Below are 72,089 nucleotides of genomic sequence, written 5' to 3'. Positions count from 1 at the left end.
GAAGGGACCAAACCCTCTTCAGAAGCCATGGGTGTCACCAAGATTCAAAATGACACAGTTAAAGCAAGGGAAGCAGAGGCCAAAGATATTTCTCCCCTTCGACCAGACAAAAAATAGGTCGCTCTTCCTTCAGCCAAAATCCGAAGCATGCGTAGGTCGCATCAGATTTTTGGTGCGACAAAATTTGGATTTCATCTGGCGCTGTGTATCACGCGTGTACGGATTTGGATTTCTCATCGCCGGTACCATCCATACTTGCTCGATTGCTGCTAGAGTAAGATTGGGGATCTGGTGTCTCTACTTCTTCTTCTCTCCCATCGTCGGTGTCGTCCATACTTGCTCAATTGCTACTAGAATAAGATTGTGGATCTGGCGTCTCTGCTTCTTCTTCTCTCCCATCGCTGGTACCGTCCATACTTGCTCGATTGTTGATAGAACAAGATTATGGATTTATTGTTCCCATGGACTTTTTTTTTTTTTTTTTTAAATTTTATATAGTTAGCTTTTGAAACAGGCTTGTCTAAGCCCTTTTATGTACACTGTACTTCTTCTTTATCTAATAAAAAGATGACTTTATTTCATTTTGCGTACCTTTCCTTTTCTGCAATAATTATTTTATGAATGGGTGTGTTGGTATCTTTTCTTTCGAATAGTACTTAGAATTGATGTTGTTGATGGTAGAGAGTTGTCACCCTAAATTTATCAAAACTGACAGGCACATTACCGTTAACCTTAAATAAGTTAACTATATAGGACTAATCAGGAAAATAACCGCGTGCTCTACATTACGAATAGTGCAACCACCAAAGGACGTGTAATTTAAAGTGAACAGTTTGAGGGGGTCACCAGGTACTAAGATTCTTTTCAACATTTATGATGATGTTTATAGCGTCAGCTTCCCTTAAGTGTCTGGTCCGAGGACCGAGGCATGATTGAATTTAGTTTAAACACTTAGAAAGTTGTCAGCGTGTGTTAGTTTCTACAAAGCAGGAGGTCCAAGGACCATACAAGACCTTAGTTCTGTCTAGTACTTAGATTCTTTTCTGAAGTAACTAGTTTCTCCATAAGTTTGAGTCCGAGGACCATACAAGATCTTAGTTCTGTCTAGTACTTAGGTTCTTCTCTGAAGTAACTAGTTTCCCCATAGGTTTGAGTCCGAGGACCATGCAAGATCTTGGTTCTGTCTAACACCTAGATTCTTCTTTGAAGTAACTAGTTTCCCCATAGGTTTGAGTCTGAGGACTATGCAAGACCTTGGTTCTGTCTAGTACTTAGGTTCTTCTTTGAAGTAACTAGTTTGCCCATAGGTTTGAGTCTGAAGACCATGCAAGACCTTAGTTCTGTCTAGTACTTAGTCATTTAGAAAGCTGTCAGTGTGCGTTAATTTCCCCAAAGCAGGAGGTCCGAGGACCCGACATAGTTAAGGTTCTGTTTAATCGCTTCAAAAGATTCTGGTGCGTGTTAATTTCCCCAGAGTAGGAGGTCCGAGGACCTGACATAGCTAAGGTTCTATTTAATCGCTTCAAAGGATTCTGGTGTGTGTTAATTTCCCTAAAACAGGAGGTCCGAGGACCCGACATAGCTAAGGTTTTGTTTAACTGCCTCAAAAGATTCTGGGGCGTATTAATTTCCCCAAAGCAGGAGGTCCGAGGACCCGACATAGCTAAGGTTCTGTTTAATCGCTTCACAAGATTCTGGTGCGTGTTAATTTCCCCAAAACAGGAGGTCCGAGGACCCAACATAGTTAAGGTTCTGTTTAACCGCTTTACAAGATTTTGGTTTGGCCTTCGGCTTCTTTCTCCGAAGGGAATTCAGCGAATCGAACCACTAGACCCTCGAGAACTAGCCCCTTGGCAAGTGCATGGGGCACATACTTGATGTTAGAAACCCCTAGATTTGCGCTCCGTTTAGCAATCCTTCCCGCGTAATCAGTACTTCGAAGTGTAGACCTAAGCGGAAGCTGAGTTATGACAACGAGGGTGTGTTCTTGGAAATAATGGGGAAGCTTTCGTGCAGCTTGCACCATCGCCAAAATGGTCTTCTCGAAGGACTCTTGCAGATAGGAGTTTGATCTCACCATGATTAACCGTTGCATTCGCTAACGCACAAGCTTTTCCCACAGACGACGCCAATTGTAGGGTCATGTTTTTTAGCCCAAGCCCAAGATGTGTGGGATCTTGGACCTGTGAGCGCTGTACAATAAATTTGTAGAGAGTGGGTAGAAGAGCTAGGCCTCAGTGCATGGATAACAGTTAATATGATGTTCATGACAGTCAAGTAAAGATGAACTGAATTTACCAAAGAAAGTTGGTCCTCGACACAATCCGAGGAGCTTTTTCTTGTGCACGGTGAGTGATAGGGGTTCCAGAGTCCTCCTATTGCCTCCCATTCCACCATATTTATATCCCCTTCCCCTCTTATAGATTTTTAGATTCATAACACTGCTACTTATCCCATCCGCCCATCTCCAAAGTTGTTGGGAGTGGTTGTAAAGGCAAAGAGGCATGGCTATGTCAGGTACGGGGCACTGAATGCAATAATGACAACTTTCCCTTATATATTTTCATTATTCCCGTTGTCCTTTTCTGTCTTAGTACTTACCCTATTCCATGGAATGACCCAGAGTGTCACTCCCAGTAGTAGGCTGCTCCATTTGTCCTCGGCTACATCCATGGTAGAGGAGGGTTCTTCCCATGGCCGAGGAGGGTTTCTTCCTTGGATTGGGCCCTTGGCCCAATGTAGATATTAACATGGGCTTCCTGGTCTTTTACCCCCCACATTTATTAACATGAAACTCAAAATTATTTTATATCTCGAAAATCATTTATGACTAAATAGTATTAAATTTTGCAACAATTTTTCTTTTTAATATACAAAGTCAAAGACCCTATTAAAATATCATCTTACATTTTGTTGTAAAACAACGATATTCATACTTGCATTAGTCATTGGCACAATTCATAAATATTTGACAATTTTTTGAACTCTTTTACTACATTATGCTCATAACGTTGAATTTTTATTTTCAAACTGTGAATTCCTAATGATAAAATTTGTTTACCAATAAGCAAATATTATCAATTTTAATAAGATGCACGTGCCACTTAAGGAAGAACTGGCCTAAGAATAAGAAATTCCACTACATGCTCACTAAAAATCAATTTATTGATAAGCAATTCCATTACTAACAAACAGATATAATCAATTTGTGTTGATAAGGGATTTGTCTTTGATTTTTTTTTTTGTGTGTGTGTGTGTGTAATAGATATAGGCTAGGTGGCTAATTTAATTTTTGGGTTTTTTTTAGGCCAACTTTCAATCTTGGGAGTTAGTTTTCAATTTTAGGGGGCCTTTAGAACAACAATTTTGAAAGTTTATCTAATATTGATATACACAATTAAAAAAGTTTGAAAGTTCCAGGGGCCATGGCCTCCCTTTGGTCTTTTCGTAACTTAACACCACTCTTCTAGATTGAAATTCAAAATTTTCTAAGGCAACCATAAAATTCTTAATCATTCTTGGTTATGAATAGTTCTAAATTTACTACGTCATCACTATCTTAAATAAATATTAAAATAATAATAGTTAATTAATTAGTTGCATTTGAAAACATGAAACCTCCAACACAGGAATTTTTTTTTTTTTTGAACAAATATTTTCCGCTTAGCATTATCATTGGTTGCATTTGGAAACATCAAGTTTTAAGCTCAATATAATAGATGATAAACTGTGTGCGTGTTTTTTTTTGTTTTGGGGGGGGGGGGGGGGGGTTGGATCTGAACAACGTATAAAGCTATTAGAATGTGCCAATACCAACTTAATATTGGCAATGTTGTTAATTATATCCGTCCACTGATCTCACTACATGCTGGATGGCCGATTTGAAAATTATCTCTTAAAAGGTAGACTGGAAGGTTTTAGCAGTCACAATTGCATTTATTACGCTCACAAGTCACAACTACTCACTCAACATTTAATGTGATATGGCTTGTCTTGATTGCCATTTGAAAGTGAGCATCAGTTCGGCAAAATGAATAGAATCATGTCACGGCCACTGAAAGCATTTGAACGCTCATTGTCACCTCGCAGGAATTGCTATGTTCTTTTTATTTGGATGTATGGTAAAATAGTCTGTTTCAGTGAGAACTTCTATCAAATACCCTTCATATTTCTCTACCACCTACAAATTTGTACTAAGAAGAGAAGGAACCTGGTAGCCATTGATCACACTTCAAGTGGGTAGGTACGAATTGACTCAAGAATAAAATAATTAATGCAAAAGTTAATAAGTACTGTGCGGTGCTTGTTAAGGTTACAATAATGTGAGTCTCACTTAATAAAAAAATTAGATAAGTGAGAAAAATTGTATAAAGCTGACTCTAAAGCTTATAGAATTGACAAAATACTGACATAAAACTGGATGGTTGTCAAAAATTCTAACATAAAGTTGGGTGTTAACGGGCATTGTAAGGTACCCATTAACACAACCCAGTAGTTAACTGGAAGAAAAAGTTAGGACCACAAAATTTTTCACAACTTTTTGTTATAACTATAACATGGTAGGGTGTGATTGGTGAAGAAAAAATAATGGTTGTGGCAAAAAAGTTGTGGAATAATTTCTATAGAGATTTAATCTATAGCATCCGCTTCTGTTGACTACGTTCTTTATTATCAGACCAAAACACTAATCAATTTTTAATAAAGTCATGTAAGAGACTCTAATTTTATTAAACAGTGAGATGAAGTAAGGTAAGATTTTAAATAATAATAATAATAATAATAATTGTAGGGGCTTGGGACCGGGTGACTAGAACGGGGAGCAATGCCGAGAGGGTGTTTGAGAAGCTCAAGGTTTTCAAGGTGCTTCCCATTTCCGACTTGAAGGAGGCGCAATTTGTCCTATACCTTTGGACTGAGTTGGCTTTCGCGGGAAAAGGAAAGATCAGCTCCAACTTGTCAGCTAAGACAAGAGGTGAACTAGTTCAGTTTGCCACACTCCACCAGCTCCTTTTGGTTATAGTTTAATCGGGATTGGTAAGGGAGTAGCGATAAGAGAGTAGGTAGGGGGATTTAGACAGGCTTGGGTTTAGTATGGGTTTAAGAAGGGTTTAGTGGTTTGAGATTGTAAAAAGTTTGAGTTGGCACTACACTAAAAAAGTCTACTACATCAAGTGTTAATATAACAAAATATGTATAATAGTATTAGACAAAATATCACATCTACAAGTTAAAATTGTTGCAATAGTAACTTAAAAGTGTTAAATTATTGCATCAACATTAAGAAGTTTCAATAATTTATAATTTTCGGATGCAATAGAAACTTTAATGTATTAGGAAAAATTATTGCAATAACTTAAAATGACGATATCATTGCAATAAATTGATACCAATTATTTTTGCAATCTATTGCAACAAAAATTTTGAACTAATAGCTTATTGGAACAATGATATCATTGAAATAATTTGATATTAATTATTTTACAATTTATTGCAATGACAAATATGAAACTGTAATGAATATATCATTACAATAACCTAGTATCAATTATTTCATAATCTATCACCATGATAAAATGAAGTAATTATCTATTACAATGAATATATCATTGTAATAATTTAATCTGACTTATTTTGGTCAATTATTTGCAATCTATTATAATAAGATTCATAAAATAATAGCCTATACTTACAAGATAGTTGAAATAGTAAATTATTTATTGCAACAATATATATATCATTGCATTAAAGTTTTTATTAAAATATTTAGAGTTTATTGCAACAAAATTTTTTGTTGCACAAATTTATTGCCTCAAATTTTATTGCAACACCATATATCAACTATTGCAATGACTATAATATTATTGCAACGATTTTTTTCGTTGCAGTAAACATTTTTTCTTGTAGTGATTATATATATTAATTATACTCACAGAGTTTAAATATAATTTTATAAGGGTATTTTAATAATTTTTGTTGATATGTGGTTCCATTTCTTTATCTTATCATGTTGTTCCAAATTTTGAAACATACAGATTCATGGTTCTATTTTGGTAGTATCACTGAATAGATGAATAAAAATAGCTATTCATGAATAATTATGGATACCAAGCATCTTAATTGATCACAAATGGTATTATGTTTTCGCTGCTTAGAGCATCCACATCAGTGGATGCAAAAATTTTGTATATTTACACATCTAAAACCTACTTTTTCTATTTTGCACTCCCATTTTTACAAAACACTCATATCAGTTTGTCTATTATACACATTTATTCAAATAAAGTATTGTAAGACTTTTGTAAGCTGGGTTTCCTATGCAGAGTCGATCAATGCCTCTGATCAATCCACCCATCAAAATCCCAGCCACCATCAACCTGATCAATACCCACGGATCAGTACCCATCAAAACCCACCATCAACCCAATCAATACCCTCGATCAATACCCAATTACCGTTGCTTCCACCAAACCCACACATCATGTCCCTGAGAGCTTTGTCACGGTGTCGTTTCTTGGTCTAGTGCATCGTGGTTTGTCTGTTGGGATCGTATCGACGATGAGTGAGATTGGTGAGATCGATGGCTTGAGGTGAGATCGGTGGACTGATGGAGAGATGAAACGAGAGAGAGGTGAGAGTGAGAATTTTTTGTTTGAGAGAGAGGCAAGGTGAGAGGAGAGAGAAACAAATACTAAAATAATAGATACACAAGCTACAGTAACCGTGTAAATATATATGGTTACTGTAGCTAATGTGTATATCTACACATTTTTACATCCACTGATGTGGGTGTTTTTTTTCTCGAAATATGTAAAATTGGTACATTTTTCTATTTTAGAAGACTATATAAGGGCTGATGTGGTTGTTCTAAACCAACACAACAAATTAATAGGGATCCAGTATTCCAATTATATGGGATATTACGTGGCTTAAAAAGGTGACGTTCATGTTGATTTGAAGAGAGTAATATCATAGTTGGATCACATTGTGTCATAAAAAGACGCATGGGTCTGTGCTTGAAATTTCTTTTGACTTTTAAGCAAAATCATGAGTAATTTTGCAATCAAACATGGTGCACGTGTCCATAATCCTTATTGAAGAAAAATTCGGGTGGTAATTATCTAGCTTTTTTCCTTTTGGTGAGAAAAAGAAGGGTCCCCTGACTTTTTGACCTTCTATTCGATTTCAACAATTAGAATATTTATCCCATTGTAATTGAATATGACAACTATTTGGAAACAATAAGATCTGTTCAAGAGGTGGACGAAAAATCTGAGAAATTATGTAATAAGAGAAAAGTGAAATGCTCAATAAACAGAGCTGAACAACAAATTCACTATTCTCAGTTTTTTTTTTTTTTTTTTTTTTTTTTAGAAAGTTTCAATTTATGACGTTCACTCTTGATGAAAGTTATTTATCATCAAATCAAAATATCAATTGGTTTTTGGTGTAAGCAGGAGATTAAACTCTAAATCTCTTATTTAACTATCAGAGATTTTTACCAATTGAGTTAACTGGAACCCACTATTTTTCACGTGTTATTGGAAATTAAAGCATATGCCAAATGCGAGTGTTGTCAAAATATCATAAAGGAATGGAATGGAAAAGAATAATTATAAAGAAATGGAAATGAATGAGTGTTTCTTTCTACCCATTCTATTCTCTCTTACTTAAACTTCAAAACAAGAGATCGAACTTTCCATTCCCTCCATTAAAACTTCCAAATAAGGGAAATGAAGAATATTCTAAAATCATTCTTTTCATTTATTTCCATTCCATTTCATTCACTCTTCCCAAATGAGAGCTAAATTCATCCACACAATTTAAGTGAATACTCCTAGATAATTTTCCTAAGAAACATGTAATGACTCTAGTAATTGAATATATGGTACAAGAAAAGCAAAAGCTCAAGGTTATGTCAAAAATCAAAATGGAAGCATTTTGAATCATTACGGCAATTGGAAGACAGAAAGAACTTGAAGACAAAAAACAAAAACAAAGAAAGTGAAACGGTGAGGGAATCAAAGAGGAAAGAAGTCAAAGAACTCAAAGACATCCAACAAATCGAGTATTGTTTTTTTGGTACACCATTTTTATTTTGACTGATGTTATGAAATTGAGGGGTTCATGGCACCTTGTCACATTATCCAGCCCATAATGTTCAACTTCACTTTGAAACCGATGTTACAACCAATATGGATTAATTATGACTAATTAATCAAATGCCAATGCTAATCCACCTAATTTGAGTGTTAACTAGGTCACAGCCATATGCTTAAAAAAAAAAAAAAAAAAGAAGATTTTTAGTTTATTTGTTTATGTACAACTTTTTTAATATCTAATTTTTTTAAAGTATAATTATACATAATTACTTTTCAGCAAAAAGTTACATCCAATTGCACTCTAGATTCTCAGTGTTATTGTATTGACCAGCAAAGAAATGATAAGTATTAAGCAACATTAGTCATTTTGTCTTTTATATCATGTTCTTCACTTTTTTATAGGTAATACTTACATAGTCCCAGAGTAGTGCTCCGGACTCTCACATAGAAGGTGAGCCCATAAGGGACCTACATGTGAATAGGTACTAAAATGGTAATAGTTCATGCAAGTTTAAATATTGATGACGTAGTAAAATCCAAACCATATGTTTCAAAATAGTTGGGAGAATTTTATAAACCACACGGTAGAGTTATCCTAATAACTCTCAAAGCCCTAGCTTCTATTGTCCAATAGGTGGTAGAATTTCTTCTCCAAGTTATATTAGTTGTAACTTGGTCTAACCTTTATAATTGTACAACTCTTACCTTCCTTCATTCCTTTCATCATTGTAAATTCATTTCATGGAAACAAATTATTATTATTATTATTATTTGATAATTATAATTAAAAGAAAAAGAGATTTAAACTTTAAATGTCTTTATCGAAAATATTAGAAATGTCAATTAAGATACAAGATTCAAAACAAATATTATTTTTATATTGGATAAGTCTTAATTCCATTGCTTTAGAGCTAACACGATGCAGACATGTGATAAAAATTAGAAAAGTGTCCTGTGTTCATATTATTTTGCCGACTAAGCCGTGGCCTTTTTATGTCACACGTGAAATTGATGTACCCAAAAGGGAGTGCGTAAATTTTAAATGACTAATAATGTCATGGGAATTTTTACATCAAAGCAACTTTTTTTTTTTTTTTTCTTTTCATAAAGAACCATAAATAATGCGACATGTGGTGCCGATATAACAACCATATTATTCCGTGTTTCCCATGTTTTGTTTCTGTGTTTGTTTTTAGTTACTTCTCTTCTCTTTGTGGTTGCAGAGGAGGCGCTTGGTCATATGGTAAAAGAGCTCGATGTTACATCTTTGAGATGAAGGATACATACGGAATATTGAAGAAAGGAGTTGGGAATTACAGAAATTGGAAAATAAATAAATACTAGTAGTTATTGATAAGACCGGTAGTGTTACTGTTTACTGGGGAGTGGGTTTGGCCGCAGGTGGGCTAGTGATGTGGACGGTTAGATCCACGTAGGACGGTGGTGGCGGTCGGCCGTGGTCTCCAATCATGCGGCGGACCGCATCATTGAACTAATTACACCATTTGTGGTCCCCACCAAAAACGCCCCACCCCTAGGCCCCACACCCCTCCCAGCCTTTCTCTAAAAGCTGTGGCGGTGATAGCGAAACAACAAATACAATTCCTCTTTTATTTTTTTTATTTACTTTCTTTTTGTACTTGACCAAATGATACCACGTGTCCAATAAATACAAGTGCATTAACAAAGGAATTGAACCCCAGTTTTGTTTTTGTTTTAAATACAATTTTTCTGAGCGAAGAAACGGTAGTTTTAAAAACGATTAACACTCTTACGGTTTGAGTTAATTATATTAGCCAAGTTTATGATTTTTAAAACTAACCAACTTAAACCCTAATCATCGTGAGAAAAAGAAGAAAAATAAATAACGATTTAAGAACCAAATTGGTCAGTTTTAAAAAGTCTTGAACCTAATGTTAACCTAAACTTCAAGAGTGTTAATTGTATTTATTTTAAGGTGTCTTGAAACACTTCATTTTAATTTTTGTAATGATAGGGATAGTTTTTTATTTTATTTTTTTGAAAAGTAATACTACGCTCATATCATATAATTATATATGTTGACACTATTTAATTTTGAATCCTTAGACTTATTAATATTTTTATCATCTATAATTTCTTAGGTATTGTGCCTTAAATTCCAAAATTGAATTTAATCATCCTATTGACCAGTGCACTAAAATAAGGGGTTATTGCTTTTAAGGATAGTTAAACTCAACCATATAATCTAAGGAATTTTACCTTTTTAATTTTATTTTTAGAAACATGCACACATACATGAGAATGAAATTTTAATACAAAAACACATCATAAACTTTACTCAAAAGTTATAATAACTTACACAATACACTTTCTTATGAAACAGTTTTAAAAAATTCTCTTAGAAACAAATACACGCACAAACAAGAGACACGCAAAGGAGAGGGAAATTAAAGAACTTCACCTAAGTTTTACCCCCTCAAAAAGAAGGGGGCTCCTTTGCACAAAATATGATAGCAAAACAAGAAACTCTCTTGCTTTTAGAGTAAAGTTAGACACTATATAAACAAGTTGTAGATAAATTAATCTCCCTTGTTAGAGAAAGGAGAAGAAGCTTCTCCTGTGTACAATATTTATATACTTGATATAATAAGATGAAAAGTGTGAAGATGAAGTTAACGTAACCGGCAAAAGGAGATCCTAGCGGGGTCCTATTAGGATCTTAGTCCTTATGACATCGACCTCCCTCCAAACACTCTCTCATATTGTCCATGTCTCTCTCTTAATCTAAAAATAACACCTTACCCTTTAGAAACTTATTGTTAGTTAATGAATTTTAATTTATGGTTGACGGTGGTTGGTAAAGAGAAATCACTATGAATTTGTTGAATCATATAGTTTTTTTTTTTTTTTTTAAAGTACAGTTAACGGGTACTTTTAAGACATTTGTTTTTTTTAGAATGTTTAAGATATTTGTTAATTGACTACTTTAGAAAAGTTTTAACTTTTAATACTACTTTCACGTGAAATATAAAAAAATGTCAAAAAATTAGTTGCCTTTTATTTTTCTTAAAAAAATTTATAAATATATTTCCTAAACTAATACCCTTATTAACTTTTTATTTTTATTTTTATTTTTTAATGGAACTCTTCAACCTCACTCTCTCTATTCAAAGGTGTGAAACACAAGCTTCTTTCAATGGGGAATGAACTATCATTGTGCCCCCTTGTAGGTACTAATTCTAACATTTCATTTAAATGAAATAAAATAATTACTTTCTAGAATCTAGACCCCTAACATTTCACTCAAGCGTCTATGATTATAAGAAAATATTTTCTAGCCCCATTTGCTGGAAATTGTTTGAACCTTTTCGACATTTGTGGGGGAGAAAATGTTAATTTACTGCTGATTTCTCATTCTATAAGGTGATGATTGTCCATCATGTGAATTAGAGTGGACGTTCCTGTGGCTAATTTATATATGATCGGAATTGAAAAGCTTGGGACCGATTGAAAACTGTAACCAATTTCTCAGATGGTTGCATATTTATAGTAGTAATGGAGCTTTTCATATCATAATCATTATAAGAGAAAGATATAGGACAAGAAGAGTATTGGAGGTTGAACTTTAGTAGTCATTATCCATGTCAGACCAATAAAACAATGGTAGAGAATTGAAAGAAATAAGAACAAAATATTAAATATAAAACAACGAATGTATAGATGTTTTATATTGTTGATTGGATCAAATTCTATACATTAATTCCACCAGTAAAAGTTGGGAAAGAAAAAAAAAACGGAAAGGTAAAAAAACACATCTTCATCAACAAATTTGATTGATTGATACAATTTGATTTTCAATTACGATAAATTGAGGAAACAGTTAGCCTGGTCCAATAGCTATTTCAGCCGCTACAATAGGTACCATAACAAAAAGTTAATTATTTTCTACGATATCTATTGCTTGATCACAAGTTGAAGAGCCCTTATTTGTCTTGAACTTATACTGAATGCAATTAAATAGGCAATTACAATAAGTACACTTTCGAACATCATTAACCAACTCTTTATCAATTATTTTCAAGATGGAAAAAAAAAAAAGTTATGACTTATATTGACTAGAATATAAAAAGTACGAAACAAAGGAACAAAGGAATATATTGATATTAATAATAGATTGAATAAAATATTTTATATTATAAGTGAAAAGAAAATGATGTGATAATTCCAGTAACATCACACCAACGAGTAGGCACAAGTTTTTGTGTGTGATATTTTAATTGGTTTGAGGTCTAGAAGCTTTAGGAGAAATACTGGAAAATATGCATGTGTGACATTGATGGATGAGTGTTTTCAGTTGAACAGTAAGTCTCTAGGCATAAAATGTGGGGAAGATGGGTATTGATTGAGAAAGAAATGTGGGATTGATGCCATGATGGTCACAGGCGAGCTGAGGGGTCCTGTAACATGTATGGTGAATGGGTTGGTTCAGACTCTGCCTCGTGTTGATTAGATTTTTCAAGATTCAGTGGCGGGTCCAGTTTGAATAAATGACAAACGCGTTGGAATTGACTTGCTAAATATCTGTGTTGCTTGTCTTGCAAAGACATGCCTAATTTCTAGCTACAGATTTTGCATTCATAAGAAACGTTGTTTGTGCTGGTTTGTCAAAAAGTATGGTACGTTCTTACTGTCTAATCTTTTCTTTTTCCTTTATGGATGTTTCTAGTCAATGGATCGACTTTCATGTACAATCAAAGGTTATAAGGCAGACTAGCTATTTGTGCCTATACTTGAGATTGTGAAAAGAAATTTTTTTTCATGATATTGGCAAGTGCACGAAGCAAATGTTCAGTGCGGATAGTGCTGGCCACCACATGAAAATGCTTGTTCATATCATCAGCCGTTTGCCTGGTTCTGTCTATGGCAATTTGACCAAGCTAGGCAGAGCTGGTATGGGTGATGTTCAGAATTTTAGATAGGTTAAGGCCTCTAGTAATCCCTACGGAAAAGAAAAAGGAAAAGAAAAAAAAGTAAACCATCAATGAAATTGACCACTTTTACCACATAAGCATTTGAAAGCACAAATCCATTCTTCAAAAGAATTATTCGTAAACAATATCATGGCCTTGTGGCAAAAAATTTGAGTCATTAAACTGATAATAGCAAAAGTGCAAGTCTTCATGAAATCTTAAAATGATCCACAACCTTTACGTTTAATAGACTATTTCAAGTACCGTAGAAAATGGACTCATAAAAAAAGGTAATGGAAAAGCATCACGTAACTATTTCACTTCCATGAGAATATCCACATGCTCCTTATAATAATTTCTAACTGATGCTTTTCATGGACTTCCTTCACATATGTCGATCTCTGGTCCCATACTATATCTGAAATGTACGTGTGGCCAATACCTATGCTTTGTAGGTTCAGTGCAATATCTATATGTTTAACTCTATGAATGTGATGTAAGATAATCATCTTGAATTCATTATAACAATCCGCAACAAGCATAATCAATGAGAAAAATGTTAAAGTAAACTTTTAGGCGATTGGAACGATCTCATCTGTGCACTACAAGTTTCAAAAAATAGAATGATGCAAACAAGATTATCATGGGAACGTCTTTATATCGAAAGCTAAATCACAATGTATTAAATGTTAAGCATTCGCACGTTCACCTAGTCCATCAAATCAGTCATAATTAGTGTCCATTATCTAGGGCTTTTGTACTCTTGAAGTAGATGACACTGAAGATGCAAGAAGATGAAAAAGCTATTATATTGGTACTTAATTATGTGCATCATGGTGAAAGTTCAATCAATCTTAAACCACCACACTTACTTTTCTAAACCAAGTCAAAAATGTTGAAGAGAAAGTAAGAATCGCTTAATTGCGAATTTGTTACGAAACACATGCATTTCCCTTATGATGCAAAAGGGGTTAAAAATGAGCGGCAAGAATAAGTACCCTGACTTTCGGAGGAGAAGAATGAAGAAAGTGCACAACCATACTCCATAAAAAGTCTTCTTTTCATGATAATGGGATTTTATAAATCCGATAGCGGGGCCATTTTGCTGCATAATATTCACAAGTTATGTAAAGCAGGAAATGGGACAAAATTAACATTCTTTTGAATTGATTTGGCAATGAGAAATATTCTGTAAAATGGATACACCAGAGGTAATACCGAGTGATTTTATTTCTGCTTGAAGATTTCATGATAGCTTGAAGTTGATCAGAAAGATAGTGATCTATATGGGTGTCATTTTTTATATGCAATGGAATGCTTTGCTGGTGCCAGAGACTCTAAACTAGTCTAAAGTACGTAGTGGGTCTATCTATCTATTTATCTGTGTGTGAATATATTGATGAAGTAGAACCCCCAATGTACCCCACCTTTGATGGAACTGGAATATATATATAGATAACTGCCAATGACTCTAAAAGCCTATAACAGTATGGATCCTTATCTTTTGCAAACACCGTAGAACAAAAGGGTAAAATGGCTGTTTTTTTTTTTGTAAGAATTGAGATGTAGAATTCTTGCTCTGGTGCATTTGCTTATATCAGTACAACATAGGAACCTCCTTGAGGGACCCATTGAAACTTTGCTTTGAAGGGACTACTCTCTATTTGGGATGGTTTAGGAACTAAAGTTTTAACTTTTAACTGAAAAATTGTCAATGTTTGGCAAACTACAGTTATAAAGTTACACTTATTTGCTAACCAAACTAATAAAAAGCTTTTAAACGTGAGAAAAAACGAAGAGGATATTATTGATATATTAGTTTATAAATACATGTCTTAGTTTTTGACTAGACTATTTCATTTCTTACCCATTAAATACTTTAAAAACTAAAAACCTTATGGACTAATAGTATAATGGATTGAACTTGAGATCTTTGAGTTTATGATACATCTCAAACCAATGAGCCCACCACTAGAATATGCCGGGTATACTTTATTTTTATACTTGAATCCAAATAATTCAAGAAAGGTTACTTAGTAATACCCCACTAAAACCTACTATAAATTGATTTCATGCATTGATTGAGGTAAGAAAATGTTCAAGTTTTCTTTCCTCTGAGTGTTTAGTAAAAAGAATGGAAAAGCGAAATAATATAAAATGTGATTAATTTGAATAAATTAATTGTTATTATATAAGGGTTAAAGAGAAGTTTAAAAAAGATTGGGCTAAATAGTAAATCCTCAGTAAAAGACATTCTCTCCCAGATGGGCAGGTCCGAAATTCCGAAAGAAGGTCTCATCTTCGTCCTTTTCCACCAAACCAAACAGACCTTAATTAAATTTTGTTATGGGAGTATATGAGGCCTTCTCCATTAAAGTAGGCTTGTCAATTCCTATGGGCCATGGCTTGTCAAAGCTCGACCCAGATTCATAATTTTACAGCGTCATGTCATCAGTCTAAATTTAGACTCTCAAGCCCTGTTTGTTTCATCGATTTAAATTTTGGGCTGAAATTTTCAGCACAGCCACCAGTTGTTGATAAAACTGTTAAAACTGTACAGCCCATAATAAGGAAAGCCACACCGAAGCTTCCTTTCCTTCCACCCAATTCTAGTTCGACAACCAAAAACAAGAACAAAACAAAACACACCATTTCCCAAACTCTCTCTCTTTCTAAAAGCGAACAATTTCCGATCAATTTCCCAAACTTTCCCAAATCAAAAACAAATCCTAGAATTCAGAAAAAAAAAAAAAAAATGTCTTCTTCTTCAGTATTCAGCGGCGATGAAACCGCTCCGTTCTTCGGCTTCCTCGGAGCTGCGGCTGCCCTAGTTTTCTCATGTAAAAGCACACTTTATTATCCTTAATCTTCATTTTTTAACTAGTAGTGTTTTTAATGATACGATTTTTTTGGTTTGGTTAAGGTATGGGAGCTGCTTATGGGACAGCTAAGAGTGGAGTTGGGGTGGCATCGATGGGTGTGATGCGACCAGAACTGGTCATGAAATCGATCGTGCCGGTTGTTATGGCTGGAGTCTTAGGTATTTACGGTTTGATCATTGCGGTTATTATTAGTACCGGGATTAACCCTAAAGCCAAATCGTATTACCTTTTTGACGGTTATGCCCATCTCTCCTCGGGTCTATCTTGTGGTCTCGCTGGCCTCTCCGCTGGTATGGCTATCGGTATCGTTGGCGATGCCGGTGTTAGGTACTCTCTCTCTCTCTATCTCCCTTTATTCATCGTTCTTGGTATATATCATATATCAGTTAATAGTTTGTTTTTGTGGGAAATGAGTATTAAGAAAGAAACGTGTATGTAATTGCAATAGGATGAGGTCACGTATGAGTGTGATTTTTGTGAATCTTGTACTTGTACAATTAGCTTATGTGTGAAGAAATTGTGTTTCTAGAATGGGTTCATTGTAGTTGATTGGAACTGTTTGTTGTGGTTTCCATTTTATGGATTTAAGAGGATGGTAAGTTGATTCAAGTTGGGGGAATGAAAATTTGTAGAGGGAGACAAAAAAAATGATGTTAGGAGAAGTAGTGAAAAAGGACATGTCAATAATGGAAGTAGCACGAAGTCTGACTTCAAATAGAATAGAATGGTGGAAAAGAAGACGTGTGGCCGACTCTGATTAATATCTATTGAGAATCCATAGCTGACCCCCAACAATTTAGGACTAAGGCTTTGTTATTGTTGTTGTATAAGATTCCTTGTCTTTTAGATTTTATTTTTTATTTTTTAGATAAGTAACAAAACTTCATTGAAAGTAAGGGAAACCAATACAAGGAACCAAAGCACACAGGCAGTGTCCTCTGGAACCAGTATATGTGAAAACTATTGTGCATTGATTGAAATTCTCTCTTTAGTGCTTACAGGCCATGGATTTTTTGATCTCCAACTATCCTTGATCCAGTTACCCCTGAACACATTCTTAAAGTATATGCATAGTATTGGAACAAAAGGGGTGGGATGTTGTATTTCTCATGTATTATGCATTGTCATGTTATTATAAGTTTTAGCCTTACAGTTGGTACTCTCCCCCTTTATTCATCTCTCTCTCTCTCTCTCTCTATATATATATATATATATATATAAATAATATTACCCAGATTTGGAATACTTTTAGAACAATTTGAAATGGTGAACAAATTAAAGAGAACATATAACTGGAAATAACTTTGAAACTTCAAAATTTAAGCATTTTGTAGGTTTAATTGCCCGCAAGCAATTAATGTACAAGTGAGAAAGAGTGAGTTGATTTAAGCTGAGAGAATGAAAAAGGGTAGAGGAAGACCAAAAGTAGTATTAGTAGAAGTAGTAAAAAATGGATATGTTAATTGAGGAAGTACAAAGAGTATGGCTTTGGATATAATAGAATGGCTGGTGGAAAAAAGACATGTGACCGGCCTTGGCTAATTGTTGAGGATTCATGGCTGACTCCAAAAATTTGGGACTAAGGCTTGTTGGTTGTTGTTGTACATGGCTTTTAAATGTTTGTTTGTATCTTGTTTTGATCTTGAATCATTCCTGATCCAATTAGCAAGTCAAGCTTTTGTGAAACCCCTAAACACATCCTTAAAATTTATGCATGGTATTGAAAGTTGAAACAAAAAGGATAGATTGTTTGTTTTTAATGTGTTATGCATTGTGTATGTCGTGTTATTATAAGTCTTAATCTTACAGATGGTTCTTTTCTTCTGCCCTTGGAGAATACAAGAGTGCATTCTATGTTTTCTTGTTAGACTGTGTTGGTAGTTGATGTATGTTATGCTTAGAGTTGTTTAGTGGTCTTGCTCATATCCCCAAGTTCTATTTTCATAAGGAACAATGACAAATTCTTGAATCTGACATTGTAAAAACTCATTGGTAGCATGAATTAAGAGGCCTTCTTCCTTTTGAATTTGTCAAACATTTGACTTTGGGACACCAATAATGATTTTTGTTGTGAATTTTGGTTCCTTCATGCAATCAAATTCTGTTGCAATCAATTTGAATGTAAGGGCTTAAGGAAGGTTTTTGTTAATCTCTGCAATCATTTTCCTTAATGACAATATTGCGTAAAATACATTGTAGTGCTTAAGGAGAGACAGAATGTTTAGCAAACACTGGTTGGAGATGCATATTTTTTTGTTCTGTGCAATAGATGCAAGTATATGGTTGGTTGGCAACTTGCAATCTTTTGTAGACGAGAGGATGCTACTACAAAGCTGCCTGAATGAATGCTCTTTTTTTAAGCCTAGGATACAAGTGAACTGCTTTTTGACATTGACCATTCATTCAAATGACACTACTAGGTTTACTTACCTTTTTTTCTTTCTTTTTTTGGTGATTACACCTGCACTCGGTGGGTTTTGAGCCCATGAGCTCAGCCTTCATCTTGTTCTTACAAGGGGATGGGCCACCATTTGATCTAGAGCACATTGGTTATGTTTGGCAGGAACGTAACAATAGTATCTTTGAAGATAATGAGAGATCCTTAGAATTTTTAAAACATCTTTTTTGTACTTTATTTCAGTAGGCTCATATTTGGGGTTTTAAACGATGTATTTCAATTTCTGCTTTCCTACAATCTGTTAGCTTAAGCTCTTGAGCTTTTTGTATTTTTTCATGTCCAGAGTGTTCATCATCATGAACACGATGTTCATTTTATTCAATAAAAGTTTTATTACCTATCAAAAAAAAAAGTGTGGGCCTTGCTGAAATTTGATTGTTTATCTGCAGAGCTAATGCTCAACAGCCAAAGCTTTTTGTCGGAATGATTCTTATTCTCATCTTTGCTGAGGCCTTGGCCTTGTATGGTCTCATTGTTGGTATCATCCTTTCTTCTCGAGCTGGCCAATCCAGAGCAGATTAGAGAAAGGTTTTCTGCAAGCTGCTGATGTTGGTGTTGTAGGTGTTGCTCAAGATTTGTGATGCATACTAAGTGGGCAATCTTGTGTCGAGTTATTCATTCTGTATGTGGTCTTTCCATTACATTTTATAGAGGTTCTCTGCTAATTTGGAGGTGAGTTTCAAAATAAAGCTTGCTGGGCCGTTGCTTTACCTGTTGCTGTATTGTAGATGTTAGCTTAAACTAGTCTAGAAACTGTCTTTGAGGCAGATCCCTGTCAAACATTCACTTTACATTTCTGATCGTCATTATTGTACTTAAAGTTGTGTTTCTAGACTTTCTGTATGTCTGTGTGTGTGTACTTGAAGAAATGTTTCTAGTATGGTCTATTCTTTAACTCTGTGAGAGAGAGATTAAGATTCCTGTACTGTAGCCATTTGTTGCTTGTTGGGGTGTACTTGATGGAGCCTGAATTCTAGCTTTGGACTGGTAACAAAAAATATGAGAGTATATGTTGTGTCTCCGTAAGTTTGAAGATTATGATTTAGTTTCTTTATTTATCATTTGGTCATTTGGAGTATCCTGCATTTGGGCCCTTTTTCATCAGGTAATTTTAGAAGACCTTTGTCATGGTTGCATTGATTTATCAGGTAAAACTTATATGTTGTTCAGTGTTCACTCAGATTGCTGCATATATTATGTTTATTTTTTGCTCCATTCGGAATCTAGGCTGAGTTTGACATTGCTAGATGCAAAAGTTTATGATTAGGTTACATGGTGCTAGAAATTGGGAGCCAGGTCCCTTCAGATTAAAATAGTGATACATGTAATATTTTGGTATTTGATAAGATGTGATGTTTTTCATCCTGGCAGAATAGGCTGTTTGTGGGCTGAGTTTCAAAGAATTCAATTATAAAATATCATAGCCTAGATCAAATTAGCAGGGCTCTTTTTTTTTTTTTTTTTCAAGTATAATTCAATAGTTACAAACTTACAATAATGGAAGAGAATATTTTAACCTGAGGTATCCTAATAAAGAAAGGCAGAGATTGCCCTTGGCAGCAGGGGTCTAAGTTGGGATACCTGTATACGCCCAGATTTGCTCAATCCCTGTAATATGAGAGCTCCTTGACGACATTGGTTGGATTATTGAAATATGGGAGGGTTTAAGCTTTGTGCGGCAAAACTGGCTGATATTGAGCAGTTTGGAAAGGGTTTTGAATCAAAGAGTTTTTTAACCGTAAATCATTATGGAACAATGGGCTGTTCTAACTTTTAATCGGTATCATAGAATGAGAAGGGGGAGTTCTTGACTGTGCCATCCCAAATGTTGTTAGAGCTGAATCCGTCGAGACTAGGCTGTCAATGGAGATAAAGTGTTTGGGCTTGAGCTGGGCTTAAAATAATGAAAGATTTCGTGGATGAGCGAGTAGACGAAGTTGAATTTGCGCAACTGACTATGATAGGCAAGGTGTTTCGCTTGGAAATTGAACTTATGCAGCTGGAGGGCCACTCTTTTTTCTTTGGACAAATGAGGCCCACTCTTATTGGGGGAGCCGGTTCTTGCACAGTACGGTCTGGCCACTAGGGAGTTGATTCATTGAATCGATCTATCTTTCTTTTTTTTTTTCTTTTTTTTTCCTTTTTTCCTTTTTTTTTTTTCTATATATTATAGACGATCTACTATATTTTCATAATAGTTTAGTTTTCATAATTATTGGAAAAAAGGGTATACATTAATTCTATTGATCGCATCACAATAATAAAAAATTATGTTTTCTTTTTTCTCTAAAATAGATCAATCAATAATGAGCAATTTTTTGTCTATATGATAAAGTGGAAGCTCATTAAATTTGTTAAATTAGATTTTAGTTGCCCTTTTAATATTTTGGCAAGCGTGTTCTAATTAGATTTAACATGCCAATTTAACATACCCTAATTTTTTTTAGCAAATATCATTGTAATTAGATTTCACATTCTCTAATATCAGCCAATGTCCCTTCCCTTCAACTTAAAACCACTTATAGCACACATTTTAAATTTCTATTAAAATTAACTTTAAGACATTCTAATCCATTTTAAACTAATTAAAATTTCTTATCGAAAGTTATTTATTAATTCAAGTATAATTCTTTTTTTAAAAGTTCTTAAAAATTGGTGATTTGTTTTGTATATCTCAATTTTCAAAATTCATTTGAAAAATTAGTTATGAAATAATAAACTATCTTCTTTTTTCCTCCCTAAAATTAAGCAGTAAAAAAAATGAACAATTTGCTTATTCTAGCAATTAATATTACATCGGTAATAGTCAACTAGCATTTTTTTCTTTCTTTCTTTCTTTCTTTTTGTCTTATATAAGGTAGTCAAGTACGAACAAATTTCTTGTATAATATATTAAAGTGAAAGCTTAATAAAGAATTCAAATTTAGTTCTAATTATACTGTAATTTTGTGCCAATTGCCCCTTTAATCTAAAAGCACTTCAACCCCATTCAAAACTACTTTTAAAAAAATAAAAATTATGAGGGTGCCCTAACTTGTATCTCATGACCTTATTAAGGGTTATTGAACTCACATTAAAAAAATGACATGTAATATTTTGTATTTGATAAGAGGTGATGTTTTTATTGGTAAGATTGATTGTATCTATGTATATTTTAATAATTTTTTTTTTATATAAGATAGAAATTCTACTCTAACATAAGCTAAGGGTATATGTGTGTGAAGTTCTCTCTTGGAGACTTGAAATTCAGCTTTTGCCTCACACACCCCACAAGCAATTATACTTATGAAGTGACAACTACACCAAAGGTGCGTGAGACATTTTGATAATTGATTGTATCAATGTACATGAAATATTTTTTATTTTTTATTTTGGTCAAACGGTAGAAAATTTTGTTGATATTTCTTCTAAAGTTTAGATACAACTCCTCTCTCTTAGATCGATTGATTGCAACATGCCCAAATATGGCATTGAATTAGAGATGTTGTCATTCTATTGTTAATTGTGCAACCCCTAATTAGGTAAAATGTTGAACCTCCTTTCATTCAAAACTAACTTAAAAACTCAAGTCAAATAGGGTTTGAGATTTTGAAAAAGAATAGCATGTGGTAACATGGTAGAGACTAAAACATGGTTTTTAAACTCGAACTGGACTGGCCGGCATGACTACGCTAATAAGCTTCGAACCTGTGACTTCTCCCCTAATAAGCACCAAGACTGAAGCCATAATCAACGGACCAGGTAAGCTTCATGTAAGCTAATATGCAATATTATTAAATTTATATTAGATTTACATGATTTATAGTTTCTAAACTTCTATGTCACCTTTCTTAACGTATTAAATATCACCAAATTTGTTTTCATTGCTAAATTAACTTGTTATTTAAGCATAATACCATTGCATAGGAATTTACTATTTATGAATTTATTTTAAAAGTGGTTTTTAGTTAATTGAAATGATTTCTACTTGAAGGATTATTATAAAATTTATTTTTATGCTTATTTATGTTGTACTATTTTTTATTAAACTTATAATGTACTATTTTATGTTGACTTTATAATATCATGAAAATTTAATTGAAAGTCTGTTTCAATTTTTAAGATATTTTAAGTTAATTTTGATAATATTTACAAAATTAAATACCTTTATTTTATTTTAATTAATTACTAAATTAACTATGACATTATCATGGTTTAACTTTGGTTGAACCTCGATCCAACCTTAAAAATCTTCAATCCCCCCCCCCCCTGGCCGGTGGCTCCTAAAAAAATGACTTTTAAATGAACAACAACTTTAACTCTTCTAAGGTCTTGCCCCTCCTGACATGAGAAAAGAGAAAACAAAGAAGCATTCCCACAATAACCCATCTGTACCATTGGCATAAGAAAGAAGTCAAAAACCTATATTACTTAATCAATAAGCCTAGCACCTAAGAAAAAGACACTAGTTCTCACTTCTTGAAAGCCACTATCACACATGATTTCACCACACCACACCATTCCCACTACTCTTTTATATTCTCCCCAATTCTTTTTTTTTTTTTTTTTTCTCCTTTCAAACTAACCACAACAACTCAATCAATGGACCCCATATTAATATTATCACAATATAATATAATAATAATAAGAAATGTTAGGGACACAACAAAATATTATAACAATTATAGTTGTTTACAATTGATTGTTTATTTATTATTAATATTGATTGATTTTCTTTAGGCTTTTTTTATTTTATTTTTATATTGACTTTTAATTTTGCCCCTCCTAAATTGAGATTCTGGCTCCGTCACTGTCTCCATTTACCATTCTTTGAACGGTTTGGATTTCAAAACCATGGACTAAAATGGATTGCTGAACAAAGTAGGTTAGACTAACGTGTGTTTGTGAGATTTCAACCTTTCATCCTGGCATAATAGGCTATTTGTGAATTAAGTCTCGAAGAATTCAATTATAAAATAGCATTGCCTAGATCAAATTAGCAGGGGTCTCTTAAGTCTTAATAAAGGAATACATATGCCATTTTATTAGAATAATGGGAGAGAGGAGATATGAATCCTAGTTCTCTTGATAAAGGAAAGCAAACTATGTCATTATATTATAAGACTCTTGGCAACAGAGATTGAGTTGAGATACCAGTTTCACAAAAGTATAGGCCTAAATTTGCTCGAGTCCTGTAGGAGGGCTCCTTGACGACATTGATTGGATTATTGAAATATAGGAGGGGTTTAAGCTTGCCTAGCAAAATTGGCTGAATATGAGCAGACTTGGAAAGGGTTTTGAATCAAAGAGTTTTAAGAGTAAAGCATTATGGAACAATTCTCTCTTTTCATTAGTATCATAGAATGGGAAAGGGGAGTTCTTGGCAAATGTTGCTAAGGCCGAATCCTTTGAGGCTTGGCTATCAATGGAGGTATAGTATTTGGGCTTAGATCTGGGCTTAAAATAATGAGTGATTTTGTGGATGAGCGAGTAGCCGAAGTTGCATCTGATTATGACGGGCAAGCTGTTTCGCTTGGAAATTGAACTTATTCTGCTCGAGGCCCACTCTTTTTTCTTTTTCTTTTGGACAAACGAGGCCCACTCTTATCTTGGGGATGGTTCCTTACGGTCTGGCCAATAGGGAATTGATTAATTGAATAGATCTATCTATATCTATACAACCGATCCAATAAATTTCTCTTTCTCAAAAAAAAAAAAAAAAAATCAATAAATTTCTATGTTATGTTTACTCATAATTTATGTCTATGTCTAAGTGTCATTTTAATTATATTTTAGATAATTAAAATTTATGCCAAGTGTGCCAATCAATTTGGAACTGGTCCAAATTTTCTATCAAAATTTATAAAAAAACTCAAAAATAAATTTCAATGAAATATTTTACTATGTTCTAAAAAATTAGTTGTTCACTTTAAATATATTTTCATAATTGTTTAGTTTTCATAATTATTTGAAAAAAAAAAAAAGGAAAAAAGAGTCATTCTAATTAGATTTCATATACTCTAATTTTATGTTAAATTAGCATGTAACCCATGCAAATGTATTGATACATTTAAAATTAAACACAATTTTTATTATAAAAATATAAATAATTAGTCAAATTATTAAAAAAAATTGCATGTAACACATGCATACATATAGATACATTTAAAATTAAACACAATTTTTATCATAAAAATATAAATAATTAGTCAAATTATTTTTTTTAAAGTAAACATAATTAGTCACATATTAAAATTCTTACTTAAATTTAATACTACTTATGATCATTTTTTCCCCTAATTTTTAATAAGAGCGTGTGGTGATTTTTATTGAGTATATGTGATCAGTTTTTTATTTTTAGTTCATTAATATTAGAGAAGAAAAAAAATCAGAGAAAAGACAAAAGTAGCAAGGTAGGTAAGTAAGGCATGGTCTGGGTTTTGCCCTTCTGCATTCCAGCCATGTAAGGGAGCAAGACCCACGACCGATGAGGTGTAAAGGGTGTGGTTTGGTGGAGGGGGGAAATGACCTAGATTTGGTATCCCGTCAAGACCAATTTTGGAAATATGCTATACTAGGAAATCATCATTACCAAAAATAGGAAAGCATCTTTACCAAAAATGGGAAGAAGGTAGGTGGGAACCATTTGGTGCATGTTAGATAGTGGTAGCAAAATTGGACACGACCTGCGAACACGACACGACATGACATGAAATTAGTAGGTTATGGGTTGAAACTTAATGAGTTAGTGTCATATTCGGGTTGACATGACCGACTTATTTAATAAGCAGGTTGGATTAGGGTCAAATCCGTGGAACCCGTTTAACCTATCTTACTCGTTTAATTAAATAACATTTTACCAATATACCCTTCAAACCCTAGGTATATAAACTTATTAGTTGTTGTGATTTATTTTCTTTGACATATTATGATTGATTATTTGTGATATTGAGATATGCTTTAATTTTGAATAATTATTTGTGATGCAGTTACTTATTAGTTCTGAATTTATATTAAAACTTTTTTTTTTTTTTTTGGTTTTTCATATTTCAATTTGGTTAATTCTATTTTTTTTTTCATTTTGATAAAATATGATAAATAGGTTGACACGATTGACCCGTTTAATAAATGGGTTGTATTAGGGTTGAGGAATCTTGACCCATTTAATAAACATGTCGAGTTAGTGTTGACCCATATAGTCGGATACTCATGAGTCGACACGACATGAACCCGATACGCGAACACGAATTGCCACTCGTAATGTTAGAGAATGAAGACAAAGGGAATTAATGAGAAAGATAAAGAGAGAGGCAAGGTTATTGTGGCCGGTTGGCCTTTACCCAAAAAGAGGAAAGAAGTTGTCACCAAGCAAGTAGTGGGACTAAATCCACTACTAGAGGCCAGAGGTTAGTGGACTTGAACCCATTTGCACACGGCCAAAAGATAGTGGCCAGTACGTTGTGGGTGTTGGTTGAATGCCTGCAGCAGACACAATGGTTGTTGAAAATAAGGGTAAAGAAGGAAAACCACCTAAGTTTGATCTTGGGTATAAAAGGAACCGTACCCATGAATATGGGAACAACTACAACAAGAACGGTAGGAAGAACAACATAGGAATCAAGGAAAAACATATGAAGGAAATCTAAATAGGGAGTTGAAAGTGAAAGAAGAGAGAGAAAAGAGAAAGAGCATGGTATTTGAGAGGAGAGAAAGTAGAAATACACGGCAGAATTAGCATGCATCACTAGGAATCCTTTCCCTCCCTCAGAAAACACCAAATCATGCTCTTTGCAATCTCCAAAGGATGACTACTCTGACTCACATTCCAAACCACTCAACTTTGTAGCCTAATTGGGTAACAAGGTTGTGTGAGTTGGAGTTGAGCTCTCTTAGTCATTATCCTGCTGAGAATACCTTTCTTTTTAATTCATTATTATGCTAGCAGAAACCTTATGTATTCTTTGCTGACACTGGTATTAGTGTGTTTATCTTTAACTAATTCTGCCATACGTGTATATATATACACACATTATAGTTCATATCTTGCAAAATATATTTTATATATTTGTATGTGAATATGTATTAGTGTGTGTGTGTAAATATTTGAGAATATGCTAACCTATGTAAACTAACATTTACTTGATGGCTTGCTTTTTCTTTTTTTTTTTTTTTTTTTTTTGGGTTTTAGAGTTTATGTGCAGAAAGTAGAGAAATAATTCTGCCAAAGAAAATGGAGAATAGTCACCCATGTTGTAGAAAAACGCAGAAAACTTTACTACATAGCAGAAAGTTAAGCAAAGTCAGTTTTGCGGTGGAAACTAGAGAAATGTTCATTCTTCAGTAGAAATAGAGAATAAGCCCTGTTTGTAGCGCTGTTCCTTGGGCTTTGGATTTAATGTTTGTGCATAAACTAACAGTGGCAGAATGGGACCTTGGAGCCCATTCCACAGGAGCGCTAGACCCAACTTTCTTCTTAAAAAATCCTAGACTAAGTATTATTTAATAACATCAAGACACGTGTCTAAGATACAAGAAGTGTAAAAAAAAACCCTCAACAGTTATTAAATAATAAACTTGCTTTTTCTTTTTCCCCTAAAATCAAGTAGTAAAAAAAAAAAAAAAAAAAACAATTTGCTTACTCTTGCAAATAATATTTTTACATATTTTTTGAAAGAGTTGACAAAAAGTTCAAAAACGAACATTGATAATATTCAACTAACATAAATTTTGTATTTCTTTCTATCTCTTTTTTTTTTTTTGGGGTCTAAAATAGGACAATCAAGAATGAACAAATTGTATGTATAATATATCAAAGTGAAAGTTTAATAAAGAATTCAAATTCGATTCTAATTATACTGTAATTTTTTGCCAACTACGGAGTACCCCTCTAATTTAAAAACACGGAACTACTCTTTTATGATTATGGGGTGCCCTGAGTTCTATCTCATGGCCTTGGTAAGAACTATTGAACTCACATTGTTTCGGTAGGTAAGAATGTGTGGTGGATGGTGAGATAGTATAGTTTTTGCTTTTTTCTATCAAAGAACACTTTCAATACATCGTTTCGTTACTCTTTTGGATGGTCAAGTCTTACCCTTCATCTACTCTTCTTCTTCTTCTTCTTCTTCTTTAATTTTTTACGGATCATTTTCTTCTTAATTAACTAGAGAAAAAGACGGTCAACTCTTACCTTTTGGAATGGAAATATTCTGATTTTGCCATTGTAGAGAGTAGTAATGAGAGCATAGCATTTTAGCTTGAACTAGAAATTAATTTTACTCGGGAGGCTCGGAGCTTCGTGCTTGAAATCATTTGGCGTACCGTATTAAATCTAGAAATCAATACGATGTATTAAACAAATCAAAGAAGGATACTTAACGGTCACTGCATCGGATTTGGACATAATTTCAATTTGTCTTGTTCTTAATGTCACTTTGAATATTTTATTTATGTGTTCCCTTTTTTCCCTCAATTCTTAATTATCAATTTGTCATTGATGCCATTGAAGGACAATTGGAGAATCTTTCGGTTATTGCTATTTGCTCCATATATTCCAATGCCGGTAAAAAGCAAAAAAAAGAAAAGAAAAAGGCGTGGAAACAGGGCTTTTTTTTATCCCCCCATGACTAGAGAAACTTAAATCGAGGGCAAAGCCAAAAAAGATAATTGGTACTTCCACTTCCAGTTCCACATGGTACAACACAACAGACTAGATTTCAAATCAGATAAAAATTTGATTCCAATAGGGTCATTCGTCATGACCCACAAAAAGTTCATTGGTGAGTGGTGACTATTTTTTGATCTTTCTCTCTCATCTTTCTGAGTCCCATTTCCTGCTTAATCCAGGGGCTAGTGGGACCTCAACTTGGGTCCTTGTGTCTTTTCCTCCACTGCCTCGTAATAAATTAAAAAAAACAGACGGCCAACAGAGTAACCCATGTGTCACCCTAATAATATAGAAAACTCGGTGAAGCTGTACTCAACCAAAGTTACCAAACTAATGCCCCAGTCCCACCCTTGGGAAAAGACAGTTCTTCGAGTTTATAAGCCAGCGCCAGAGTGTACACCTCGGACCCCACACAATTAACGGCTACATTTTTACTCGCCACAACAACCGGGATTCAGTCTTAAAGCCACGTGACCAACACAGATCAGATCAAATAATTAGTACTTTTCCTTTTGGCGGGACTGGACTTGTGGCCCCATCATTGTCCATTTTCTTTTCATCCAACCCTAACTGCGGCTTTGTTCAAAATCGTTGACTGTGATGGGTGAGATAGAGTGTGTTGAATTTTTCACCACACTCACAACCCTTGTGGACCCTACCTACTCCCTAGGCCAGCATCAAGTTAAAAATATGCAAATAATGGCAAAAGCATGAAAAACACTACTGATTAAAAAAAAGGCAAACCTTTTTTTTTTTTTTGGTTGTTGTTCCCTCAAAAACCTCTAAAAAAGTTCAGCTTAACTGTTACAATGAGAAATTAATAAAAACCAAAAAGAAAAGAAGAAACAAAATGGTTAACGTTGGTTTCGGGTTATGCCGGTGAAGGTTGAGAGGTTGGATCCGCGGAAGAAGGAATATCGGGTCCGACCCGACAGCCCTCTAGCATGAACACAATGTCTGACATGGTGGGTCGGTCAAGCGGGTCAGGTGCTGTGCATAGTAACCCAACTTTCACTCCTAGTAAAAACTCTTCCCATTCTGATGATTCAGGGTCAAGCTCAAGCAAACCAGGCTCTAATAGCTCTGTAATTTGACCTTTTTGCAATTGCTTTTTCACCCACTTCACAATGTCTTCGTCTTGTGTGAACATTACTGGTCGCTTTCCAGTTAATAGTTCGAGTAAAACTATGCCAAAGCTGTAGACATCTGATTCTTTTGTGGCTTCCCCTGTTAGAACTGCTTCTGGTGATACATAGCCTAAAGTCCCAACTGAAGTGGAAGTTGAGGCTTCAGCTGGAGTTGCAATTGTGAGGCGGTCTAGCCCGAAATCGGATAAATGGGCTTCGAAATCTGCATCAAATAGAACGTTTTGAGGCTTGACATCGCCATGTACCATTGAGGAGGTGTGTAGAAAGGCCAATCCACGGGCAATTCCTAGTGCAATGAGATGGCGCATTGGCCAATTGAGGACATGGCCATCTTGGTGAGATGCTTCCTGAAGCAAACTCGCAAGATTTCCATTTGGCATGTAGTCATACACTAGGAGCCTCAAGTCGGGTGAACCAGCATAGTATCCGCGAAGGACTGTCAAGTTTCGGTGCCTTACTTTCCCTAATGATTCAGCTTCTTTTCTGAACATGTTTTCATCTAGTGATCCATCTGGGAGTCTGCGGATTGAGAGCACCATTCCATCGCTGTAGCTGGCCTTGAAAACCAACCCATACCGTGTTCTGCTCAGCACGTTTTCTTCATCAAATTGTCTAGTTGCTTCAATTGTCTCTGCAAGTGTGATTTTGTTGTTGAACATAACAAGCTTTGGCCCTCCATTATCCGTGCTTCCACGACCTCCACTTGCTCCCGAGCTTGCCCTTCCGGGACTCCTCTTCTTTTCCCCAGATGCTTTTTCTTTGAGTTTCTTGCGCCACCTCAAGAGACTGAAAATGTAGAAGCAACAACACAACGACAGTAAGAGAGCTCCACCAGCAGCTACGACAATTAACAAAATCAGCCTCTTCTTCCTACCCCTATCCATTATAGCCACACAATTTCGATCCAATGGCTTCCCACATAAGCCTTGATTACCCGCAAATGCTGATGGATTATTGAATCGAGAACCCAGCATTAGGGGGATCTCACCTTGGAGATTATTATTCGAAACATTTAAGTTCATCAAGCCAGAAAGCATTGTAAGATTAGCTGGAATTGTTCCACTTAAGTTGTTAGAAGAAAGGTCCAGCATCGTCAAATTTGATAGCTTGGACAATGAGACGGGTATGCCACCTGAAAGATGATTGAAGTCTAGTAACAAAGCAGTTAACGAGGAGCATTCAGAAATTCCTGCTGGGATTTCACCTGTTAAATTGTTCATACCCAAATCAAGCACTCTCAAACGCGAGAGACCAGAGAGATGAGCTGGAATGTGACCCGTCAAAGAATTAGACCGGAGCTCAATAACTTCAATGTCAGAACAATTTCCCAGCTCCGGTGGAATTGAGCCCGAAACATGATTATCAGACAATGACAGAACCACCAATGACTGAAGAAAACCATAATTTGCCGGAATGTGACCAGAAAACGCATTGCTACTGAGATTCAAATATCGCAAACTCATCAAACTACTAAACCCTTCGGGAACATCCCCAGACAACAAATTTTCCTGCACAGCAATAACCTGCAGATTCGGCAAACCTGAAAGCTCAAATGGCAATTCACCAGAGAGACTCTGTTTGCTCAAATCAAGACTCCTGAGCCTGAAAAGATTGCCCAAACTCGTTGGAATCTTCCCCGAAAAACCATTACCGCTCAGATTTAGAACCATTAGCCGACTCAAAGTCCCAACACTTGTAGGAATCACACCAGAAAAATTGTTCCCACTGAGGTCCAGTGTACTCAAATTGCTCAATCTCATTAGCTCTACAGGCACAATTCCATTTAATCTGTTAGCTCTCAGATTCAAAGTCTCAAGCACCGAAAGGTTGCCAAAACTCTCCGGAACTGAACCGGTAAATGCATTTCCTCCAAGAGATAACACCTTCAAACCTCTCAATTCTCCGAAAAATTCAGGAATGTTACCTGTAAAGCGGTTTCCTTCAAAATCTAGAAACTGTAACAAGCTACATTTCTTGATTTCTATTGGAATTGCACCGCTAAACGAGTTATTCGCAATGTTGAGGCTCTCCAACTTCGTGACGTCTCCAATCTCAGCAGGAACTACACCAGTGAAGAAATTATTCGAAAGATCCACCTTTGTTAACGTGGAGATACTCGTTAACCACGAAGGAAACGCGGCGTGGATTTGATTGTGCTGAAGATCTAAAACCTGAAGAACACTGAAACACGTCACTGTCTCTGGCTTAACAATGTCCGTGAACGCATTAAACCCTAACTGAACATAACGAAGCGACGACGTATAGAGCGAGACATTGCAAAACATCGAAGCGGGAACCGAACCGGAGAGATTGTTTTGAGAGAGAGAGAGAACCTGAAGTTTCGGCAGAGCTCCGAGCGCCGCCGGAACCACTCCTCCGAGCGAATTGCCTTCGACGCTTAAGTGTACGAGCGACGAGCAATTCGCGATCGCCGAAGGAAGAGTTCCTTGTAATAGATTGTAGTCAAGCCATAGATACTGAAGCTGTTGAAGCTCTCCAAAGCTCGCCGGAATCTCACCGGAGAACTGGTTGTACGAGAGGTTGATGAGCTGAAGCTGAGTCAAGTTCGCGACACTCCTCGGAATCACGCCGGAGAAGGCGTTCGATGAAAGATCAAGGTAGCTGAGGCCGCTAGGAAGTTCGCCGGAGATGTCGCCGGAGAGATGGTTCTGCGCGAGGTTGAGGATTTTCAAACCGGTGAGGTTCCCGATCTCCGGCGGGAGAATTCCGGTGAGGGAGTTGTACTGCAAGAACACGGAGCGTAGGAGCGTGCATTTGGAGAGAGAGCGAGGAATGGTTCCGTTGAAAGCATTTGAGCGAAGACTCAGCTTCCGCAACATGGTTAGGTCAGCGAGACGGTCACTGAGTCGGCCACCGAGTTGGAGGCGAGGCAGGCGGAGCTCGGTGACTCGGTTGCTAGAGCACGCGACTCCACGCCAATCACAGGGAGCTAATGGCGTCGACGAATCCCAGCCGTTCAACGCTCCAAGTGGATCGTGGAGATTGAGTTTGAAAGATGTTAAGGCTTCAATTTCCGTTACTGTCCCGGCGCACGATAAGAAGGGTGCGCAGAGAACCACTACACAGAAAAAAAGAGCAGTAACGGCCATGGTTGGTAGTTATGGAAGAAATATCAAATATCAAATATCAAATATCAAATTAGTTAGTTTGTTTAAATGGCTAAAGAAACTAGTTGGGGGTGGAGGTTAAGGGAATGGGCACAGGGAGCGTATTTTAGCAGAGATGAATAGTATAACGATGAGGAAGAGAAGAGAGGAGGAGTGGCCATTTTGAGAGAGTTTACGTTAAGTGTTCACAGAGAGAGACCCACAGACGCTAAAAATGCTGCACAGAGAGAGATACAGATACTCTTTCTCTCTCACAAGCGCAAACCAAAATCTCCCTGTTTGGTATTGTGGTGTTCCTCTTCCCCAAGACCCTTTGAACAAATACTTATTTTTTTTATGAAATGGCATATGGTGGAGCCAACTCACTTTTTAACCTCATATGATGTGGGATGGGTTGAATCATTGAACCTTGTGTGACCTTATCTTTGCTCTATTGTTTAACTTTTTTTTTTTTTTTTTTCCCTCCCTTTTTTGGTTATTTTTGTTGTCTTTTAAAATTTTTGGTAAGTGAAATTTAAATATTGGTTGGACCAGTATTTGTAGGTCAATTTACTATTTGTACAAATTTTTAAATGAACATCATTTAAGAGGATGTCTATTAGTTAAAAATGTAAAGGTTTTTATTATTTTTCTTACCAATTTAAATTCTATCGTAAAAGGAGTACTACAAAATATTGTATTTTGAAGATCAATAATTTGAGATCGATGCAGTATTTTATTTTGTATTGTTGTTTCTATAGGCATTAGCATCTGGAATTACAAAAAATATTTTATTTTACCATCTAAAAAGCTATTTTATCTATTATACTATCTCACTTTACAATACACCTAACATCCTAGTTTTTATTTGGGATAATTATACTTTACCCACCTGTGGTTTGCCTCTAATTCTATGTGCCTACTCGTGGTTCAAATTTTGACACTTTGTCCACCTGTGATTGTCACCATTTATGTGTCGTGTACCCACCTCTCCCTCACCGTTACTCTAGAACAGAAATATGTAAAAACTCACTCCCATCCAGATCAAAACACTCTCACTCAAATTTTAAACATGAACAACATGAAGAACATACCCAAATTTTGAAACTTGAGTTGGCTCACTAAACCCAGAACATGAAGATTAACCAAAAACTAAACCCAGATTTTTCTGTTTTTCATGTTCAAACTAATTGTACCCAAACTAAACCCACAATCATGTTCTGGGTTTAGTGAGTCTGAAGAAAAGTAGAAGAACATACCCAAAAACTAAACCCAGAAATCTTGAAGATTAACCAAAAATTAAACCCAAAAATTAATATTTCTCATCCCACGAATATCTGCATATCCAATGCCCATCTCTTAAACAACATGAAAAAAAAAATCCATTCCAAAGGAAAACAAAACTTCTCTTTTTTGATAAATCAGTAAGATTTCATTAAAAAAAAAAAAAAAAAAAAAAAAAAAAAAAAAAAAAAACAGATCCGCCACAATTGAAGACAAGGCTCAATAGACAATTCCGACACAATCAACTCAACTAAAAAATATGCAAAAGAAGAAAACAATGTCCAACTCATGACTCATTTTTCTGCTCTAAGAGCTGAGACTACACTTTTTTTTTTCACAGTATCCATTAACTTCACCAACTACCATGGGGTTATAGATTGCTTTTGGATTGAAGAAGGGAGAAAGGTAATCCCCAGATGGAGCAGAGGACTCTGTTTAAGGTTGAACATTAATTTCCTCCAATATAGGAGCAACATAGTTTGCATTCCCTAATCAGAATTGTTGTACCGAGAAAATAGTCGTTGGAGACGAGAATCCAACGTGCACCGTGTCGTTGTGATCAAAGCTTCTGTGTGTTTCGTGGGTGACGATGGGTGTGGTAATACCAAAACGCACCGTTCAATCTCTTCTCAAGTAGCAATGTGTTTCTCCAACAGAATAGGGTCATGAACAGTACACGCATGGTTTGTTTTATTAATATCATATACCTTTTGGTTAATCTTCAAGATTTCTGGGTTTAGTTTTTGGGTATGTTCTTTTACTTTTCTTCAGATTCACTAAACCCATAACATGATTGTGGGTTTAGTTTGGGTACAATTAGCTTGAACATGAAAAACAGAAAAATCTGGGTTTAGTTTTTGGTTAATCTTCATGTTCTGGGTTTAGTGAGCCAACTCAAGTTTCAAAATTTGGGTATGTTCTTCATGTTGTTCATGTTTAAGATTTGAGTGAGAGTGTTTTAATCTGGATGGGAGTAAGTTTTTACATATTTCTGTGTTAGAGTAACGGTGAGAGAGAGGTGGGTACACGGCACATAAACGGTGACAATCACAGGTAAGCAAAGTGTCAAAATTTGAACCACAGGTAGGCATATGGAATTAGAGGCAAACCATAGGTGAGCAAAGTATAATTATCCTTTTTTATTTTTACATACAATATATTAAAATAATTTAATATATACAATAAAATAATATAAAACTATTTCTCTCTCTCTCTCTCTCTCTCACACACACACACACACACACATTTCTGTCACTGGCTCTCTGTGTCTCTCTCTCAACCACACCACTACTAACAATAGGAGGCACCACCACACCAAACTCATTATTTAACCACCACCAACCCAGCTAAGAACAAAGTAGCAAACCCACTATGACCAAAGAACAAAGTAGCAACCACCGTTCTTTTTTTTTTTTCTTTTATCTTAATTTTCTTTTAAAAAATAAATCATTATCATTATCATCATCATCATCCTCCTCCCTTTAAAGTTATGAAAGATAAATATTATTTGTGAAAATCTATTGAATATAAAGACCCAAAAGATTGCCCAGAAAATAAACTAGTAAACACAAACTAAAAAAATTAAGAAATTTGCCCAACCAAGAACAAATCCCAACAAACCCACCATCGTCGCAGCCATTGTGACCCAAGAACAAAACCATTGTGACCCAGCCACAACTATGACTCCATCGTGAACCACAATCTCCACACCTCCACCATAGTGTCATCTCCATGCCGATTTGAGAGAGAGGAAGGAGAGAGAGAGAGAGACCGAGACAAAGAGAGTGGGGAGAGAGAGAGAGAGAGAGAGAAAAAGAGAGAGAGAAATAAAATATAATAAAAATAATTTCACAACTTGCTATAATATCTTCTAAAAGTACCATTTTACTGTAGCAAAGTTGCAAAAAATTTTAGAAGTAGCATATGGGGTAATGCTTGTTTTTGTTAATTTGATGGTAAAAAAATAGCAACTTGGGTGTTTTATAACCCCAATGTTAATGCTCTAAGTGTAACAAGTTTTTTGTTGTTTGGTAAAGAAGGAACCTGACATAAAAGACTAAGGACTGTTAAGGGTTATTAAGTGTAACAAGCTTTTCAACATATAAACTAATTAAAACATTTGAGCGCATTTAGAAAGCTTTATTTATTACTTATTTATTAAAAATATAGGGAAAAAAATGGAGACAAGTTTTCATTTTAGTGTAAAGCCTCACAAATAAGCACAAAAATTCTAGAAGAAAATTGCAACTTTTTTGCTCTTTGCCCAACTACCCTACTGTACTAAAATGATTCTGAATATATATATATATATATATATATTTTTTTTTTTTTACTAAAAAGCTTATTTGCATATTTACTAAAAAAAATTGCTAAATTATAATTATATCTAAAAGTAAAACGGTAGATTTTAAAACATTACACATAATAATATAAAACATTACACATAATAATATAAGAGCATTCTTATCAAATGTACTAAAAATGCTAAATGCTATTTTTTAGCACCTCAAATGATAAAAACACACCTACATCAAATATGCTAAATCCTAAAAATTTTGGCATTGAGCTACAGTGAAATCTCATCTTTGACACCTACTGTAGCAAGATGCTAGAGTTTTTTAATAATTTTTTTTCTTTTTTTCTCTCTCACTCGCTCTTGTGCCGTGCCTTTCTTCTCCACTGTTTTTCTCTCTATTTCTCTTTCTCCTTCTCTATGCCTTTCTGTTTCTCTAACTCTTGATCTCCACTGACACTCTACTGTAGTAAGATGCTAGAGTTTTTTAATAATTTTTTTTCTTTTTCTCTCTCTCACTTGCTCTTGTGTTGTGCCTTTCTTCTCCACTGCTTTTCTCTCTATTTCTCTTTCTCCTTCTCTATGCCTCTCTGTTTCTCTGACTCTTGATCTCCACTTCAACAACGATGAGTGACGTGACGATGAGGATGGCACCACCGTCGTTGTTTTTTCGAGGGCTTCGTCAAAGGTGTCGTGGACGTGTTCCCTAAGTGTGGCTTCCACCGCCAGTGCCATGCTAGACATGAGATGCTCCAGGTGTGGCTAGGTTTTGCTTGGTTGATTGGGGTTTGCTCATTGCTTTTCACCGAGGGTGGGTTCTTTTGATTTTGTGATTTTGGTTGTTTTGTGGGTTTTGTGCTTTGATTTCTGTGGGTGTGATTTGATTTGGGTCTTTGTTATGATTTTGTGATTCTTTGATTTGTGATTTCGGTGGATGTGGTTCGTGATTTTGTGATTTGATTGGTGGGCTTCTGGGTCTTTGTTGTGATTTGATTTTGGCTGGATTTTGGTCGTGGTGGTGGTTGTGATTTGATTTTGGTTGGGTTTTGGCAGTGGTGTGTGGTTGGAGGTGATGAGCTTGAAGAGCTCCTACCATGGAGGTTTAGAAGGAGAGCTCAGTTTAAGAGGGAGGGCTCGAAGGGATGAGAACAGTTTTAGGTCGAGAATATGGAGAGGGTGAGACTTAGGGTCAAACCACCGTGGAGTGGTGGCATTGATGTTCAGAGACGGAGCTTGGTGGTCAGCCATGGAGCACAGGTTTGAGAGCAAAAGATCAGAGAAAGGGAGAAGGTTCTAGATATGTTGGGTTGAGAAAGAGAGAGAGAGAGAGAGGGAGAGAGATGAAGAATAAAAAATAATAAAAAAATACTCCCTCCGTCCCACTTTGTTTGTCCTCTATTCCATTTTAGGATGTCCCAAAATACTGTCATGTTTTTAAAAATAAAAGTCATTAATTTACTAATGTTCCTATTATACCCATATTTTATTAATAATTCAATTTTTTGTTAAATTTATTTAAGGGTAATTTTTTAAACTTATACATTTTTAAAAGGTAGATAAGACAATAAATGATGTTTCTTAAAAAGTTTGACTTTTCAAACAGAACAAACAAAGTGAGATGGAGAGAGTAATAAAGAAAGAATTTTTAAATGAAGTGGTAAAAAAAATAAAATTTTTGACATACGTTGTATTGTAAAGTGATAAGTTAAATGTTAGAGCATCCACAGCAGTGGAGCTAAATTTTTAGCAATTTAGCTCCACCAAAAGTTACTTTATCTATTTTACCTACACACATGCCGTAGCAGTGAATCTATTTTAGCTTTCAACACAATAAAATAATATATTCATCACAATAAAATAATATTTCTACTACAATAAAATAATAATATTTCTACTACAATAAAATAATATATCTTTTCTCAAAAAAAAAAATAATATATCACCACCACCACCACAGTACAAACATCCTCCACCACCCCCACACAACACAAACATCCTCCACCACCACCATCGGCCACCAGTCCACAGCAGGAAAGAAGAAAAAAAAAAAAAAAAAACACCAACCCAAATCGAACCCACAAATCCACAACCACCACCGGCCACTAGTCCACAGCAAGAAAGAAGGAAAAAAAAAAAAAAAAAAAACCCAAATCTCCAATCTTCTTTTTCCTTAGCCACGGCCACAACCATAGCCACCACCACCACCAACAGTCCACAGCAAAAAAAAAAAAAAAAAAAAAAAAAAACCACGACGAGCAAGCATCGATCACGTTGGCGAGCTGGGTCGGCAGAAGTGGTGGATCGACGACTTGGGCGATCGGAGTTGAGAGAGTGAGAGATCGGAGTGACAGAGCGGTGGCTTGGCTGATCGGAGTTGAGAGAGTGAGAGATCGGAGTGAGAGTGAGAGGCCGGCCGGAGTGAGGGAGTGAGAGGCCGCCCGGAGTGCGAGAGTGAGAGACCGAAGTGAGGGAGTGAGACCGGAGTAGTGAGGGAGTGAGATCGGAGAGGGACTGAGAGATCGGATTGAGGGAGAGTGATGTTCAGACTTCAGAGATGAGAGAGAGAGAGAGAGAGTAAATGTGAGAGAGAGGGAGAGGCATTATTTTAATCATCCGGATGATTAAAATAATAATATTTTTTTTTGCTCCTCATGAACAGTGCACATCTATTTTTAGATGTGCACTGTAGCAGTGGAGCTAAATTTAAAGCAGTGGAGCTAAATTTTTTAAATTTAGCTCCACTGCTGCAGCAAGGTTTTTGTGTTTGTGGAGCTAAATTTTAGCATTATAGCATTATAGTTACACTGCTGCAAATGCTCTTATAAAGTTAGCTTTTTAGATACTAAATACTAAAATTTTTACAATCTTTGATGAGAGTGCTCTAAATGGTGGACAGAATAAGTTAAAAAATTGTGTCAAAAAGACATTAGTCGGCTAGAAAATGATCACGGGCCCATTTCAGGCCGTGGATTATATCTGCCGAATGAAAATATGCCTGCTCTGACCTATCGGGGGGCTATTAATTTCAAATCTAAGCTACATTATTGATATAAAAAAGGGGCTGGGGGATGTGATTTGATGCTGGTTACTCACCAAAATCCTTATTCTTTTTCCTCTTCTTTGACAAAATTTTTGCCTACTTTTCCACCTTTATTCTTTCGTCCCATTATCCTGACTAGATGTCTCTATTGCAAATCTTTTTTTTTTTGGTGAAAGTCTCTATTGCAAATCTTGCTTCCCTTTTACTTTTCTTTTAAGTTGATTGGTCAAAAATGTCAATTGAAAAGGTGAAGAGTAAAGAGGGAAAAGACGAAAAGTTATAGTGTTATTAATAAACATTCTCTTAATCTTGATGAAATCTTTAACTTGTCAAGAAAAGGGACACGAGCTAAAATCCGGTGGAGTTAATTTGAAAAGCAACGCAGTAGGTAGAGGTTAATCGAGTTGATTGGGCCAAAAAAAAAAGCACTCAAATCATTTGAAAGATGCAAAAGATGAACCATCATTTGGGTATTTTTTGGGTAAGCATTTGGCGCTATATGTGGGGAAATTTGAACGAGTTTTCCTTTGTCAAGAGGTCTAAAAACGTCCAGATACTTTGTCATCTCAAAAAGGGTCCCTTTTGAACAAGAAAAATGATTGGTACATACGACACACATACTATTGCTATAATGACATCTGAAATTCTTTCTAATTGTTCTTATTAGCACTAGGGCTATACCAGGGACCATAAGAGGACTTGTCAATAGATTAAGCATCATCTTGTCAGTGCTTATTTATTAATAGCTACTTCTTGCTTGGTATACATAATCACCAGGAGAGCATGAGCTTGCATGCGTTACCAAATGCTGTTATAGTGTCATAAATTGTCTTAATTATTTGTTTCTTTCTCTCATAAATTATTATTGTCGAGTCACTGCCATGGAACAAGTGTAAAGAGAGACTGTTATATCTATTTATGGTGTATTTTGTTGCCGATGAATCGGACTACCATTGTTAATTGAATCATTTAAGGTTTCAAAAGCCTTTTGGTGTAAGCCACCCAACGTTATTGTTGGAACATTAATGGGGTTATGCCTGGCATAACTGTAAGTGAATCCTTTGGTGGAGGCTATTATACAGAGTCGAACGTTTTTAGTCAAGTTGTACTACAAGTTCAGTGCAGAAGTAGATTTCATTGCCAACTTCTCCCAACACATATTGTCCTAATTTTAATACCATTGCCAAGTTCTTGCTAGCTAATACAGAAGTTAAATGCAGTAAGTTTGAACAGCTTGCAAAACTTTTTCTTAATGTCCTGAAATTGCAAGCCTTTTCGGTCTTTAAAAAATTGCCAGCTAAGAAACTCATAATTTTCTAAATCTTCGAGCCCAAGTGCTGCGCAGGCAAAGCTATTACTTGGAAACTCAAAGTCAAACCAAAGTCCAACCAGCTTGAAGTATGCTGCCTAATGGCATATCTAGAATATATAATCTATCCATAATCTATATAAAATTGAAATCATTTCACTTTTTCGTTGAACTACATAAGGTTTTTATGCTTTACAATTTTATACATCATTATCATAATATATATATATAGTGTCTACTTTATGATAATTGTGCTTTATTATCAAGCAAAAACACTAATTAGATTTTGGTTATGAGTTCGAATTTTAGATCTTTTATTCAATGATAAGAAATTTTACTAGTTGAGTTAATTAGAACCCACAAATATATATTAATTGAATTTAGATACTATTTATATGCAAACTCTCCATTAGAAATCTTAGTACATCATATTTTCTTTAAATAATAAAATATATAATTCCATATACAAAAACAATCACAATCAATGTTTAATGCTAGAATTCAGGTAAATTGCCCCACCCAATAAATCATACCTTCATCACTTCAATTCCAAAAGTGAAAAATCCTGAATCGATTTTTGAATATCGCCCTAAAAGCCTATGTAACGTGTTGTATAAGATTTTTTCCAAAGTTTTAGCAAACAAATTCAAAAAATTCTTGCTAGAACTTATAACTGAGCATCAATATGATTTTGCAAAAAATAGGCTTATATCGGATAATGTTTTAGTTGCTTTTGAGACTTTGCACTATATGAAAAATCACAATTCAGGAAAAACAAGTTTTATGGTAGTAAAACTAGATATGAGCAAAGCATATAACAGGGTGGAGTGGATTTATTTACAGAATCTAATGGTGAAAATGGGTTTTTGCTCTAGGTGGATTGGGTTAATTATGGAGTGTGTACGTACTATTTTGTACTCAATTTTGGTGAACGGTGAACCGAAATGGCTAATTAATCCAACAAGAGGCATAAGGCAAGGGGACCCCCTTTCCCCCTTCCTCTTCCTTTTATGCACGGAAGGCTTACACGGCCTAATCACAAAAGCTGCAAGAGCAAAGGAAATCAACAGCTTCTCTCTTTGTAAGAGAGGCTCAAAACTAACCCATATATTTTTTGCAGATGATAGCTTACTTTTTTACAAGGCCAACCCCCAAGAATGTGGAAATGTGCTCAAAATATTATCTGATTATGAAGTTGTATCGGGCCAAAAAATCAATAGAGAAAAGACATCTCTTTTCTTTAGCAAGTCCACTAATGATGATATTAGGCAGGAGATAAAAAGAGTGTCGGGGGTACAAGAAATAAAATTTTATGAGAAGTATTTGGGGCTGCCTTCATTGGTGGGTAGGGGAAAAAAGGCAAGCTTTAGCTATATAAAGGAGAGGGTATGGAGAAAACTACAAGGGTGGGAAGGAAAACTATTGTCTCAACCAGGAAGAGAAGTTCTAATCAAAACTATTGTCCAAGCCATTTCGACATATGCCATGGGATGTTTCAAACTCCCCTGAGGTCTATGTTACGATATTGAAGCAATGATTAAAAAATTCTTTTGGGGGCAGCAGGGTGATAAAAGAAAAATACATTGGATTAAATGGTCGGAGTTGACAAAATCAAAGCTAGCTGGAGGAATGGGCTTTAAGGACCTTGCCTTGTTCAATGACTTGCTTCTTGCCAAACAAGCTTGGCGACTAATACATAACAAAGATACTCTCTTTTACAAGATATTCAAGGCAAGATTTTTCCCACAATGTTCATTCATGGAAGCAAAGGAGTCGACATCTGGGTCATATGCTTGGAAAAGCATTCTGAAAGGTAGGGAGGGAGGTCATTAAAATGGGTTCCAGTTTTCGGGTTGGCAAGGGGAAGAATATTAAAATCTGGCAACATCACTGGCTTCCCATTAAACTCCCAACCTTAGTCACTTGCCTAATCATTGAGTCCATGGAGGATGCCATGGTTGATTGTCTAATTGATGAGAATACAGGACAATGGAATGTTGCAATGTTGGATGGAATTCTTATACCTTCTGAAGCTAAACTTGCAATGAAAATTCCACTAGCCCAAAGCCAAAATGATGACTCTTTGTTTTGGCCTTTCTTAGTAAATGGGTTGTACAATTGCAAATCAGGATACAAGTTTCTAAAGGAGTTGGAGGTGGGGTCTAATGAGGATACACAACCGGATTTTGAGAAAAAATTCTGGAAAAGCATTTGGCCTTTGGAAGTTCCTAACAAATACAAAAATCTAGTGTGGCGAGCAAGTAGAAACTCCCTTCCAACAAAACTCAACCTTACTCGAAAACCTATCAGTGAGAACCCAACATATGACCGATGATCTTCAACCATTGAGGACTCGTTGCATGCTCTTTGGGGTTGGATGAGGTCTGAGATGGACATAGGTGGAGCTTTCAGTTAAGGGAGTTGTTTGTAGACTTCAAGGAATTATGCAGGTGGATAATGGAGAATGGGAAGTCATTGGAGCTATTTGTTGTCCAAGTGTGGTCTAATGGCACCAACAACATTAGACCCGATTGCAGCAGCCTTGCTGCCTCACAAAGGATCTTAAACAAGTTGCAAAGGAGTGATGGGAGGAGATCAAATTTATCAAGCCCCTACAAACTCGAGCAGACCACAGCCAAAGCCGAAATGGACAGCACCTCCACTGAATAAATACAAGATAAACTATGATGGAGCGATCTCAAGTGCAGAAAACAGACAGGGGTTGGAATGGTACTTCGTAACTGCAATGGTCAAGTAATTGCATCCTTAGTTTAGCAATTGGGGTAGGCATACCAACTTGTGGAAGTTGAAGCAATTGCAACTTGTAGGGCCGTGGAGTTAGGCAACGAGATTGGAGTTGACTATGCTATTGTGGAGGGTGATTCAAAAATAATTATGAAGGCTTTGAGGAATAAGGATAATGGCTTAATTTCTTATGGTCCTTTGATTATTGATGTTTATTATTTTCAGGTTTGTTTTTAGAATTGTTGTACTTTCACATTCGGAGAGATGGCAACAAAGTTGCTCATAATTTAGCTAGGTTAGGTTTGATCACGTAAAAGTGTGCTATGTGGATGAAGAATGTTCCATCTCCCACCTTACCTTTTGTTCACGTCAAAGTGTGCTATGTGGATTATCTTCTCTTTATAAGAAGTGATTACTCTCATGATAATTTAGTGTAAATGAAATTTTGTTACCAAAACATCAAATTGCTTATTAGTTAATATGATAGTTTATTCCAAGTAAAACTTTATTACCTAAATTTCAAGAAATATTAAATTCTTTGTTCAAAAAATAAATTTAAAATTCTTTGCAACTCAAACTCGATTACCAAAAATTTAAGTGATTTAAAATTTTAATATTATGATAGTTTTCCTAACTTTTAAAAAAATTAAAACTTTACTCCAACTATATTTCTATTACCAAAATTTTTAAGAAATTTTAAATAAAATTTAATATTTATTTTGATAATCTATTATAATAATTGTAGGGTTAAGGGTCCAAATTGTATATTGGACCTTGGGCCTTGGCCAAGAGCATAGTAATCCAAGAACAAATGAATGGTGTTGGATGGGTCCAGCTTAGAATCTAATAAGTGAGATACGAATGGGAGGGTGGTTCGAGGAGGAATAACTCCTCGGATATGCTAGGTACAACTCAAATGTATGTCCCGATAGTCAGGGGGACCTTCCAGGAAGCTCTAATGATAGGGACGTGCATTATGAACGCACAAGAAGGATGTGAACTCAAAAATATCTAAGGGAAAGCTACTACCACCGCATTGAATGCCCTACAGCTAACCTTTTGGCTGCATTTATGTGAAGAAGACCCCTGAATAGTGCTACTTTGACTACCACAATTCACAGAAGATTGGGACAAGCAATCAAGTAGTGGCTCAAATGATCAACAAGTGTAGGATCAAGATCGTCTAAAGGGAACTATATAATGTAAGAGGTTCTTCATGGATAGGGATCCAAGAATAAATAGAGAAAAACACTATAGCAATCAAAGTTATATTTGTAACCTGTTTAATTGATTTATATGAAAACTTACCTCGTCGGACAGTGAATTCATTCGGCTTTATGTTCCTTGTTCTTGCTTGATCATCTTCTAAATCCATACGAGCCGTTGTCAAATTTATTAGGGCCTAGTTCTTTGACTCACTCTCTACAAATTTATCATACTGGGCTCATTGGGCCGATATCCCTTACATTTTGGGCTTACATTTTGGGCTTAGGTTGTAAAACGTGTCTCTACAATTGGCACCATTTGTGGGGAAGAATTTGTGTAATAGTGAGTGCGACGGTTAACTATGGTAGGATCAAGTCCTCATCAATAAGAATCCATGGGTTCCCAATGATAAGATGATTTCCTTAACCTCGAACACATGCGGGATTGAGAAGGTAGCGTACACACCACACATACTAGTAAAAGTTACTCTCGAGTTAGGAGTCACGTCTCTCAGGAGCAGAACAACAAAGCCACACAAAGGGAAATTGACCATCTAAAGAAGGAATTACGCCATGCAAGATGAAGATGAACTCCCTCCTGGTCTGACTCCTCTTCTAATGGTGAGAAGGATAGTAGTTATTGACATAGATCAAGGACTCCTCCTAGTGAGTCTTTCTCATATGAAGAGGAACACCACCGTGAACGTAAATACAAGAGCCCAACTCACAGAGGACTAGGAAATGATGCTATGAGCAAAGCGTTGAACTAGATTTCCAAGTTGCCCTTCACGCGCAAGATTGAAGGGGCAACTTTTCCTCGGCTCTTCCATCAGCCAACGTTCACCATCTACAATGGACGAATGGACCCGGTAGAGCATGTGAGCCATTTCAGTCAGAGAATGGCTATCCATTCTAAGGACAAAGCCTTGATGTGCAAGGTGTTCCCATCTAGTCTGGGACCCGTGGCGATAAGATGGTTCGACGGCCTAAGGGAAGATTCCTTCAAGGAGCTCACCCGGGCATTTGGCTCTCGTTTTATTACGTGTACCAGGGTCCCTCGGCCCATAGATTCCCTACTGTCCTTATCCATGTGAGAAGGGGAGACTCTGAAGACGTACTAGGATAGATACTGGAAAATGTTCAACGAGATTGATGGTGACTTTAATGACGTAGCCATCAGCACCTTTAAGGTCGGCCTCCCAGCCAAGCATGGTTTAAGGAAGTCTTTGACTGGCAAGCTTGTCACCAGTGTGCACCAACTCATGGACCGGATTGATAAGTACAAGAGGGTTGAGGAAGACCAGCAATAGGGGAAAGGAAAAACTAAGGTTATCTCTTAGGAGATGAGGGATTTCAGGTCGGACCGGTACAACAACAACAACCGGCCTCGAAGAGACTTTGCTGGGTAGTCAAGGTCTGCTAATACTCAAATGGTTAATGCGGTTTTCCGAGAATCGGTGCATCAGGTTCTGGAGAAGATTAAGAATGAACCGTTCTTCAAATGGCCAAACATGATGGTTGGAAACCCCATGAGGCGCAACCAGAGCCTTTATTGCCAATACCATCAAGACCAGGGACACACTACGAAGGATTGTAAAAATTTGTGGGACCATTTGGACCATCTGGTCCGAGAAGGAAAGTTGAAGCAGCTTTTGCATCATTCTAGTGGCTAGGGGAGCTAGACAGGTTCAGAACCCCGGAGGGATGCTTCTTCGAGACCTCCTTTAGGAACAATCAATGTCATTTTTGCCGCTCCAGGGAGGATCGGTTCTTGTCCCTCCAGAGTGATGTCTATGGCTCAGTTGTCCACCAAGGATAATAATCTGGAGCCGAAGAGGGCTAGAAGGGATATCCAACCGGCACTAAGTTTTTCGGACGAGGATAAGATTGGAACCATGCAGCCCCACGATGATACTTTAGTGGTCACACTCAGGATTGGTGGGTATGACGTGAAGAGGGTGATGGTGGACCAAGGCAGTGGTGCCGAAATTATATACCCTGACTTATACAAGGGGCTGAATTTGAGACCCGAGCACTTGACGGCCTACAATTCTCCTTTGGTGAGTTTTGATGGGAAGGTAGTCATTCCGAGGGGTCAGATAAGACTACCCGTGCAAGCTGGTTCAAAAGTGGTGGAGGTAAACTTCCTCGTGGATGCCTATTCCCCCTACACGGCCATTGTAGCCAGACCCTGGCTTCATGCCCTGAAAACTGTCTCTTATACTCTACACTAGAAGGTGAAATATCCGTTGGAGGGTCGCATTGAAGAAATCGTGGGGAGTTAATCCACAGCTAGGTAATGCTTAATGGCTACCATCTTACATCAACCCGAAGCTGAGTCTTCGACCTCTACTAGAGGGGGCTTGTAGCAATCAAAGGCTTCGACATTATCTATAAATGGATTAGTCGAGGAGGCAAACTGTGAAGATTTAGAAACAGTTATGGTCGGTGATGACCTAGAGAAGTTCTTTTTTATCGGAGCTCAGCTACCTCCTTTAGAGAAGGAAGAGCTAGTAGAATTTCTTACCAAAAATATTGACGTGTTTGCATGGAATGCTTACAAAGCACTGGGGGTGGACCCGGGCTTCATCTGTCATCATTTAAATGTTAATCCATCTGTCACCCTAAAAAAGCAACCACTTCAGGGCTTATCCAAAAATCATTCTAATGCTGTCAGAGACGAGGTGATGAAGCTTAAGCAAGTAGTGGCTTTTAAGGAGGTGTTCTATCCTAAGTGGCTAGCCAATACTGTGATGGTAAAAAAGAAAAATGGGAAGTGGCGAGTGTGTGTAGACTTCACAGACTTGAATAAAGCCTGTCCAAAAGATCCCTTCCCTCCGCCTCGGATAGACCAATTGGTAGATGCAACAATAGGCCATCCTCGGTTGAATTTCTTAGATGCCTTCCAGGGATACCACTAGATACCACTGGCCTTGGACGACCAAGAGAAGACAGCTTTTGTCACCCCCACTGGAAACTACCACTACAAGGTGATGCTTTTTGGTTTAAAAAACGCAGGATCTACTTATCAGAGGATGATGATTAGGATGTTTGACCCACAATTGGGAAAGAATATAGAGGTCTACATAGATGACATGGTGGTAAAAAGTAAGGTGGTGTTCGAGCACGTGGGAGATCTTGGAAGTATTTTTGAAATTCTGAGGAAACACAAATTGCGCCTCAACGCTTCTAAGTACTCTTTTGGAGTAGGATCAGGCAAGTTTTTGGGCTACATGATAACTCATCTGGGAATTGAGGTTAATCCCAATCAGATTAAGGTTACACAGGGAGAATTGCCAAGTGGGGTACAATCCTAGGGGCTTTTGACATCAAGTATATGCCTCGTACCTCTGTCAAAGGCCAGGTCCTCGTAGATTTGGTGGTCGAGCTCGCTAAAATCCCTATATGAGAAAGAGGTAGAAACACAACACATGGATGGAAAATCGGTTAGCACAATCTCCCTGCAAGAACCCTTAGTCTGAAAGGTATATGTTGATGGTGTGGTGAATCAAAGGGGGTCGAGTGGGGCTAGTTCTAGTCTCACCCTAGAAAATCACCATAGAGAAATCATTAAGATTGGGATTCTCAGCCACAAACAACAAGGCTGAGTATGAAGCTCTATTGATGGGAATAGCCATGGTCCAAAGAATAGGTGGAAAGGTAGTGGAGATGTTCTCGGACTCAAGATTGGTTGTTGGCTAAGTGAAGGGGGAGTTAGAAGTGAGAGACGAGAGAATGCAAGGGTACCTGGTTCAAGTTAAGCGTTTGCAAGCAGGGTTCGAATCTTTCAGTCTATTGCATATCCCTAGAAGTGGAAACACATATGCTGATTCCCTAGCCACACTTGCGACCTCCTCGGCGCAGAGATTACCTCGGGTTATCCTGGTAGAAGACTTGTGCAAACTCATAGAGGTAAAGAGAGAGGGGGTATATGTTCACCAAGTTAGGGTAGGGCCTAGCTGGATGGACCCCATAGTACTATTCTTGAAAGAGGATATCTTGCCTAAGGAGAAATCAGTGGTTAACAAGGTTCGGAGACAAGCACCTCAGTTCTGGTTACTCGAAGACCAAAAATTGTACAAACGCTACTTTTTTGGGCTACATCTACTCTGCATACACCCTGAGACATCAGAATTACTCCTTGAGGAGTTGCATGAAGGGATTTGTGGAAGCCATATAGGAGACAAATCTTTATCTCATAGAGCCATCACGCAGGCCTATTGGTGGCCAAATATGCAAAAGGAAGCATAAGAATATGTGAAGAAGTGTGATCAATGCCAAAGATTTGCACCAAAAATACACTAACCAGAAGGAGTCCTTAATCCCCTGTCTAGTCCATGGCCATTTGCTCAGTGGGGCTTAGATATTATTGGCCCTTTCCCCAAAGTAGCAGAGAACAAAAGATATTTGCTGGTTGGCATGAACTATTTCACCAAGTGGGTTGAAGCTAAACCTTTGGCAAATATCAGGGATGTGGATGCCAAGAAATTTGTTTGGAAAAATATTGTCACACGGTTCAGGATCCCTCGTACCCTCATCTCAGACAATGGCTTTTAATTTGACAGCAAATCTTTCAGGAGATACTGTTGTGATCTTGGAATTACGAACATGTATTCCACTCCAGCTTATCCCTAAGAAAATGGACAAACCGAGGCTGTAAACAAGGTCATAGTGAATGGACTCAAGAAGAGGCTGGATGATGTGAAGGGAAAATGGGTAGAAAAACTGTCACATGTCCTCTGAATGTATAGAACTACACCTCGTAGGTCAACTGGAAAGACCCCCTTTTCAATGACTTATGGAGGCGAGGCTGTCATTCCTTTAGAGATTGGATTCCTAACGCTGAGGACAAGTTATTTCAATCCAAGCGGTAACAATGGGTTGCTTGAAAAGAGTTTAGACCTTATTAAAGAAAAAAGAGAAAATGCAATGGTTCAATTGGCATATTACCAATACAAACTCAAGCAAGGTTATGATACCAATGTGAAGCTGAGGCCATTAGTGCCTAGTGACTTAGTGTTAAGGAAGGTTCTAGGTACTGCAAAGAACCCGATGTGGGAAAAGCTAGGGCCCAATTGGGAAGGACCATATCGCATCACCTTGGTGGTTGGTATAGGAGCATATTTTCTGAAAGACTTAGATAAGCACGTAATACCGCGCCCTTGGAATGTAAACAACCTGAAAATGTATTATTATTAATGAAAGTTTCCTTTGTCAATATGTTCTTTTGTTGTATAAAGGCATTGTACTTCCCATTATTCGTTCTTTATATGTGTTAAACAAAACCTAAGTTATGTTAGGCTCCTCAGACCACATACTTTGGTAAAATTAACACTCAATGATGTCTATTCATTCCTTTCAAGTATTAAACAGAGCTTTAGTCATACTTGGCTCTTCAGACCACATACTTTGGCCAAATTAATACTTGTTGGCATCGTTTATAAGTGATTAAACAGAACCTTAGTCATGTCTGGCTCTTCGGACTAGACGCTTTGGGGAAATTAACATTCTATGACATTTTTATAAGTGTTTAAACAAAACCTTAGTCATGCCTGGCTCCTCAGACCAGACGCTTTGGGAAAATTAACACTCTATGACATCTTTATAAGTGTTTAAACAGAACCTTAGTCATGCCTGGCTCCTCAGACCAGACACTTTGGGAAAATTAACACTCTATAACATCTTTATAAGTGATTAAACAGAACTTTAGTCATGCCTAACTCCTCGAACCAGATACTTTGGGGAAATTAACACTTTATGACATCTTTATAAGTGTTTAAACAGAATCTTAGTCATGCCTGGTTCCTCGGACCAGATGCTTTGAGGAAATTAACATTCTATGACACCTATTCATTTTTTCTAAGTGTTAAGCGGAACCCTGGTCATGCTTGGTCCCTTGGATCATATACTTGGTGAAAATTAACACTGTAACATCTATTTGTTTTTCACTAAGTGTCAAAATTGATTTAGGATTATATCCAACTCCTCGGATAGCTAGCTTTAAGCAAGTTAAAGTCCTTAATTATTTATCTAAAGTGTTGGGAAAAATGAAGGATATCTGACCTCTTATTCTTTACAAAGTATATTACTTATCTTTATTAGATTTAGCCTCCATTGTAGAAGGGTCAATTCACTTACAAATATGTGGTAAACTTCTCTATTGCTGGTACTTGGTTAAATTGCTTAAATTGTTAGCAGTGTATTGTTGTCAGTTTTTATTAAAGATAAAGTAGTAACAATTCAATGCTATTTATAATAGTACTACTCCTCAAAGCACATAAAATAAAAGTGCAAGAGATAGAACGAGAGGTATTTTCATTAAATCAAAGAGGAAGTACATTATATACAATGACAGAATGTCATTGTAGAAACAAAAACAACAAACGGAATAACAAAAGTAACTACAGAATGAATCGTAAGAGCTACTTCTTGGCCTTAGGGGGGTCTTCCTTTTGGCTCGGCTTGGAAGGAGGGACGTCCTTGGCCTTAGGATCAATCTCTTTATTTCTGGCCTCAGTCTCTTGTGTTTTGGCCTTAGTAGCGTCCTTAGCATTAGCAGGGGGCTTAGTCTCCTTGTCCTTTCCTTTGTCTTTTGCCCCTTCAACCCCTTGGCTTTGATCACCAGTTTAGTTGGGTCCTTTTGCAGCCTCAAGGAGGGTGAGAGTAGCCTGAGTAGTCAAGGGCTGCTCTGAAGACTCAGGAGCAGTGGCAGAGGGAGATAGGAGGGCAACTGGGACTTCGCGAATCTCCAGGTGGAAGTACACTTTCTTCAATTGCCTCCACTCCGAGCCCGCAGGGACTCTTGCAAGGTTAAGGGCTTCCGCCCATGTAACCGAGTAGTAATCCCTGCATACCTTGGCTAGTTCCTCAGTGAGCTTGATTTGTGTTTCTTCCTCGCCGAGAAGATAGGACGCCTACTTCTCAGCCTCTGTTGCCTCCTTAGCCAACTAAGCTGCCTCCTTAGTCTTCTGGAGCGCCTTCAGATCCAGCGCAAGTTTCCTTGAAGTAGCTAACTCCAGTTCAATTTGGTAGAGCAACTTGCGCTGGTCCTCAACTTGAGTCTCGGCACTCTTCAGCCCTGCCTGAGCACTTTTTCTCTCTCTCTCCCCTCAACGGTCAGCTTGGAGAGCAGCTCTTTATTCTCTTCCTTTGTAGCCCCCAAGGCCTTCTCAACTTCGAGGCGGAGGAAAACCTTGTTTTTAACATTATTCCGAGCCTCCTTTACCCACTCCTTGGCCACAAAGACCTCCTGGGTGATCTGTACAAGAATAACATAGCAATCCCATGTGAGTAGAAGAGAAATTAAAAAAAAAAGGAAGGGAAAAACATAGTGATATTTAAAAGAAAAATGTCAGAAAGTATACTTACCAAGACAAGGTCCCTTTTTAAGGACATAAACAGGTCTTGCTGCCTCATCTTCCTAACAGTATCCATGTCCTTAGGAAGAAGGAGAGGCTGCTCTAAGGCCTCAGCAATGTGAGCAGCATGCCCCCTTTGGAAGTCCCTGACTGAGACGTTCCAAGGGATGGCAGCCCCATCCACTTCCAACCTGGGAGACCAGGTATGTTGCTTAAGTCGCACATCGGCCCCATTATGCTCTTCCCTGCTGTCTGCGAAGGTGGCCCTCTTATCTTTAGGGTCCTTAGTTATTTTTTGCTGTTTGGTACCCTTTTTAGGGATCACCTCCCCTTCCTCCAGCTCCTGCATTGGTCTCTTCTTCTTCAAGTTTGGATCGGCGCGCAATCCGAGGTCAGTGGGGGGTAGAGGGGGAGGAGGGGGTAAGGTAGGAGGAAGTTTAGATTTGGGGACTTCTTTGAAAGTTGACCCTGTGTTCCTCCCTGCCAGCAACTCCTTTAGGCCTTTGTTCCCCCGATTCAAGGCCATTTCGTCCTTTTCTTGCTCAGATGATCTGTTTGGACAAGCAACTACTAGGATCGGAGCATGGACACTTGAATGCCTATCAGGCTCGTCCTCAGCGTTCGAGATGGGAATTACTTGCACTCTCTGAGTCTCCTCCTCTTCAAAATGGAACTTGTCAATTTCTTCTTCGAGCGAGAGCATAGTAATCCAAGAACAAATGAATGGTGTTGGATGGGTCCAGCATAGAATCTAATGAGTGAGATACGAATGGGAGGGATATGCTAGGTATAGCTCAAATGTATGTCCCTATAGTCAAGGGGATTTTTTAGGAAGTTCTACTGATAGGGATGTGCATCATGAACGCACAAGAAGGATGGGAACTCAAAAATATCTAAGGGAAAGCTGCTACCACCGCATTGAATGTCTAGCAGTTAATCTTCTGGCCGCATTTATGTGGAGAAGACCCCTGAACAGTACGGCTTTGGCTACTACAACTCATAGAAGGCCAAAAAAGGTGTCTGATGAGACAAGCACTCAAGTAGTGACTCAAATGATCAACAAGTGTAGGATCAAGATCGTCCAAAAGGAACTATATAATGTAAGAGGTCCTTCATGGATAGAGATTCAGGAATAAATAAAGAAAAACACTATAGCAATCAAAGTTGTATTCGTAAACTGTTTAATTGATTTATATGAAAACTTACCTCCTCGGACAGTGAATTCATTCAGCTTTATGTTCCTTGTTCTTGCTTGATCATCATTTAAATCCTTACGAGCTGTTGTCAAATTTATTAGGGCCTAATTCTTTGACCCACTCTCTACAAATTTATTGTACTGGGCTCACTAGGCTGATATCCCTTACACTTTGGGCTTGGGCTACAAAACGTGTCCCTACAATAATTATTATGTGTTTTAATACAGTAAAGCCTACATAGTGCATGTCATACTTATGATAGGTGGCTCAAAATATGTATGTTCTGCATTGAAAATTAATATATTTTTGTCATGTGAAAAATTAATTAGTACGATTGTTAATTTGCAAATGATTCATTGATTATTAAAATTAGTTGCTAGAATGAAATGATTTCTTTCTTTTACATATAATTTTTAATTAAGTAGTGCATCGTTTTAAAAATTATACTAGTATTTAAATATTGTAAATTAATATATTTATTTAAATAATGGTGAGACAAAAAGGCTTATTGAAGCACTAATAATTATCTTGTAAGTCCACTTCACTCATAGACAGTGAGTGGTTTTACACACCTATGGAACCCACATATGTGAGCTGACCACTCCTTTTAATGGGCTCACAAAATATCACCTCCTATTGAAGAGGCCTAGTGGACAGAAAATTAAACAGGCCATTATTTCTTTATGGTCGGAAAGAAAAACTCAATAGTATACAAAAAACATAAAATAGAAGTTTATCAAAAAATAAAAAACATAAAATAGATGTAGATTTGCCATCAAGCGTACGATTGTTAAGGTGGAGCCTTGTTAGGACACTAAAATAAAATATAAAAAAAAAAAGTGTTTTATCTCCTTTCTAATAAAGTTACGATTTTTTATTAAAATAAAAGAAAAAAGAAATGTTTATGATGATATTCGTGCCATGGGGCAGAATCAAAAATTTTGTTTGTAGAGCTAAGTTATAATATTAAAACATGTGCATATATAATATTAAAACATCAGTGAAAACAAACCTCACATACATGCACATTCATGTGCATATATATTAATTTTCTAATACTACAACTCTATAATAAATCATAATCTATAAATATGTGTATGTGATATTTGGAAAATTATTAGGTACTCTCGGAGTACCATAAATACGTACTCCTTCATCTCACATAAATTGTGGGTTTCATCATGAATTTAATTAGTGAGACCCACCATTCATATGAAAGGAGGGAGTACATATTTATGATACTCCGGGAGTACATAATAATTTTCCATGATATTTTGGCTATTTTGGCCTAGTTGAATGAAATTTTCTTTTAAACCAAAAAAAATATCTATAAATATGTGTATGTGATATTTTCGATTTGATAAGACACTGAATTTCTATCATGACATTAATCCATCAATGCAATAGAAAATGAAACTCAAATTTTTTTTTTTTTAACGTGAAATCCCTCTATATTTGGAGAGGGAGAAAACCACGGTTTCAAGTTAGTCAAAATTTTCACTAATTTTTAAAAGTAGGTAAAATGGGGTATAGTCTTGTAATGGAGAAAGAGAGGAGAAACATTGGAGAAAAGAGAAAAATGAGAAAGTAAGAGAGGCTTCTATGGTAACAAGAGAGAGATGGCTAATTAATTTTTCTTCCTTGAGTCCTTCATTCTTTTATAGTGGTGAAAGTAGGCAAGTGTCACTCTCCTATTGGGTGAGATGTTTGCTTATGAAGGACGTGGTAGGGTTTTCACAAAATAGAATAACATGCAATTGGTGCTTCTATGTATGCGTGCTTGTGCATGTATTGCATGTAGCGACGCTGTTTTGATAGTAATAATAGTCTCTGACTGATTTTACCATTATTTTTACCCACTATCTGTGCAATGGACAATAACTAATGACTATATGTTTTCTCATTTTATACATACAAGCCTATATACGTATAAAGCTAAGCAAAGTTGGCCATGTGTATAAGCCATATAAGGGGCTCTTTAACCAATTTAGTCATATACTGAATTAACTTAGCTAGTTGAAGCAAGATTTGGTTTTATCTTTTATTTTTCTTCCCTTCTTATTATTTTGTTATACCTTGGACACGCGATGATGGCAGATTGGCCCATTATTTTACCAATTAACACCATCCCGTACAATAACATACAAATTATCAATTTTGTTGTATGAATATTTACTAATTTTGTTCAAGAGAACTTATCATTTTTTAGAATCCTAATAAACATATAAAAGTTGTTTAATTCAATATTAGACATACAAAAATATAATTATAAAAATAGAACATATTATCTCTTATACGAATTATAAAAATAAAAATAGAACATATTAGTGAAATTCTTAAGAATTTTATTTTTAATATAAATTACCAATTGTTTACCTAGCTAACTGAATAAAAAAAATTACAATGAAATCTTCAAAACCACAAATGATCCGAACTTAATCAATCATAAGAGTAAACTTTACAATAACAAATGAAATTGAGGGGGAAAAATAGTTGCCTCTATAACCACTAAATTAACTCAATTATTATTATTTTTTTTTACATATTGTTCTGCCGCTGCAAATGGTTTGGTAGCTAGACCTGAGGTTTGCTCTTCGGAAGCCAAGGTTGGTAGAGGTGCAACCTTCTTCTTTCTGGAAGCTTCAGTGATTGAATTGACCAAGTCTACAACAACAGCAATGAAGCCAATAACCCAAAATATGATCATCAAGATAATTCCAATGATAAGCAAGTTCGCCTTTTGGTTTTTGTGCCTATTGCATATGTCTCCGAGTGCTACATATAGCCCCATACCGCATACAACTGTGCATGTGACAAATACGAAAGCTCGAAACCAAATAGGCTTGCCTTCAGTATTGCTTTCCATGATGCTTGAGACTTGAGAGAGAGAGAGAGAGAGGTGAGGTTTTTCTCTTTTATTAGTGTATGAGAGAGAGATACTTGAGAAAGACTTGACTCTTTTACACAGTTGAATATCATATATATAAATGGAGCAGAATTTGGAAAGTCACATATAAATGGAAAGTCTGAGTTGGTTTGTGAAAACAGAAGGGCCATTGCAGTTTTATTATTTGGGTCTTAACAAACCAGCAGATCACAGGTCTGTTCCGAAAATTTATGACTTAATAGCTAAATTGGAATGTGTAAACTAGCTTGTAATTTTATTTTTTTTTTGGGTGTTTCCACATAGATCTGAACTAATTTCTATAGGTTAGGAAATTTATGGCACTTCACGGTTGAACCTTGAACGCCCAACCATTCCTATTTTGAAAATCAGGGCATCAATTTCATTTCAAAAAAACTACCAGAAAAATCTGATGCAAACAAGCAGGAAAAAACCATGCGTCTCTGATGAGTAATGACCATGTAATACCTTGCCTTTACACCAAAAATAAAATCAACTATGGACACACAACGGACACCAAGAATAAAATCAACTATGGACACACAACGGACTAAAAATTAAGTTCTTCTAGATGGATACATAGTTTTGATTCATCCACACACTTTGACATAACTTGTACATTTGTCGATGTATGATTAGATTACATAACTTACACATGTATAGGATGTACTGCTGATGTTTGTGAAAATTAATCAAATCACTACTTCACATGTGTACTAGTTGTGGCAAAGTATGTATAAGAGTATATTCTTTTTAGAGAAGAATGTATAAGAGTATATTATATTTGATTAATATATTTTATGAGTCACTCGAAATTTTAATAGATTTTCACTTAAAATAAACTAATGAGTCAAAAATAAAAAGCGCATTCATTTATGTCGCGCAATACATTCATATATTGGTCACTTGGTAGTTGGTACACACAATGCATAGTGGGTAAGTTTTAATATATATTAATACACAAATTATGATATATAATTTAAATAAATATTAATTTATTTTAAACTACTTTAAAATTTTGGTAATATAATTTTTTGGGGTAAATTTGGTAACAGAATTTGAAATTGCTTAATTTGTGTAATAGAGTCTTAGTTAGAGTCACTTGGTGCAACCATAATTTTTTAAACCAAACTTTTATTATATAGTATATAATTCAATACCATTCACTAGGATATTTAGTAATCTTTTCTATAAATAAAGGATTTTTAGTAATCAATAAATTGAGGGATACAACTTTTTTTCACATTGTGTCGTTGGTTAGGAATTGCTCATGTGAAGGCCAATAGGCTATTGGTAATAGATGAATAATGCTGCGTTTGTTTTGGCTTCAAATCACTTCCGGAAATGCTTTTCCGTAAATGTGTGTGTTTGGTTGTGCATGGGAAATAGAGTTTTCCGGAAAATGATTTACTTTGATCGTAAAATTAAGGCCTTTGACTCGGAAAATGAATGCAGATTCTGTTTTACCTTTAAATCATTTTCGGGCTCACAGACGCGCAGAGAGAGAGAGAGAGAGAGAGAGAGAGAGAGAGAGAGAGAGAGAGAGAGAGAGAGAGAGAGAGCTAGATTGCGCCCCACCCCAAATGTGTCGACGAGATTGCGCTGCTGAGTTCGCGCCGCCGAGATCGCACCACCACCGAGATCGTACCCCAGCATCGGCACCGCCATCTAGATCGTCACCACCCAAGACCGCTCCACCCAAAACCGATCTCATCGGCGTCATCGTTACTCATGACTGATCTCGTCGCCCATGACCGATCTCGTCTTGATCTCGTCACCCTCTTGTCGTTACCCATGACCAATCTCGTCACCCTCTTGTCGTTACCCATGACCAATCTCGTCGCCCTTTTGTCGTTACCCATGACCGATCTCGTCGCCCTCTCGATCTCATTGTTACCCATGACCGATCTCATCGCCCATGACCCATGACCCATGACCGACCTCTCCCTTTCCCTCAATTTTTGATCACTCTCTCTTCCTCCCTCTCTCAGTTTGACCGAATTGTGGAGTTTAACGAATGATGTTGTTTTGATTTTTGTTTTTTTAAGTTTATATATTGAAATTTTCTATTATAAAATTTGTTTGGTAGCTGAGAAAATGTGAGAAACAAGTAGGAAAATAGCATTTTCAGAATGCAACCAAACACATGAAAACATTTTCTAGAACAATTTTCATAATGCAGCCAAACACTTGAAAATATTTTCCTTTCCCAAAAATATTTTACACCTGAAAATATTTTACATTCAACAAAACGCAGCCTAAGTCATATGAGACTTGGGGTCAAAGATGGCATGGGACAGAAGACCATAGTTTGGAAAATGAAACTGACAAATTTTTCAAAAAAAAAAAAAAAAAAAGGAAGTTTCAAGGTTTTGAGTTTGAATTAAGGCTGGATTAAAGGTCAAACTATAATGATGTCATAAATAAACCAACAATTAATGAAAATACCAATCTTTTTTTTTTTTTGAGAAGAATTAAAATACTAATCAATATGTCATGTTTATTAGAAATAACAATATAGATTAAAAAAATCTAAAATACTAGTTAATAGATCATGTTTATTAAAAAAAAAAATAGCAAAATTGATAAATAAAAAATCTTAAATAAAATATTAAATAACTTTCACAAACTTTTATAAGACAATTAGAAAATAATCATAAAGCATAAATAATCGTATACAAGTACAACCTACCTTATTATAACATTTAAATAATATAAAACTCTCACACACACACACACACACACACAAACAAAGTATACATAAAATTATGGACTAATTGCTTTAAGAATTGATGGAGCGCTGCCTATTGGAGTTTTGGGGTACTTTTCTCATGTTTATACCGTAGGGAGACTGACCTCGAGTTAGAGAAGGAATATGGGTTACAATTAATTACTATAGCGAGTATAATATTAGGTAGAGACTAGGATGTGTTTGGATACCGTTTATTTGTTGAAAACTGAAAATTTATTGCTAAAAACATTGTAGTAAAATAATTTTTAAATGTGTGAATAGTACTATAGGACTTAAATTCACCTAGAAATCTACGTTTTGTTGAGTTTGGTGGTTCCACGAACAATGCCGTGAGACCCACCATTTTCAGCAAAATGCACAAAATTTTCATCCCAACACTTGGCAAACGCACACTAGAGAATTGGAGGACATGATTATAAAATTACGTGTGCTTTATATGGTCGATCCTCTCTCTTTGCTGGAAAGTAAAAAATAGGAAACTTTAAACCAGTGATGCTGCTGGAAAACTCCAAATTAGTAAAGCCTTAACAGTTTGGTTGGAAGGAGTTATGTAAATGAAGATTTTAGGGGTGAATATCCCATCTGAAAATGCCCAAAAATCAAAAACATTTTGCATCTCTAAAAAGTTGCTTTATCTAGCTATTTTATATTTTCACTTTTAACAATATATCCTACATCCCTATACAGACAAAATGGGTAAATATTCTTAATTTTAAAACTATGTAGCAAAATACCTCTCTTTCTAAAGTATTTAGTAAAATGCCCCTATTTTGGATCTCAATTTCAACAAAATCGAGTTTTGTATAAAATTTGATAGTCTCAAAATCGAGTTCTATGTGTATTTTTAAGTATTGAAGTGGCAAAATATGAATAAAACTCAACATATTGAAAAAATGGGTATTTTGCTACATAATTTTAAAATTAAGGGTATTTACCCATTTTGCCCATCCCATAATTTATTCTCTTTACATTTTATTATTATTATTATTTATTAATTCTATTTGAGAGAGAGATAGAGAGAGAGAGAGAGAGCAATCTAAGTTTAAAATAATAAGGGTATAGTAAAATAATAGTATTTAAGTGATAAAGCTTATTACAATATCTATTTTTAGAACTTACTTTAGCAAAATATAAAAATATGAATAAGAATAGAGCTTCGGATGTGGAACTAGTTTTAAGCTTTTAGTGATAAGAATATAAGATAGATGCAAAATAGACAAAAATTCAAAGTAAAGCCCGGATGGGAATGCTATGGCTAGTGTGGAATGACCATTTGAAGAATTGATGGTTTACTGCTTGTTAGAGTTTTGGGTACTTGTAGACACCTCATATGTTAATCAATGGTAATTAAAGAGTTCACAATAATTTGGAAGTAATTACAACTCAAAAGTACTCAAATATCTCTGAAAACGATGTTGAAAAATGACATTTTCTCATTATTTTGACCATAACTTTTGATCGAAAAAGGATTTTTAAGTGAGGTTTGTTTCATTGGAATTTATACATCCGAGGCTTCAATTTGAATATAAATTTTGCCTAATTTGGATTTATATTGAGTGAATTATGATCATTTGAAATTGGGCCAACATAGTAGTCAAAATTAGGGTTTTTTAGGAGCATGTGCACACATGAATCAAGGGTGCGGGCACACCCACAAAACTTGCGTACACAAGCATGTTTCCAAGTCATTAAAACATGATTTTTGGGTTTCCAAAACATCATTCTTTGATGGGGGCTGGCCTTTAGATAGTTAGGAACGTCCAAAAACATCTAAAAGCCTCGAAAACCCTAGTTTTAATGTATAATTACTCACCTTATGTTTCCAATCTAAATCCTAGCTAGAGAGAGTTTTTTTTTTTTTTCCTCCATCTCTAAAACCCTAGTTCATCTTTAATAAACACACACAACACCTTTGTACATTTTGTTACAGATTCAAAACCTTTCTCTAGTAGTTTTACAAAGGCTAAAACTAATGTTCTAATTTAATTTCTCAAAATCTTTTCAAAACCTTTTGTTCTTGAGTTGTGATTACCTAAACTATTGTCTTCTTTTGATTATTTTTGCTCTCTCAATCTAATTTTTGTGTAATAGGCACTGAGGGGTTGGTTAAAAACCTCAAACTCATGATCCTAAGCAAGATGAATTTTCTTTCCATAAACTCCTCCTTTGTGTAATATGATTTATATGAGTTTCTTGATATAGTCTATTCTAATTGTTATGCTTGATTTGTTTGATGTTTTTAATTATGCTGATGATGCCAAAAAATCAACAGTAAGTCACACAGTCCTCACGTGCTCGAAACAGCACCTGCACAACAAAAAGAGAAGACCTCACAGAAAGCACCAGTGTGGTGCCGATCAAGTACCTTCCGAAAGTCAAGTTAGAACTTTTCACAACTCTAGAGTGCCAGAGTTGGGGGAAATTATGCGTACCTTAGTTACTGAGGGTCTTAGGACTTTTATAGTAGTAGAGGGTTGACCTCTCTTCCTTGGTTTAGAAGTCTTTTCCTTATTGGAGTCCTTATAAGCATATTTTGCGGAATCCTTTCCTTGTAGAAGACTAACACTGGCCATGGGGCATAAGATGTTTCCTTATACACGCATACGTGGAGGCCAAGCTAAGATTACGCCAGAACCGTCAGTTTCGTGTATCTCCTTTAGCTTATTGTTGTCAGCTTTTCGTCTTCCCCCAGTTGACCTCGTCAACTTAAAGCTGTAGACTTCCTACTGTTACTTGTCAGTGGGCACAAAACAAACCGACGAGTTTGTTTGAAATGTCGCTCTACGCCTTCCCACCAATGAGTATGTGCGCATTGGAAATGAGGCTGTTGGGCTTAACCTCACTTGGGCTCACAACTTACTTATAAGGTGGGCTTAGGATTTCCTACTTTAGGTCGTTCTCGGCACAGTGACTCAACATAGTTTATCCTCTCTCTTTCTGAATATCTGTTTTGCTCTACTCTTTATCTCTTTTTGTGAACCTCTCAACAAACCTTTTCCTTCCCTAACTTCTCATATTTATAGCTCTAAATTAGTGGAGAGATCATGATTACTGCCATAGTTAATGCAATTGAAGGTCCAATATCATCTGTCGTAAGTGAATGTTTAGGTGAGAGTGGAATGTGGCGAATGTGGCCTTGGAACTTGGTTCCAACTCAAGTGAATATGCTCGGTAGTGATGTTTCCTGGAAACTGCCGAGCATGCTATGGTGTGTTCGGATTTCAGTCTTTCTTTATTATTCGGGCACTTCACGCCGAGCAATGGTTAGGTGATGGGACTTGGACTTGAGTTTGTGAGGGTAGAGTAAAAAGGAATTGAGAGTGTGGGCTGTGCTGCTAGGCCTAAATCCAAGGCCCAATTGGGTTCGGGAATCTCGGTGCCGTACAGAGTATATTTACAATCTTATCCTTATCAGATATGTATTAAATTAATTTTGAGCTGATTATAATTTGTTTTGGTTGTTCTTGTTTTATTATTTTTGTTTTATGTAAAGTTTAACATGTTTTTTTTATTTTTTATTTATGTTAGTTTAGTATATTTATTTGGTTTTTTCATGGTTATTTGCTTATGTTGATGTTTGTTTTATTTCTTTATGTTAGTTTAGTGTTTAGGGTTTATAACATGCTTATTTGATCTCACATGCTATAACTTTGTTTGTTCAAATCTTGTAAAATGTGATTTTTTCAGAATTGTGCTAAAAGATGTGTAGGCATCATTGAGTATGTGTGTGCATGGTTTCGACCATGCGTACACATAGTTAAGTATGTGTACACACCCTTGAACCTAGATTTGACAAAAATCTTGTTTTTGTTGTTTTAATAATTTTTCCATGTGTTCTTTGATTCTGTTTGATTCTATTTAGGTTAATTATTTATGTTTATCTGCTTTCCATATTTTATTTGGTCAATCTTGCCATGTTTAGTTTATTTGTGATATTTTTCCTTTTGTGTTTATTTAATTGTTATCTTTTCCTTTTTAATATCATAGGTTTGATTTTATTTAATTCGTTTCCTTTTCTATTATTATGTGATATTTAATATGTTGTGTGTGTTATTTTATTTAAGTGCATGATGTATATTTAGGATAAGGATTAGGGATCTCTTAATAAAACTCTTTAATTACATATGGCTTTGCAACACATAATGGAGAACAACCCACATGCTAGGCGGTCTTGGATGCCTAACACCTTCCTAAGTCATTCCCAAATTCCAAACCTATGATCTTGTATGCAGACCTATGCATGTAAGTAAGTGACCCAAAAGGCCTAATTTGGTTCTTGGACCTAAATCACGTGGTAACTCCATTTTTTCACCTTCTGCCCAATCCACTCTAGGCTAAGGTGTACTTCCCACGACGAAACCACTCATCACAGGCGCTTGTGCCCATAGTACTCTTATCCTATTTATACCGAAGGGAGATTGACCTTACTGGAATGGATTACCTATGCAGATAAGTGATAATATAGCTCTTTGCACCTTAGGCAAAGAACTTGCATTGGCGAGTGAGTTGGTAATACTTTTACCTAATTTGGGATCTTCGGTTGCTTAGGTTTAGTTTGGTTTTGTCAAAATGGAGGAGCTTTTACTAAATAAGGTGGGTTAGGGTTGTTAGGCATTTAATGCTCAACGCTATTGACACACGCCATAGGGATTATTTGGTAGCAGTGTTTAAATATTGGTTTTTAAAATTATGTGAAAATTGTGATCTAAAAAGTATTGTAAAAAAAAAAGTATTCTGAGTAGTTGTAATGCAAAATATATATATATATATATATATATAATTAGTAACATGTTTCTATAACTTTTTTTCAAAATTGAAAACACACAATTGGGTATTTAGTATGATTATTTGTTTTGTGTTGTCAACATCATGTGGGCCAAACAGTTTTCAAAATAATTATAATAATGTCACTCAAAATTATTAGTTGAAAACTGAAAACACTTAAAATGTTCTCAAAATACATTAAACACTCTAAATTGGGAATTGTGACTCAAACACTCTTTGTTAAACACCGTTACCAAACCTGTGTTTTTTTTAGGCCCATAGTTTTCAACACTTAAATATTAAAATATGTGGTTTAAACTCTGCTACCAAACAGGCCCTAAGGTCATTGCTTTTTTAGATCCTGTCTAGTAAGAGATTTTAAACAACAATTTTCAGTGTTTAAACACTAAAAATTATGGGCAAAAAAAAACCAACGAGTTTAGGAGTATTTGAGTTATGTTTTTCATTTTAGAACGTTTGAACACTAAATTTAGAGAATTATTCATACCAGTTTTTAGTTTTCAAATAACGTTGTTTAATGACACTTTTGTAAATATGTTAAAAACTGTAAGTCCCACTGATAAGACTATATGTGCTATACTCATCAAATAAAATGAGGGAATTTTCTCTCTCTTCAAATAAAAAAATAATACTTATACTATACTCATCAATTGGAAAAAAAAAACACATATACATACCAAATACACAATTATGTTTATTCACATTTTAAAGTATGTTATTTGAAATATGGTACCAAATGCATTTTTTTGTATTATGAATATTTTAAACACGTATTTTCATAACACTTTTTAAACCATAATTTTCACATCATTATAAATAACAATACTTGAAACCTACTATCAAACATACCCTTAGCCTGCCTTATTTTGCAAACATATATCAAAATAAAATACAGACTTATAGGCCATTTGCTGGAATGCTATAAGGCCTTAATAGCTTGTTGTTATTTATTTATTTTTTTGATGCGAAATTGAAAGCTTGTTAATCTGTTTGGACAAGAAAAAACCCAAATAAATGTAACAGGGATTTTGGGATTTATTCGGCCTTGAGGCTCTATACCTTGTGGTGTAGTCTGCCATTCCTATTGGGTCATGAGCCCAATGCGCATGATGCCTTTCGTTAAATGTAATTGGGATTGGAGACCCAATATTGTGCAATTTCATCCGTTGTTAATATTGGTCTTAGGCTAAGTAAAGCCCACTTAAAAAAGACCCATGAACAATAATAATTTAAAAAGAGCATTAAATGCTCTTAGGCAAGACATTAGGGTTCTTATTTATTTATTTATCATTTCACTCTTTTATGATAACAGATTGCTTCCTTTACAATTACATGCTAAGAAGAAATTGATTCCAAAACCAATCGGGGCCTAAATTTTATAATCTGAAGTGGCATCTTAAAATTTTGTTCTTATATTTGATCAAACATTGCTAGCCAGAGGTTTTTTTTTTTTTTTTTTTTTTTTTTTTTTGAGAAGAAGCTAGCCAGAGGTAATGGTGGAACTAAGTAAGTAAATAAATCAGGAAAAATAAATAAATAAATATATATATATATATATTTAAAGCAAAGCTTAATAGTATTTTTGGGAGGAGGAGAATTTGCACTAATTTTCATTGAAATTTAAACATTGTCTACAAAGATTGTGACTATAAACGCCTCCATCGTTAATAATTTTTTATTTTATTTTATTTTAGTTTTTAATAAGAAGTTACTGCATTGCTTCATTAATAAAATTCAAAGTCAGTCTAGTGCATCTGAGCAATAACAGTTTCTAAGAAACTGGATTTCCTCGACCTCAACGCTTGGGTCATAATATAGTAGCAAGCTGCCATAGCTAGGAGGAGAAAAAGAATGATATTAATAAGACTTAGGACAATGAGAACAATAGTGAAGGTCACACTCAATTATATTAATGCAAATATTGATTTGGCAACTAGGTTTGGATGTTCCATCGCCCTCATTATAAAATATAAACTGAATTATCAACCACACAGCAAAACTGGCAGTTGCTGCTGATGATGCCGAAAATAATACCACCAGTGAGTCACACGTTCCTCGTACGTCGCAAATGGCACCTGCACAACGAAAAGGAATAACCTAGCAGAGGGTACCAATGTGGTACCGGCCAAACACCCTCCGAAGGTCAAGTTAGAACTATTCTCACTGCTCTAGAGTGCTAGAAAGGGTAAATTATGCGTACCTTGGGTTGCGAGGGTGCTTAGGTTTTTATAGTAGCGAGGGTTGCCCCTCTTTTTCTTGGAGTAGAAGTCTTTTCCTTATAGGAGTCCTCTTGAGCATATTTTATGGGATCTTTTCCTTATAAGGATCCCTTGAATATTATCTAGCGTGGGAAGCAAGACAATTCCTTATACGTAGCGTGGGTAGCAAGTAAACCTATGCTCGGTCCGTCAGCCTCAATTTACTTCCTTCAGCTTTTTGGGCGTCGGTCTAGTAATGCCGTCAGCCTTGGAGCCAGCTGACCCTATGACCGTCAGCTATAACACCATTTGTTATATCCAGAGGATTGCACTAAACCATCAGTTTTATGTTCCGTCTGGCTAGGCTCACCTTTTATCCTCATCAGCTGCGTTCTCATAATTTCATTGCATAAAATAATAAATCCTGTATTAATTTCTAAAACTCTAGTGAGATTTGCGTGCGTGTTTATATTTTTCAGTTTTCACTGAAATCTTCATGCAAATCAAAGCAACAATACAAAGCATAAATAAAAAATAGTGACATATATAAACTGGGATTCCGCATGCGGGCAAAAAACAAGAAGAGAAACCATACTTACCTCCGCAACCAAGCTCTTAACAATCTTTGACATAGAATGTTGTTGAAATTGAATTTTTTCTTAGATATCTTAAACTAGAAGTTGGGACAGAGTGTTAGTATATAAATTAGTTAGTCTATAAGCCCATTGGGCCCACTATATTTACAATATTCTTATATTACTTGTACTCCATATAGATTGTGTCCGTATAAAAGTTCTTTGTCTTCCTAGCTCGTGTGTGTTTATTTCTAAAAAAAAAGCTCTTTGTTCTTAACACATAATAAAATTAAACACTAAAAATGGGATTGGAGATTTCTATCCCTAAAAGGTATGGGAAGAGGTGTTCTTCAGGTGATTTTTAATGAGATTGTTAAGGTGAAATGGTGAATTAGTGTTTATAATGATTTTTTTTTTCCCAAAATGTGGATCACAACATCAAAATCATCCACCAAATATGTTGAAAAGAGACTACACCTTACTACAATAACGTGACATGGGCCAATTTCTATCGGTGAGATGTCTCCAAATATGGAACACTTCAATATCTTTTTTTAATAGCCAATTTGGATGGAAGTGGAGGAAGGGAGAGTAGAGTAAAGTTAGTCAAAAATTGCAGCTAATTGTTGGCTAACTCTACTCTATTCCCCTCTATCCAAACTGGCATAAGGAATTATTTGTTTTCTCTATTTTTAGTTTCTTTCTATGGAAAATTCAAAAATTCTCTCAAAATATTAAAAAAATAAAATAAAAAGATATCTAAAGGAAATTATTCATTTAAAAGAAAAAGGGATTTGGAAAATCTCTCCATTACAAAGTGGAAAGCAATTTTCAATTGTGGTTATTAGTTTTAGTTTCCATCCCAAGATGTTACAAACCCATGGATCTTGAAAATTGGCTTGTAAGAAAAGGGTACCCAAGAGCTTATAAACACATGTTTAAGGTTACGCTTAAACAATGTGAGACACTAGAATCATAACACAAGAATTAAGGGAAAGATAAATCAGCTAGATTTGATCTCAATTAAACCTCCTTGCTATTAATATTTTTTTTTAAAGAGTAAGAGAAATTTGTTATTTGATAATTTGACAGTTACAATAGGAAAGAGGGGATTTGAACCCTAAATATTTTTGTTATAAACACTAAGAGGTGTCAACCTCTCATATGAGTGAGAGTTTTGTATAGTAAAATTATTTGAGACAAATTTTTTTGAGGGAGATCTATTGATGATAATAATGACGTTTGTTGTATTGATCGTCTCTACCCATAAGACCTTAGGCAACTCTACATTTAATCTCATGCATCTAGCCCTTTCTATGAAGATTATGTTCACTATGTCCGTAACTTTGTTCAGCTGTGGAGTTTCTATGATTTAAAAATGACAAATGAAGTTTCTCAAAAAAAAAAAAAAAAAAATGACAAATGATATCCTCATATTCACAAAATTCTAATAATTCATTTTCTCTATACTTTATGTTAGTATCAGTTTCAAAGTTTTTTTATTTATTTTTCTGCTAGTTTGATTTTCAATTTGTTTTTCATTTTTTAAATAAGTTTTATATTTGTGCTTTGTAATTAAAATAAATCCATATATTCTTATGGTAGTTAACAATAAAACATACTCAATTATTTGTAACGTAAAAGAAGACTTCACCCTTCCATAGATTAAGTTCTTAATTTCAGTATATTAGTTAAATAGTCATAGCAAAATCTTAAAGAAATTCAAAGATGTGAATTTGGATACTCTTCTTAATGATAACACCAATATAGCAAATCTCAATGCCATCATTGGCAAAAGTACCAAAATAACAGTATAGAACCCAAAAAAAAAAAAAAAAAAACAGTAAAATTCAGAGTTTGGAGTTTAACTTCATGAGAACTACTATAGATACAAATAGTATCAATCATCCTGTTGACAATTATCTTGGGAGAGAAAATTATCAAAGGGAAAACCTTACCTCTAAAACGATTATAACGAAACCATAATCATTTACAAAGATAATTGCACCATAGATGGATCGGTACCATCCACCGATGTTGGAGTATGTATAGGTGTGATCTTTACGGTCCCAAAGAGTGGAGGTAAGGGAGGTGCAGTCTTCCACCAATTCAGAAACACCTCAACGCAAACTACAGCAGCAGGGATGAGAAAAATACAGCAAGTGATGATGCCAAAAATCATGGTGAGACATATGTATGGAATGTTGCGGTGTGAATGATCAGGATGTATAATCTCCATTACAGCTTCCCAGATCAAACTACCGCCAACAACCAAACATACAAAACCAGTGAGAATCCAAAGTAGGAGATAGAGTTTCTCAGTCCAATACATAGATACACACATGATTAATTTCTCAAATAGCCTGTGGAGTGAAATTCAGGTAAGTTCTGTGTTATGTGTCAGCCAAAACTAAAATGCAAAAACACCAACTTGCTCCACGTTACCAACTGTTGCATGCAGTTTTGGTAATGGCGCGAGTTTATCGAAAAAAAAAATGCAAAAACTCCACCATTCTAGCTCGTTTATATTTTTCCTTTTACAAAATATTATTTTCTAGCTCCAAAGAAAAGAGAAGACAAGAAATAAGAGATACAAACGTACCAGATTGAAATTGGTAGCTAGACTAGCTGTTGGTTAGTGCATTCAAAACAAACGTCCAAGACATGTAAATTTGTAATTTATTTATCAAATTCAGTTCATATTTCAAGGCTGCGAGGTGACCGAATGTTACCTGTTCGTGAAAGAGACAAGACAAGACTGCAATCATCTTTAGAGGAAAAAGTTAAAAAAATATAAAGAGGGAGTTGCCATTATGCATCAGCTTGAAAAGTTGAACTAATAAAAATAAGAGAAGCTATGTTTAGGTGAGGTAGAGTCCAATTGTTCAAAATTTTCACTTTTAAAGTAAGAATATCAATCAAGAAAAGAGAAAGAGTCCCCCTCCATAATTAAATTAATTAAAAAAATAACCCATTTTTCAATCTTGTTGCGGAGATGATATTTTATGCACCCGTTATTGTAATTGTATGCCGCGGATCAAAGCAAAAATCATACACCCTTAGACAAGGGGGACATGACCCAACCTTCGCAGTATAATTTTTGTTTAAAGATTATACTACATATGTGTATAAAAGAAAATTATGTGTGTAGGCCCTGTAGGGTCAAAATTTCACATTAGTGCCCTACCTAACAAATGAAAGTTGGTGGAATAATAAATCAAAGAAAATTGGCCAAGATGACCGAAAAAAAAAAATCCAACAGAGTCACAGACACAGACCCATACGCTTGTAACCCCTTTAAAAACAAAAACAAAAACAAAAACAACAAAGTTTGCTTGAAAAAAAAAAAAAAAAAATTTGATATTGACAAGAACAACTTTCTTCAATCCATAAGTATTTGTGGTTCTTGCTTATAACTAGCTTGTCCTTTCATACATTATGTTTTTATAACTGAAAGCTTGAATTAAAATATAGTGTGTGAAAGAGTTTTTATAACTGAGTTTATTAAAACACACTATACTACTGTACATGTCTTTATGTAAGAAACACCGTTCTTTATAATAAATAAATTTTATTCAATGAAAGATAGTCATTGAGTCTATCTTTCATGGAAGACGGTAAGTTCCGTTTTTAAATATTTTCTGTATGTGTTAATAGCATATAACATATTAGACTATTTTGATATACTAATTATTTATTCAGGGTATTTATGAGTTATGACTAATGTTAATGTATGAATATATGTTTCTCCAAAAAAAAAAAAAAATGTATGAATATATAATTCAACATCCAAGTGAAAATGCATGGTTGGTATTGATTGAGCTATGGCCAAGGGAGATTCGAAAATGGTGGTGCAAGCTTTGATGTTGAAGAATTCAAGTTTGGACTCTTATGGTTTGCTGGTACAAGCATGGTTTTTAAACTCAGATTGAACTGTACGGTCCGACCCGATTAACCAAGAACCTCTCACTAACACGGTTCTTTTAATCCCAAAAAACGTTCTAAATAAGAAAAGGAACCGTTTGAACCACCCGGGTTTGAAAACCATGGACGGTTTTTACGATTCAAGTCAGAGCTATTTTTATTTAAAAAAAATAAAAGTATTTATAGACTCACATACAAAACGTGGGGTTTTTTTTTTTTTTTTTTTTTAAAAGAAAGATGACTGTGTTTTTGCAAGAAACTTTTTTGAATCATCCTACTCTCATACAAAGAGAGAGGGAAACAAAGTAGTGTATAGTTTGGCTAAGTTAGCTGTTAATTTTCTAAGTTATGTTATTTGGATGGAGGATGTTCCTTCCTTAGTCATTCATTTTGTTCAGACAAATTTAGCCTCTCATTCTTAATAATATCATTCGAGGTCTTCTTTCTAAAAAAATAATAAAAAATAAAAAAAATGCAAAGTTTCAGGGGAAAAAAAAAAAAAAAAAAAAAAGGTAAAAATGCATAGTTACAATACACTTACACGCCGAACCACACTTAAGCCCAATGTTGAGCCCAAATGAACAGGCCGAGCCCAACTCTCACTCAACCAATGTGAGGCTATAAATAAATTTTTTTCCCCCTTTTTGGATGAAAGGCTATAAATAAGTTGATTGATGAATATGACCCTAAATAATAATATGAAGAAAAAAGAAAGCTGAATGTTGATAATATATATTAAATAAAAGTTGAGCATAGAAACCGTGGTTGCGCCAAGTGGTTAATTTCACTAATTAGTAAATTAATTTTATATTATTTGTTAGGATTTTTTTTTTCAAATTAAGGGATAATATTTAACAAATGTTTGATTTTAGTAAAATTTAAATTTTATTTAAACTAAAAGTTTATTAAAAAAAATTCTAAACTTAAATCCTAAACAACAACCCTTTTTTTTTTAATATTAAAAAACCCACGTTTTGACTTCTACTTCAACTAAAAGTCTATTATCAATATTTTAAGTACAATTAATTAGTAAATTAATTTTATACATTTAAAATTAACAAATTTAAATTCTATTCAAACTAAAAGTCCATTGTAGGGACTAGAAAAGCTAGCAGCCCAAGCCCACTTAGAATAGTGGCTGGATCAATCTAACCATGGCCTAAAACAATGAATTTGTAAGAGAGAGAAACAAACAACTAAAGGGGAGCTCCGCCCGAGGAGGAAAATAAGGAAGAAAAGGCTGATATTATTAAATGGATGAACCACCTTCTCAATACAAGTTGGCCTGAGGAGGCCACATTTACATAAGAAATGTTAATGTTCACTCTCTTCTCTCTTAGTATTCTTCTCTTTTCTTTTCTATATCTTGGTACTTGTGACTGGCCCCTTTTTCTCTGTAAACCCTCCTTTTCTTATATACTTCTTCTTCCCTCATATCTCAACCATCCATCCTTACCTAACAAACCTCCTTTCATGACACTAATCTCTTTCTACATCTGAAGAAGGTGGTGGAAGGAATTTGCTTAGCTGTGACTTACACTGTTCAAGTCACTTCCTCATCAAGCAGCTGATGAAGCTATTGCCCACCATTTAATGTGGAGGCAACAAGCTACTCCAAATCAAAAACTTTCCCTACGATCACTGATTCTCTCTCTTCATATCCTTCTTTCCCCTTAGAATGCCTCAGAGTCCTTTGACTCATCCCTTCCTCTCCTCAAGTGACTTCCTTCTTCGAGCCCATGGACTACGGCATCCCCACACTTATACTGCAACTCTTCAACTTCATCCTCGGTCCTCGAGTACCCACATCTATTATAAAAAATTTCTGAACTTAAATATTTAAACAAATTTAAATTCTATCAAAACTAAAAGTTAATTATAAAAAATTCTAAACTTAAATTTCACATAATAACCCATGTTTTATTTCTAAAAAAAAAAAAAAAAATCCCTTTGACTTCTACTCCAATTAAAAGTCTATTATCAACATTTTAAGAACAACTAATTAGTAAGTTAATTTTATATTACCTGTTATGATATATTTTCTCAAATTAAAAGATAACATTTAACAATTTTTTAATTTAAATAAAACTAAAAGTCTATCATAAAAATTTCTAAACTTAAATCCCACACAACTCACTTTTTTCCCCCTAAGATGTAACTTAGGCTTATGTTTTAATCTAGTATATTCATCTTACTTATTATTTTTTGCTTCTGAATTTGCGTTTGAG

The 72,089-nt window shown here is 35.5% G+C and overlaps 3 protein-coding genes across 4 annotated transcripts; 2 read left to right on the top strand and 1 right to left on the bottom strand.

Moving 5' to 3' along the window:
- Nucleotides 1-15,652: 15,652 nt before the first annotated feature.
- LOC126733172 (V-type proton ATPase 16 kDa proteolipid subunit-like) lies at nucleotides 15,653-19,412 on the top strand. The gene is made up of 3 exons (XM_050436373.1): nucleotides 15,653-15,891; nucleotides 15,975-16,260; nucleotides 18,781-19,412. The coding sequence occupies exons 1-3, from the start codon at nucleotides 15,807-15,809 to the stop codon at nucleotides 18,911-18,913; spliced, it is 504 nt and encodes a 167-aa protein (XP_050292330.1). The 5' UTR covers nucleotides 15,653-15,806; the 3' UTR covers nucleotides 18,914-19,412.
- Nucleotides 19,413-28,764: 9,352 nt separating this feature from the next.
- Nucleotides 28,765-32,640, bottom strand: LOC126733171 (probable LRR receptor-like serine/threonine-protein kinase At4g36180). Of its 2 annotated transcripts, XM_050436371.1 has the most exons (2): nucleotides 31,519-32,640; nucleotides 28,765-31,356 (listed from the first exon to the last, which is right to left on the bottom strand). In XM_050436371.1, the coding sequence occupies exons 1-2, from the start codon at nucleotides 32,293-32,295 to the stop codon at nucleotides 28,909-28,911; spliced, it is 3,225 nt and encodes a 1,074-aa protein (XP_050292328.1). In that variant the 5' UTR covers nucleotides 32,296-32,640; the 3' UTR covers nucleotides 28,765-28,908. The 2 variants fall into 2 exon arrangements, with proteins under 2 accessions (XP_050292328.1, XP_050292327.1); XM_050436370.1 differs by having other exon boundaries at nucleotides 28,765-32,640.
- A 13,315-nt stretch (nucleotides 32,641-45,955) lies between these two features.
- LOC126689968 (uncharacterized) lies at nucleotides 45,956-46,402 on the top strand. The gene has a single exon (XM_050385116.1). It carries the CDS (start codon nucleotides 45,956-45,958, stop codon nucleotides 46,400-46,402), a length of 447 nt encoding a protein of 148 aa, XP_050241073.1.
- The last annotated feature ends 25,687 nt before the right edge of the window (nucleotides 46,403-72,089 follow it).

This window comes from Quercus robur, chromosome 6 (genome assembly GCF_932294415.1).
Source record: "Quercus robur chromosome 6, dhQueRobu3.1, whole genome shotgun sequence".
In the NCBI taxonomy this organism is placed as follows: domain Eukaryota; kingdom Viridiplantae; phylum Streptophyta; class Magnoliopsida; order Fagales; family Fagaceae; genus Quercus; species Quercus robur.
This window is presented reverse-complemented; position numbering and strand designations above follow the sequence as displayed.

Excerpts from the sequence above, each read along its gene's own strand:
- LOC126733172 (XM_050436373.1), top strand. The coding sequence starts at position 15,807 with ATGTCTTCTTCTTCAGTATTCAGCGGCGATGAAACCGCTCCGTTCTTC. Across the intron at positions 15,892-15,974 it reads GGCTGCCCTAGTTTTCTCAT|GTATGGGAGCTGCTTATGGG; the intron begins GTAAAAGCACAC and ends GGTTTGGTTAAG. Across the intron at positions 16,261-18,780 it reads GTTGGCGATGCCGGTGTTAG|AGCTAATGCTCAACAGCCAA; the intron begins GTACTCTCTCTC and ends GTTTATCTGCAG.
- LOC126733171 (XM_050436370.1), bottom strand. The coding sequence starts at position 32,295 with ATGGCCGTTACTGCTCTTTTTTTCTGTGTAGTGGTTCTCTGCGCACCC.
- LOC126689968 (XM_050385116.1), top strand. The coding sequence starts at position 45,956 with ATGTCTATGGCTCAGTTGTCCACCAAGGATAATAATCTGGAGCCGAAG.